This window comes from Triticum dicoccoides, chromosome 2A, assembly GCF_002162155.2.
Source record: "Triticum dicoccoides isolate Atlit2015 ecotype Zavitan chromosome 2A, WEW_v2.0, whole genome shotgun sequence".
Lineage (NCBI taxonomy): Eukaryota > Viridiplantae > Streptophyta > Magnoliopsida > Poales > Poaceae > Triticum > Triticum dicoccoides.
In genome coordinates this window covers 725911756-725983526 of record NC_041382.1, presented here as the reverse complement: position 1 = coordinate 725983526, position 71771 = coordinate 725911756, and the positions used below count along the sequence as shown (strand labels likewise).

The window sequence follows — 71771 nt, the reverse complement described above, 5'->3', positions numbered from 1 at the left end:
GTCCAACACGAGTCTACAAGAATAAAGTTGCATAGTAGACACCGAGCTCTTTTCTAGCGCCGTTGCCGGGGACGTGAGTGCTTGAAGGTATATCTTTAGATCTTGCAGTTGAATCTTTTAGTTTCTTGTTTTGTCACTAGTTTGGTTTATAAAAGAAAACTGCAAAAAATGGAATTGAGGTGGTCTCGTATTGTCCATCTTTATAATGTCTTTCTTGAAAATGATGGAAAGGAAAATTATGCTCAATTGATAGAAGAAGAATTCTATAAAATGTTTGACAAAAAATATTTGAATGACGGGCATGATTGCAATGTTGTTGGTATGAACTCTTTGAATATCCATGATGCTAATGATATGCAAAGCCATAAGCTTGGGGATGCTATATGTGATGAAGATGATATTTTTTATCCCCCAAGTTTTGATGAGAAAATTTATTATGATCCCACTATTTTGGAGGGTGTTGAATCTTATTGTTATAATTATGAAAGTGGATTTGGAGAGGTCATGACTTTATTTAGTGATGAATCCACTATTTCGTAAGAGGTTTCAATTGATTATGACAACAAAGTTGCTATCTATGATGACTATGGTGATGACATGTATGCTATTTTGAATAATGATAACCATGAAACTTGTCATCATGATTTTAATTTTCAATCACATGATAGCTATTTTGTTGAGTTTGCTCCCACTATTATTCATGAGAACAAATTTACTTATGTGGAGAGTATTAAAATTTCTATGATTGTGGATCATGAGAAGAATGCTTTATGTGATAGTTATATTGTTGAATTCATTCATGATGCTACTAAAAATTATTATGAGAGAGTAACATTTGCTTGTAGGCTTCTCACTAATATCAAGTTTCCCCTCTTTATGTTGAAAATTTTGAAGTGTTTTGCCTTCTTATGCTAGTTGATTCTTGCACCCAAAAAATATTTGCTCACAAAATTCCTATGCATAGGAAGTGGGTTAGGCTTGAATGTGCATGTCATGTGATTCATGATGCTCCCGTTATGTTTCAATTCTTATCTTTTATGTGAGCATCATTGAAATCATCATGTCTAGCTAAAAAGGCATTAAAGAAAAGCGCTTGTTGGGAGACAACCCAACACTTTTACCTACTGTTTTTGTGTGTTAACATGATTAAGATACTGTATTAATCATGTTCTATATCTTTTGTTTCAATAAAGTGCCAAGTAAAGCCTTTGGGATAGTGTGGATGATAGTTGACTTGATTTTGTGCAAAAACACAAACTTTTTCTTCCAGTAACATAATTGTTTAAATTCACCAGAATGTGATAAAATTCTGAATTTTTTACAGATGATTGATATACAAATTATCTATGTTTTCGTAAGTTTCCAGAATGTTTGGAGTAGTATAAATATGGTAGTTGCCAAGATCATTATAAACTGTTCTATTTTTGACAGATTCTGTTTTCAATGCATTGTTTGCTTGTTTCCTAGTTTCTATGGCTTATATTGCTCAATATAAATTGTAGAAATGATATGGTACATTAGGCATTGTGTGATAACAATTATGAATCTTGTCTTTGACAATACCAACGTGAATGGTTTGCTCTTTATCATACTAACCTATCTCACGAAGTTCCGTTAAGTTTTGTGTGATTGAAGTTTTCAAGTTTTGGGTGAGATATCGATATGAGGAGAATGAGGTGTGACAAGACCCTAATCTTGGGGCTGCCCAAGGCATCCCAAGGTAATATTCAAGGAATATCCAAGCAACTAAGCTTGGGGATGCCTCGGAAGGCATCCCCTCTTTCGTCGTCAACATTATCAGTAACTTCACTTGGAGCTATGTTTTCATTCGTCACATGATATGTGTTTTGCTTGGAGCGTCATTTTATTTTGTTAGGATTTGCTTGATTTTATTGTGAATAATGTTTTGTATCTCTTATTTCAATAAAAATGTCAAGTGTAGCCTTTACCATGCTTATTTTGCAAGTCTATATGTGGCTGTTTGAAAACAGAAAGTTGCACGCTAGTGCGTGAATTCTTGAGAAAAGTAAGAATGTGATAAAATGTTGAAACTCTTTGCACAATAAGGTATGACAAATTTTCTACAGTGTGGTAAATTTTCAGAATTTTTGGAGTTAAAGAAGTATGAATATTCTTACATCCTTTACAGACTGTCCTGTTTTGACAGATTGCTGTTATGTTTGCATATGTTTGCTTGTTTAATGATTCTATTTCAGGATGGGAGTATTAAATATGCAGAGACATTTAGTATGCAATGTTAAATAATAATTTTAGTGATTTTCTACAGTAGAGAATGATAAGGTTTTGCGTTGATTTATACTAACTCATCTCAAGAGTTTTTGTTGAGTTTTGTGTGGATGAAGTTTTTAAGATTAAGGGAAACTGTGATATAAAAGGAATTAAGGAGACACAAAAGCTCGAGCTTGGGGATTCCCAATGCATCCCAAGATAATATTCCAAGAAGTCTCAAGCATCTAAGCTTGGGGATGCCCCGGTAGGCATCCCGCCTTTCTTCATCAACAATTATCGGTTAGCCTCGGTTGAGCCTAAGTATTTGCTTCTTCACATGATGTGTGCTATTCTTAGAATGTCATTTTATTATGTTTCTTTCTGTTTTAATAATATTCTTAGATCTGAAAGTTTTTAAATAAAAGAGAGTCGTCAAATAGCTACCCATTGACATAACTACTCACTTGATCTTCACTTATATCTTTTTGGAGTAGTTTGTCATTTACTCTTGTACTTCACTTAAATCCTATGAGTAAATTGTTGAATAAATTGAATATCATGAAGTTGAAATTATATGTTCATATCATGCCTAGTGGTAGCTTCACATTGGGTTTAGAAAGTGAAATCTTTTGAATCTTTCACATACAATCAATTCGTGAATGATTAGTATAAGGAATAGAACTTTCACATACAAATATATTATCTTGGACATATTTTATGATTATGAATACCCATTAATTATTTTCAAACTTGAGCAAATTAGTTGAAGTTGGACAAGGAAGACAACGTAATGAGTTATGGTTGTGTATATTTGCATAGAAGTTATATTGTTATGGATCCTCCAACATGTGGTGTTTGCCTAGGATCTTTTGCTAGCCAAAAATTCGTACTAAGTAGAGATACTGCTTGTGCATCTAAAAACCCTTAAACCCAGTTTCTTGCCATGAGTGTCCACCATACCTACCTATGGATTGAATAAGATCCTTCAAGTAAGTTGTTATCGGTGCATAAAGCAATAAAAATTGCTCCTAAATATGTTTGATCTTTTATTGTAAGGAAAAATTGAGCGTTGTACAAACTTGTGATGGCAAAGTAATAAAAGCGGCGGACTACATAATAAAGGTTGATATCATAAGGGGCAATATAACGTGACGTTCCTTTGCATTAAGAGCTTGGGCATCCAAATGAAAAGCGCATGACAACCTCTGCTTCCCTCTGCGAAGGGCATATCTTTTAATTTTCGGTACTTACTTTTATGCAAGAGTCAATAGTATGCATTCTCATTTCAACCTCAATTATTCTCTAGTTGGAAAACATAATGTGGTGGGGAAATATCTAGGCACATATGACCAGTCAAATATATTTGATCATGATTTATTACTGTTGACAATTATCTTTATGATAAATGGGTTGTGAGGCAAAACATTAAGCCCATATCTTTGTCTTTGTTCGATGGATGCCATTTGTTCTAAAAATATGCTTTGAGTACTAGAAATTAAAGAAGAGTATATGATAATTGAGTATGTGGAGCTCTTACTTAGACTATGTCGAATAAGTTGAATTGAATTTTTTTGGTGACTAAGAATATAGGTTGTTGAGTTTCAAGAGAATTCATTGTTTGAACCTTAACATGTGAATTGGTTGCTACTTTAACATGAGAAGTTTTATGAGAAAGAATTGATGTTATGATGCTAGGAAAAGTGATTGAAACTATCATTGATCAAACTTATGCACTTTGCTAGCATTCACCCTTCATAAATTATTTATTTTATCATTTACCTACTCGAGGACGAGTAGGAATTAAGCTTGGGGATGCTGATACGTCTTCAACACATCTATAATTTATGAAGTATTCATGCCATGTTTACAACAGTTTTATATGGTTTCAGTATGATTTGCATGGAACTAACCCGGATTGACGTTGTTTTCAGCAGAACTACTGTGGTGTTGTTTTTTGTGCAGAAATGAAAGTTCTCCAAATGAGCTGAAACTTTTTGATGTTTTTTTGGAACAAAAGAGACCCCAAAAGCTTCATGGGAGGGCCAGAAAAGCCACAAGGAGGGCACAACCCACCACGGCACGCCAGAGGGGCCTGGCTTGCCCCGGTGGGTTGTGCTCACCTCGAGGCCCATCTTAGCGTGAAACCAACGCCAAAAAATCCTATAAATAGATAAACCATCAAAAATAACCCTAGATTAGAAGTTCCGCCGGCGCAAGCCTCTGTAGCCATGAAAAACCAAACTAGACCCCGTTTCGGCACCCTGCCGGAGGGGAAAATCATCACCGGAGGCCATCTTCATCATCCTTATGGTCTCCATGATGAGGAGGGAGTAGTCCACCCTCGGGGATGAGGGTTTGTACCATTAGATATGTGTTTAATCTCTCTCTCTCTCTCTCATGTTCTTGAGATGGCACGATCTTGATGTATCGCGGGCTTTGTTAATATAGTTGGATCATATGGTGTTTTCCCCTCCCTATCTTGTTGTGATGAATTGAGCTTTCCCTTTGAGATTTCATTTTATCTGATTGAATACTTTTATGGATTTGAGATCACTTGATATATGTCTTACATATGAATACCCGTGGTGACAATGGGGTATTATATTGATTCACTTGATATGTGTTTTGGCACTCAACTCGCGGATTCCCGAGGTGACATTGGGGTAATCTATGCATAGGGGTTGATGCACGTTTTCGTCCTACTTTCTCCGGTCTTGGGGCACTCTTTGAGGTTCTTTGTGTTGGATCAAGTATTATGAATCTAAAATTGTTTGATGTGTATCGTATAATTAACTCATGGATGCTTGTGGTGACATTGGAGTATCTAGGTGACATTAGAGTTGGTTGATGCGTATCATATGGTGTTATTTTAGTACGAACTCTTGGATAGATCGAATGGAAAGAATGACTTTGTGTTATTTTAGTACGAACTGTTGAATAGGTCGAACGGAAACAATGACTTTAAGGTGGTTTCGTACCCTACAAACAATTTCTTCTTATGTTCTCCGCTAGATAAGAACTTTGGAGTGATTCTTCATCGCACGTTGAGGGATGGTTATGTGATCCAATTAGATTACCATTGTTGAGAGATTGCACTAGCGAAATTACGGACCCTAGGCCTCATTTTCAAGCATTTCAATACCATTTGTGCTCCGTTCTTGTTGGGATCTACGGTAGGGTGCGTTGGCTGCAAATTAAAATTTCCTATGCGCAGAACAACCAAGAACATGCTACGGGAGATGGATCACAGTTCGTTACCACTAGACGCGCAGTGCCGTGCAGCGGAAGAAGAGTTGGGGCAGCATGTCTGCGTGGATCGTCTCCTCCTCGTCCAATCTCCCTCATACAACCGGTGGTCGGTTCCCACGTACAGGTTCGCCGGAGCGGCGCAAGTGCACCACCTCTAATGGTATTCGCGCGTGCAGGAGGAACGTCGTGCGGCGGACTGCTAGGTCTGATCACACAACCGGCGGCGAGTGGAGGTGTATATTCGCAACACATGCAAACCCTAGTGACAGCGCCGAAGCGATCAACTCATGAGTGTGCCCCACCTCCACTATATATATAGGCGTCCGTCACGGGCTCAACACTTGGGCCTTGCACGGACCCTAAAGCCCATAAGTCTACTCGGCCACAATCTGAATATAGTTCGGATCACATCCGACCAGTGTCCTCGGATCCGACCTCGTAGGTTCCTTCCCTTAAGCGCGCGACCCCTTAGGTTCAAGTCGGCTTGGTCGCAGTTCAGATCAACTCCGAACTGCACGGTTGGTAGCGGCCTCTAGCAAGGCATGCCGAACACCAAGCAGACTATGAAGCTGGTTAGCGAACCTGTACACCATACTTCCATTCCTTTTGCCACACGATATATGTTGTCGAGCTCAAGGCGAGTCTGTCATCCTTGTGCTAGCCCAACCTCTTTCTCATTCCAGTGATGCCGACCACAATCTGGATTATCTCATAATCCTTGTCGCATGGCCATGCTTATCCTGGTCGGATCACACGGGGGGCCCAGAGTATATCTCACCTGGTCGGAGGGGCAAATCCCATCTTGCTCGACCATGTCTCGCGGCATGGGTCTGGACAAGCCTGAAACCTACCTTTGTAACTACCCAGTCATGGAGTAGAGTTTGGTCGGCCCAAAGCAAGTCTGTTACCATCCTGAGTACATGCGTCAGCTCAGGTCTTAGGACATAGAACATATGTTGTACTAGAGACTCATAGATGACATATCGCTGCGTCTCATAGTTGGGTCTGTCCGACTCGGACCTTATCTCGACTCGGATCCGACTACGTCGAATCTGACCAGATCCTTCCAAGTCCATATTATCCGGTTAGCATCCAATGCTCCATGGCTAGTGAGACCAAGCCATCGATCGTGTCATATGCTAGTCTAGTTGGCTGCGCGTCCACACAGCCCTTTCGACTAGGGACCTTTTAGGACAATCATCATACAATGCATAGTCCCACAAACAAGTCACGTACTTGCTGATACACATCATTGATAATGTCCAATGACTATCGTTATTCATAAACACATAGGAAATATCATCATACACGATTGCCTCTAGGGCATATCTCCAACAATCTACCACTTGCACTAGAGTCAATCAAATAGACATCGAATGCCCATAGCTCTAACGTGCCCCTCATGCTTGGGTTTTGGAAGCGGCTTAGTCAACGGATCCGCAATATTTGCATCCATGTGAATTTTGCATAACTCTACATCACCACTCTTTACGATCGTTCGTATCAGGTGATATTTCTGATCTATGTGTCTGACCTTGTGGTGATTCCTTGGCTCCTTGGCTTGTGCGATGGCACCAGAATTATCACAATAAAGGTCCAACGGTTTTACCGAGGCTGGGAAAATACTAAGATCATCCAGAAAGTTCCGGATCCAAACACCTTCCTTTGCAGCTTCACAAGCCGCAATGTATTCGGCTTCTATAGTAGAATCGGCCACCGTATCTTGCTTGGAACTCAGCCAGCTCACTGCTCCTCCGTTCATGACGTACACGAATCCAGACTGTGATCGACAATCATCTCTGTTGGTTTGGAAACTAGCATCGGCGTAACCCCTTACGATGAGCTCTTCCTCACCTCCATAAACTAGGAACATCTCTTTAGTCCTTTTCAGGTACTTCAAAATAGTCTTTACCGCTGCCAAGTGACTCTCACCTGGGTTGGCCCGGTATCTACTTGTTAGGCTTATTGCAAAAGCAACATCGGGCCGCGTACATATCATGGCATACATGATGGATCCAATTGCCGAGGCATATGGAATCCTACTCATCCTTCTTCGCTCATTAGATGTCGAAGGACTCTGAGTCTCGCTTAGCCTTATACCATGTGAGAGTGGCAAGAACCCTTTCTTTGCCTCACTCATGTTGAATCGCTTAAACACTTTATCTATGTACGTGCTCTCGCTTAAGCCGAGCAGCCTCCTTGATCTATCTCTATAGATCTTAATGCCTAAAATGTACATTGCCTCACCAAGGTCCTTCGTCGAAAACTTGCCATTCAATGACTCCTTGACCGAGTTCAGCATCGAAATATCATTTTCGATCAGTAGTATGTCATCCACATACAAGATCAAAAACACTATCGAGCTCCCACTTAACTTCTTGTATAAACAAGAGTCCTCTTCACTTTTGATGAAGCCGAAACCAGTTACGACCTCATCAAAACGAATGTTCCAGCTCCAAGATGCTTGCCTCAACCCATAAATGGATCTCTTGAGCTTGCATACCTTACTAGTGCTAGTCGGATCGACAAAACCCTCGGGTTGTATCATATACACGTCCTCGGTTAAATTTCCGTGAAGGAAAGCCATCTTGACATCCATCTGCCATATCTCATAATCGAAATATGCAGCTATAGCTAGTACGATCCTCACCGACTTCAGCACCGCTACCGGCGAGTAAGTCTCGTCGTAGTCAATTCCTTGAACTTGTCCATAACCCTTAACGACAAGCCGGGCTTTGTGGATCTAAACATTTCCATCCACATCGGTTTTCTTCTTAAAGACCCATTTGCAACCAATGGCCGTTACGCCAGGTGGCAGATCAACCAAGTCCCAAACTTGATTCTCATCCATGGACTTTAACTCGGATCTCATGGCCTCTAGCCATGCCTCGGAATCTGGGCTCACCATCGCTTCCGCATATGTGGCCGGCTCGTCGCTTTCTAGCAACAATACATCGCGCACTCTGCGCAATCTTTCTGACCTCCATGGTTCCGGTGCCGCTTCCACTATGGGTTCCCTGACTGACTCTGGTATGATCTCATCACCAGCCGAGCCGTCCCCGAGTGGTCCTCGAATTTCTTCGAGTCAGACCGTCCTCCCACTGGCCTCCCAACTGAGAAACTCTTTCTCAAGGAAAACCCCATTCCGAGCAACAAACACTTTGTTCTCTTCCCAGTTGTAGAAGTTATATCCCAAGGTTTCCCTCGGATATCCCACGAATATGCATTTATCTGACTTGGGTGTAAGCTTGTCTGACATAAGTTTCTTGACAAATGCTTCACAACCCAAAGTCTTTAGAAAAGACAAACTAGGACTCTTCCCGGTCCACATCTCATGTGGTGCCTTGTCTATGGATTTTGATGGTACCCTATTAAGTGTGAAAGTTGTAGTTTCTAGAGCGTATCCCCAGAATGACAAGGGTAAATCCGACTTGCTCATCATAGATCGAACCATGTCCAACAAGGTGCGATTCCTCCGTTCTGATACACCATTTCTCTGTGGCGTACCCGGAGGTGTGAGCTGAGGTACTATACCTCTGCTTTTCAGATGATCATCAAACTCCTAGCTCATGTACTCACCTCCACGATCAGATCACAGAAGTTTTATAGTCTTGCCGAGCTGATTCCACCTCGTTTTGAAACTCTTTGAACTTTTCAAAAGTCTCCGACTTGTGCCTCATCAAATAGATATATCCATATCTACTCAAGTCATCGATAAAAGTCATGAAGTACTGATAGCCACCTCTGGCAGTTGTGCTCATTGGTCCACACACATCATTGTGTATCAGCTCCAACAGCTCGAATGCCCTCTCACAACTCTTTGCGAAAGGAGACTTAGTCATCTTGCTGAGCAAGCATGATTCACATGTATCGAACGACCCAAAGTCGATCGAAGTTAGGAGTCCACCATCATGGAGCTTCTTCATGCGTTCCAGACTAATGTGTCCAAGCCGGCAATGCCAGAAGTATGTCGGATTTATCTCATTGGGCTTATGCCTCTTGACATTCACGTTATAGACCGGTTCCTGTTCTAGATTCAATATAAATAACCCATCAACAATGGGTGCATAGCCGTGGAACATACCATTCAAATAAATCGAACAACCATTGTCCTTTAAATTGAATTCATAACCCTGACTCATCAAGCATGAGGCAGAAATAATGTTTCGACTAAGTGCAGGAATGTAATAACAATTATTCAATTCCAAAATAAATCCAGAAGGAAGATGGAGCTGCATCGTGCTGACCTCCAACGCATCAACTTTTGCTTTGTTGCCGACCCTGATGTCAATCTCCCCTTGTGCCACACGCCTAGTTCTTACCAGCCCCTGCATCGAGTTGCAAATATGAACAACTGATCCGGTATCAAATACCTAAGAGCTACTAGGTATGTAAGCAAGGTAAATGTCTATAACATATGCAACAAGTGTACCTTTGCCTGAAGCAGCATTCTCGGCCTTCTTTCTATGCTCTGCAAGCCACTTGCTACAGTTCCTCTTCCAGTGACCAGTTTCCTTGCAATGATAGCAAATGGTCTTTGAGTCCGATCCATACTTCGGCGCAGCGGTGGAGGTTACCATCTCCGTGCCCTTTGCCTTAGCCTTCTTCTTAGACCAACTCTTCTTGAACTTAGCCGATTTCTGCACCATCAACACTTGATGCGTGCCTTCCTTAGTATCCTGCTCTGCCACTTTGAGCATCCCATGCAATTCAGTGAGCTTCTTATCCATGCCATGCATATGATAGTTCGAGATGAATGTCCCATAGCTGGGCGGAAGAGAACCCAGAACTGCATCAGTAGCCAGCTCATCCAAGAGCGGGAAGCCCAATCGATCCAAAGCTTACACATATCCGATCATCTTGATCACACGCGGGCTCAGTGGATCACCTTCCTTCAGCTTACAATCCATCAAGAATCGCCAGACGTTGAACCTTTCGGTCCTAGCCTGCACCTGAAACATGCTCTTGAGACTCTCGATCATATCAAAAGCCCCAACGTCTTTGAAATGCTGCTGCAAATTGGGCACCATACAAGCCAGCATGAGGCAGCTGATCTCGTTTGATTCATCAACGAGTTTCTGGTAGGCATTCTTGGTTGTGGTACTAGCATTATCGGCAGGTTCCTCTGGAAGCGGATCCTCTAGAACATGTTCCTTTTTATCATGCTTGAGAATAATTCTCAAATTTCTATACTAGGTAGTAAAGTTTGTTACATTCAGTTTATCCTTTTCCAAAATTGATTTCAATGCAAAGTTGGGTTGAGTAGGTGGTGCCATTGATCTACAACAGAAAAATATGCAATCACTAAGCAATGTGTTTATGTAGAGTAATTCTAGCCTTAAACAGAAATACTCCCACTGAAGTCAGCATCCCTCCGCAAACTCTCAGTGATTCAGGATCCGACTAGCACATGCGACTAGTGAGCTTTAGCATCATTGCTAGACAACATGCTTATCCGGTACGCAACTCCTTGCTAATCGTATCTCTATACGACTCCAGTCGGTCGGGTAGGTATCTCATACCCCGGCTCCCGACCTCTTTTGCCACAAGGCCCAAAACCGTTTTGATAGCCTTGTCAAGTCAACCTAATGCAGTGCATGTCCGTGTCTGACACGAACCCTTCAGTTCAAGGACACCTAGCAGCACCCCAATTTTATGAGCCCACTACTAGACGTACTTGACGTGCGAAGGTGCAACATCGGGGATGGCAATTCGCTTGATATTCATGAGGGATCTTTCTACCATTCTAACATGCATAGAAAACAAGGAAGCATAACAATCACAAATAAACACATATTGTGAAATAGTATGGCTCCTTCATGGATGTTCTTCCAGGTTGGCTCCGACTCCGATGACCATCTAGGAACTCCATCTTGTTTGTCACGCCGGGACGCCAAGACACCAACCTGATATCTATTATCCAACTACTACATCTAGTAATGAATTCTACATAGAGTCACAAGTCGACACACAGGTCGTTATACAATATAATGACAGCACTTTGGCTCCTGCCAGCTGACAAACATGACATGCAGGCCACGTATAATTTACACATATGCATCACATACACATGAGCCATACTATTCACATCAAACCCTGCAAAATAAAGTTATGCATAGAATCGTATTCTACCGGTTTGAGTGATCGTGTACAAAATACAAGGTGCTACGCACACGTTTTCGGAAATTACAGATCACATCTGAACTCCGATCACGCCAAATTCTCTGATCTAACCGATCTCATCGATCATCGCGAATCCGATTCGGATTTACGTTTCACTGTTAACCCCGATGGTGGATAACCGACCGATAGGGGTAGATCATGTCACGACCTCATCGATCCCAATCAACAACAAACATAGCCACATCGATCCCCATGTGCAGTTGATCTCATCAATCGTGCACACAGCCAATATTATCAATGACAACACATCTCATCTATTGCCTCCACATATCTAATATGCATACGATCTGAATCCCAATCCTATAGCAGAGGCTCTGATACCACTGTTGGGATCTACGGTAGGGTGCGTTAACTGCAAATTAAAATTTCCTACGTGCAGAACAACCAAGAACATGCTACGGGAGATGGATCACAGTTCGTTACCACTAGACGCGCAGTGCCATGCAGCGAAAGAAGAGTTGGGGCAGCGCGTCCGCGTGGATCGTCTCCTCCTCGTCTGATCTCCCTCGTATAACCGGTGGTCGGTTCCCACGTACAGGTTCGCCGGAGCGGCGCAAGTGCACCACCTCTAACGATATCTGCGCGTGCAGGAGGAACGTCATGCGGTGGACTGCTAGGTCCGATCACACAACCGACGGCGAGTGGAGGTGTCTATTCGTAACACATGCAAACCCTAGTGACAGCGCCGAAGCGATCAACTCATGAGTGTGCGGCACCTCCACTATATATATAGGCGTCCGTCACGGGCTCAACACTTGGGCCTCGCACGGACCCTGAACCCCATAAGTCTACTCGGCCACAATCCGAATATAGTTCGGATCACATCCGACCAGTGTCCTCGGATCCGACCTCGTAGGTTCCTTCCTTTAAGCGCGCGACCCCTTAGGTTCAAGTCGGCTTGGTCGCAGTTCGGATCAACTCCGAACTGCACGGTTGGTAGCGGCCTCTAGCAAGGCATGCCGAACACCAAGCAGACTATGAAGCTGGTTAGCGAACCTGTACATCATACTTCCATTCCTTTTGGCACACGATATATGTTGTCAAGCTCAAGGCGAGTATGTCATCCTTGTGCTAGCCCAACCTCTTTCTCATTCCAGTGATGCCGACCACAATCCGGATTATCTCATAATCCTTGTCGCATGGCCATGCTTATCCTGGTCGGATCACACGAGGGGCCCAGAGTATATCTCACCTGGTCGGAGGGGCAAATCCCATCTTGCTCGACCATGTCTCGCAGCATGGGTCTGGACAAGCCTGAAACCTACCTTTGTAACTACCCAGTCACGGAGTAGCGTTTGGTCGGCCCAAAGCAAGTCTGTTACCATCCCGAGTACATGCGTCAGCTCAGGTCTTAGGACATAGAACATATGTTGTACTAGAGACTCATAGATGACATATCACTGCGTCTCATAGTTGGGTCTGTCCGACTCGGACCTTATCTCGACTCGGATCCGACTACGTCGAATCCGACCAGATCCTTCCAAGTCCATATTATCTGGTTAGCATCCAATGCTCCATGGCTAGTGAGACCAAGCCATCGACCGTTTCATATGCTAGTCTAGTTGGCTGCGCGTCCACACAACCCTTTCGACTAGGGACCTTTTAGGACAGTCATCATACAATGCATAGTCCCACAAACAAGTCACATACTTGCTGATACACATCATTGATAATGTCCAAGGACTATCTTTATTCATAAACACATAGGAAATATCATCATACATGATTGCCTCTAGGGCATATCTCCAACAGTTTTATCAATTGCTACCTTGCTGTTTTTTATTGTTCCTATTACAAAAATAGTATCTACTATCATTACTACACTAGTATCACCATTTCTTCACCGAGCTAGTGCACCTATAAAATTTACCATTGTATTTGGTGTGTTGGGAACACAAGAGACTTTTTATTATTTGGTTGCAGGGTTGTTTGAGAGAGACCATCTTCAACCTACGCCTCCCATGAATTGATAAACCTTAGGTCATCCACTTGAGGGAAAATTACTAGTGTCCTAGGAAACTCTGCGCTTGGAGGCCCAACACGAGTCTACAAGAATAAACTTGCGTAGTAGACATTAGAGTGGTATTAAGGTGGCCCCTTCGGCACCACTGGTTAACCATTTTATTGTTTGCTGGTGACAGCATGTTGTTCTTTAGGGCTAGTGCTGGTGGTGTTAATGAGATAAACTAGTTGTTGACCACTTATTGCAGAGCTTCAAGGCAGAGAATAAATCATGACAAATCATCTATTTTCTTGAGCAAATGGTGCCCACACAGTACAAGAGATGAAGTTAAGCATCCGTTACATGTACCAAATGAAACATTAAGTGTAAAATATTTGGAAATGCCATTTGATGTGGGGTGCTCTAAAAATGGTGCCTTTAAGTATCTCAATGACTACCTTTATAATAGAGTTCAAGGATGGATTGAACAAACAATATCAAGTGCGGGTAAAGAAATGCTGGTGAAATCAGTTGCTCAGGTTGTTCCTGTTTAGTCTATGTCTTGTTTCAAGTTACCGCGGGGTCTCACCGAACACTTAAATATGTTGATACGGAAGTTTTGGTGGGGCAGCAAGGATGGAAAATGCAAGCCCAGTTGGGTCTCATGGGAGGCATGACACAACCAAAGAGCATGGGGGGCCTTGGCTTCAAGGACTTTGAGTTGTTTAGTTTGGCTTTGTTAACAAAATAATCATGGCGAATCCTTCATACCCTGAATATCTGAGTGCAAGGATTTTAAAGAGTGTGTACTTTCCCAATGGAACCATCTTGGCTGCGTAGCTAGGAAGCCACCCACGCCAAATATGGCATTCGATCCTCGAAGGGAGGGATATTTGGAAACAGGGTTTAAGTCGTCGAATTGGCAATGGCAAAACAACTAACATATGAACTGATAACTATATTCCTAGGGACGTCATAATGATACCTTATGGGCGTCGTTCTAACAATCCTCCAGAGCTAGTTTCACATTTAATAGATCACACCTCGACCTCATGGGATATGACTAAACTAGAGGAAATTTGCCTTCCAATCGATATCCCAGCTATTTGACAAATTCCATTATGTACTTCACACATCCCTGATTTTTTGGCATGGAACTTTGAAAAGAATGGGGAGTTTTCTGTTCGGTCAGCCTACAGAATGATGGTGGACACAAAAATGAGAAGAGGTGCTTGGTTAGATGGTGTGGCTCGCTCTTCTAGTACTGACCGTGACGCCACTTCATGGGAGCTACTAAGGAGAATCCCGGTGTCAGGGAAAATTCGGATGTTCATGTGGAGAATAGCAAAACACTCCATTTACATGGAAGACATCAGGCCCAACAGAAACATGTCGAGTTCAACTGCATGCGGGCTATGCAGAGCTGAAGATTCATGGCGACACTCGATGCTCGAGTGCTCAATGGCCAGGTGTGTGTGTGACCTCTTGTTGATGGAGAGTTGGAAGAACATTTGTGGGAGACAACGGAACCCAGTGCTAAGCAGTGGATCTTTGCAATGATAGACTCGTCATCACATCGGGCCTTTGTGAAGCTTGCGGTAACCCTTTGGGCGACTTGGTGGGTGCGGAGGAAAGCTATCTATGAGGCGATCTTCCAAAGCCCCGGTGCAACGCATCAATTTATTTGCAGCAACTTGAGAGAGCTTGATTTCATGAAGCCGAACAGCACAAGTAGACCAATGGCCACAGGACGATCTACAGTACGTCCAAACGCTCCGCAAACTGGGTACGCCAAGATCCACTTAAAGGATCGACATGGTTGACTAGGAGGTGTGAATAGGTAACTACCAATTTTTAGCTCTGTTTCACAAATTAGGGTTAGCAACAAATAGGTTGTCTAGATATGCAACTAGGTGGAAAACCTATATGATGAGATAAGCAACAACAAGCAAGCAAGCACAAGGTACAACACAATATAAGCTTGCACAAGTAAAGGTAAGAAGTATCGACAAGTGGAGTCTGTGAAGACGAGGATGTGCTACTGAAGTTTCTTCACTTTAGGGGGGAAATACGTCTTTGTTGGAGCGGCGTGGAGGCACAATGCTCCTCAAGAAGCCAATAGGGCCACCATACTCTCCTCACACCCTCGTACAATGCAAGATGCAGTGATTCCACTAGTGGTGCCCTTGAAGGCAGTGGCCTAACCTTTACAAACAAGGTTGGGGCAATCTTCACAACTGAATTGGAGGCTCCCAACACCATCACAAAGCTTCACCATAGTGGATTGTGTCTCCGAGGTGACCTCTTCCGTCAATGGTGCACAAACACCCAAGGGTAACAAGATGCGTACGAGATTAGTGGGGGAATCAAATGTCTCTTGGTGGAAGTGTAGATCGAGGCCCTCTCAAGCAAACCCTAGAGAATCAACAAGATTTTATGGATAGTGAGAGAGATCGGGCGAAAATAAGCTTTAGGGCGCAACAATGGAGCAAGGGGATAAGAGGTACATCTTCTTGGGGAAGAAGACCCCCTATTTATAGAGGGAGGGGGATTTCACTGGAGTAGTAGTGCACTGGCAAAAGCCTCGAGACGGTAGTGCCGCCGGAGCGGTACTACCGCTTGCCCCAACAATACTACCGCTGAGGTCGCAGTACTCAAGGAACTGCGGTAGTAGAGTGGGCGTAGGACGGCAGTACCGCGAAAAGCGGTACTACCGCTCCCTGATGCCGATCTACTTTTGCTGAGTGGTAAATGGTTTCGAAAGCAAAAATATAAGCGAAAGTTGTTGTGGCAGTAGAAGGTCGGAAGTACCGTGCAAGCGGTACTACCACTCTACTACCGCTAATTACTCTGGGCTACTGAGAGGTCAACGGTGGTGGGGCAATAGTAGTGTCGTAGTACCGCTTGGAGCAGTACTACCGCCCTACTATCGCTCTATTGCCACTGAAGCACGAAAGAATCCAGTAGCCTAAAATAAGCGGCAATGCCCGCGACACTGGAACCGTGAAAGTAATGTGCAAGCGGTACTACCGCTGCCCAGGGTGGTACTACCGCTAAAGTGCTTCAGAACCAAATCAGAAAACAGAGAGAATAGAGAGAACTCCATCGGAGCGGGAAAGTTTAGAGGGTGCATAGAGAAGTGTATGTGTTGATTCCACCCAAACCTTTCCGAAGCGGACCCCCTCTTAATAGTACCGTTATCCTACGACTCAATTCCACCAAAAAAGAAACGCCGGAAAAATAACCATCTTCACTCTATATTACCGAGGGAAATAAATCGTCTCGTGCCATATGATAGATTATTTGAAATACTCAATGCACACGATTAGTCTGGAAATGGCATTGTCATCAATCACGATACCACTAAGAGAGAAATATGCCCTAACATCCACGTTGATGCGAGTATTGCAAGGGGCCAGATGGTTGGGTCGGCTGCGGCTATCTTAGAGATTCTGATGGTAACTACATGGGAAGCTTGTCTTTGGTGATGCATGGAATATCATATGTGTCTGCAATGGAGTCCATGGCATGCCGCGGATGATTTGGTGCTACACGATTTTGCCGATCGCATCTGATTCAAAACAACTGATGACCGATATTCAGAGAGGTAGCAATAGGACTTTTGGTAGTACTATTATCACTGAGATTAGAAATAGAGCAGCTCTGTTTAATTGCTCTTTTACCTTTGAGGGCCGAGCAGCTAATAGCGAAGTCGATATGCTAGCCAAGTTTTCAAACACTCTATATCAGGGCCGACATGTTTGGATGATCCATCCCCATGATCCTTTTGTAATCCCACTCCATGTGAACTCTAATTAATAAAACTTGGTGATACAACTAAAAGAAGTACTTTGGTTGTACTATATATTTTTCTTTCGAACTTTTTTCGAGGATAGAACTTCTGCAATAATGGAACCCGGCTCCCAAGTCTAGGAGGCGTATGAGAAAAGATTGAACAGGGCGCACATCGATTTCTTAATAATAAACCTTGTATATTTGAATAGTATTTTTTACAACTCAACGGATATCATACATTTACATGACACCCGTTTTCACCTTGGAAATACACTCTTAATTTGATGCCAAATACCCAACATGCGGGGCATGCGTGCTACTTACTACTACTACTATCAACACTATCAAAAACTTTAACACCTAGACACAAATCTTCCTAGTAGAATATTTCTCCTTTGCAGCATCCCAGAATCCTTCTTTCGTGCTGTTCCGGCAAACAATGAGGGAGCCTCCATTTGTACACCCGAGCCACAATTGGGCAGGCAAATCCAATCGGCCGTGGAAATTCACAATGGCCATCCATCCATCCATCCGTCCGTCCACCGTGCGAAAACCCAGCTCCGAAATCCTAATAGGCTTGAGCCCTGCTCACCGAGCTCGCCGCGATCAGGCCGTCGGGGAGCACGTTCACGGTCGCCGTGGCCATCTCCCACGCGTCGAGGCTGGACACCTTGACGGCGCCGGTGCCGTTGTTGAACACGTACAGGTGGCTGTTGCCGTTCACGACGTGGTCCGGGTACACCCTCGCCGTGATGCACGCCCTGCCCCCGCCGCCGAAGCTCTCCACCACCGAGTGGTCAACCTGTCCGTCGAAATCACAAGTGTTATACTCAGAAACAGAGCAAAAGGTTCAGGCTGCGGCGAGCCGGCGGCGAGGAGCTCACCAGCGTTCTGAGGGAGATGATCCCGCCGTGCGCCTCGATGTCCATGTCCACGAAGGCCCCGTACGGCGGCTTGTACACGCCGTCCCTGGTGCTCGACCTTGACAGGTCGGTGCACATGAGCACCTTGTACTTGTCGTTCTGCCTGAACACCCTGAAGAAGACGGCGGTGTGCTCCTGCATGTCGCCGGAGGCCATGACGAGCAGCCCGAACGGGCCGACGCTGCCCGGCACGGACGCGCCCTTCTCGCCGCACAGGCTCTGCGGGTCCAGCAGCCAGTTGGGCTCCAGGACGTCGGCGTGCTCCAGGGCCGGGACCTCGAACACGACCTCCACGTCCGCCTGCGCGCCCATCACGCCGATGATCTCGTTCACGCCGCCGGCGTTCACCTCCGGTATCAGCAGGTTCACCCGCTTGCTCCTCAGCGTCTCGATCTCCTCCACCGGCCACTGCCGCAGCTGCTTGCCGTCCTCGTCCAGCCATATCTTCCTCGGAACAGTCTGCGCACATTCACACGATCGAATTAATGAGTATGATCAGCTGATCTATAAATGTTATTGATGCACTGTGTGCGCATGGCGGCGGCTGCGCACCTGAACACCGGACCATCCCCTGACGAGATCGTCGGACACGCTGTCGGACTCGTTGGCCCAGCCCCAGAGCACGCGCCGGTTCTTGCTGGGGTCGAAGAAGGACTTGGACGCGTACACGTGGCCGTAGTCGAGGCGGCGCCAGCTCCGGCAGTCCTCGTCGTCCTCCGGCACGAAGGTGTCCGCCGCGTCGTCGTACCGCCCGACCACGTAGTAGTCCTGGACGGTGTCCATCACGCTCATCTTGAGCACGTGCCTCGCCCCGGCGCCGCTCGCCGGGAGCCCCACCTCCACCCCAGGCTCGGACACCGGGAACAGGTCGGGGCACTCCACCATGCCGGCGGCGTGGGCCAAGTAAAGCGGGTCAGCGTTCCTCTCCCATCGCAGGAAGTCCTTGCTCCTGTAAATCAGCGTGGCACCCCCAACGTCATGTACGCGGGCCGCGACGGCGATGCGCCAGACGCCGTCGGCGCCGAGCCAGGCCGTGGAGGGGTCGCGGAAGTCGTCGCGCTTGATGTCGGCGGGGACGGGGATGACGGGGTTGTACTCGGGCTTGACCCAGTCGACGAGGAGCGGGTCGGAGGCGTTCTTGGGGTATGCGACGTTCTGGACCTGGTCGCCGCGCGCGTCGATGCCGGTGTAGAGCATGACGGGGCTGCCGTCGGGGAGGATGGTGGCGGAGCCCGACCAGCAGCCGTTGGCGTCGAAGGAGCGGCTGGGCTGGAGCGCGGCGTCGAGCGCGAACCAGTTCACCAGGTCCACGGACACGGAGTGGCCCCACGAGAGGTTGCCGTTGCCCCACGTCACGCCGTCGGGGTTGTACTGGTAGAAGAAGTGGTACAGGCCGTTGTGGTACATGGGACCTGCAAAGCACAGCACAAAAAAAAAAAACGCCGTCAGGTAAAATTACAGTGCTCTGTTCCAGAACTGGAGCTGCTAAGCAGGTAAATAGTTCATTTGATTTGTCAATATATTAGTATGTCCTGTCTTTTTAACTTTAGCGAGAAACTTTGCCATTTTGTTCAAGGTATAACTACCAAAAACTTTCAATCATTTCATTGGAATTGTTTAGGATAGCTTCCTCCTTTTCGTGTTATCGACTATGGTGGGTCTAGAAATTTGGTCGGTCGGTGTGTGGATAAGTGGAGTGGTGTTCACTGAGGGCGATGTTGCGCCGGCCAGGATGACTCCACGTTACCCGGACACCAACACCGGCCGGACCGAGCTGCCTTTCGTCGGGGTTGTACAAGCAAAAGGTGTTCAGACGGGGAACTAGCATAATCAAGTACCGATGGAAGTCGCTCAAGACTCTAAACACACCTCTGGAAAAGGAACTACGAGTCCGGTGCAAAAATCAATTTTACTACGCTTTCTACCATGTTTTTTATCTTCTTTTTCGCGCATCGCCGTGTATTTTTTTTATCTTATCTTACTGGACAACCAAAGTTTAAACTTTGGTCAAGAACAGGAGATAGAAATAATAGACTTGGCGACGGTAATGACCAAACGATGCAGGCCGGTGAGGAGGAGGGAGCTTTACGTTACGTGTGGGTGGTTGTTATGCTATGTCATGTGACAAAAGCACCGGCTTGTGAAGGATCTCTTCTTCCTTTCCCGGTTATCTACTGTGGTCGGTCGGTCTATGGACAAGTTCAACCTTCACTGATGGCGATGTTCCCACCACCAGCATAATTCCACGCAGATGCTTGAAAAAACAACGATTAAAGCCTAGACACATCTCCAATGTACTACTTCCTTTGTTCCTAAATATTTGTCTTTTTCAGATTTCAAATGGACTACCACATACGGATGTATATAGACATATTTTATAGTGTAGATTTAATCTTTTTGCTCTGTATATAGTCACTTGTTGAAACCTCTACAAAAATAAATATTTAGGAACGGAGGGAGTACTAATCTCGCGGAAAACGTGTCTTGCCCACAAAAATTTTGTTGCCATGTTCTTTCATCTAACTACTAATGGCCTCCAAATCAACTTTTTGCCATGCTTTTGTCCCGCCGAACGGCTTGCTTGTGTTAGACCATTATAAAGTAATGATCTAAAACGTCTTACATTTGTTTACAGAGTGAGTACATTTTTGTTTGTTTGAGTGCTTTTTGTCTCCCCGCGAAAAAGAGAAGAAAAAAGAACGTGTTTTCTGTGTGACGACTGAACAACCAAAGCTCAACACTCTCGACGAATCGGGAGCGGGAGATGGAAACAATACACCTGTCGTGCCCTCCTACCGAACCTAGACAAGAAACTTTTACCATTTTGCCCACGTAGGGTAGGTGTGAGGGGCCATGCGAGCAGAGGCGAGCACGCGCACGCGCACGCGCAAGCGGCAGAAACACTCGGACATGGACACCGTATCCATGCGGGCCACGCACCCACCGCCATGCATGTTCAGAATCTCCCCTTCCCACTCCTGCTCACCAATCCATGGATGGATGAGCACGAGCACGAGCGCTCACTCGTCCGGTGTTCACCGACGGCGACGTCCCGACCGGGACAATTCACTCCAGGTCGTCGTGCCAGTTCACACGGGAATCCATCTAGATTATTTTGCTTTTTTTTATAACGAAACTATCCAAATTCTGAACATAGGTTCCGGTGTGTTTTTTCTTTTTTTAGAAGATTATGTCACTGGGATCTGCTCAGCGAAGGAGCCCGTGAATGGATTAGCAAGGAGGCAAGGAAGAAAGTAGCTGTGGCGTACCATTGGGATCTGCTCAGCACACCACCAAGAAGAAGAGAAGCCACCATGAATGGATCCATCCGAACCAGCCGGACACGAACAGAGGATTCAGGTTAGCCAACGTTCATAATCAACGACGGCGGAAACGAGAGAGAGGCGTTGGTTTCTATACCGTTCTGCCAGTTCTTGGCGGGCTGGAAGTGGTAGGCGGACCTGGTCCTGACACCGCCGGCCGTGGTCACCGCCGCCGGCTTGTCGGAGAGCCAGCGGAGGGAGGCGGAGGAGGAGACGAGGAGGCAGAGGTGGAAGGCCACGGCGCACGCCGCGAGAGAGAGCCCGGCCATGGCGAAATGTTCTTGGGACGTCTGGTGGTGGTAGCTGGCTACTTGCTATGATGCTCCCCAGCTCGCTGGAATGGATGAATGAAGGAGTCGGCCTCGGAGCCTCCGAATTTATAGCGCTCCGACGTGCCGACGTGGAGCACATGGCTGGGGCACTTGGCTTCGGCTCTCCCATTTACCAGCAGTTTCTCCTTCTCTTTTCGGACGTTTTGGCGCGGGGACCCGAACCGCCGGTCAATTGTTTCCTTCCTCGACCGGCCACCGGCCGGTGGCCGGCCAGGCGACAAACCGGTCGGGATCTACAGAGGACGGTGATGGCGACGGGGATCTACGCCGCCGCGGTGCCACGGCGGACGGTCCTTCCTTCTTATCCACCAGAGGCCGACGTGGCAGATCAGCACTCAGGTCCCAGCCTTGGATTAATAATCATGTTAGTACACATGCCATGTTCTCTTCCCCTTCCGGCAAACGCGAGATGCCCTCTTGGCCCACGGGCACGCCGGCGAGGTGGAGCCCGGCGACGGCCGCGGTCACAGTGCGACGATCGCCGGCCATGCTCTGCTCTCCGGCTCGCGTAATACTCTGCGTGGGCGCAGCCGGGTGAGCAGGCAGATCGGACGGCCAAGAAACTCTCCACGTCTGTGCTAAATTTACACCGGTGCAGTCGTTCTACTACCATGTGTTTAGCTGACCTGGCTTCTTTTTAGTTTTACATTTTCTGCCATTTCGGTCAAAATTGTGCTAGCACGACATGTTTTAGGAGAAGACTTGGCTTGGATTTAACAGGGTTTTCTTTTTCATTTCGGGTGGTTTGGTCGGTCATTCTTTTCCCGGAAGGCTACCGGCCGGACGACTAATCAAGATCCAGGTCCGGCGACGGGACCGGGATCGGGATCTACATGCCGCCGCTAAACCGATGTGACGCCTTCCTATTGTTAACGCTAAGCAGCCTCTTTTGTTAACCGAAATGGCTTACGTCGTCCACGTGTACTGGCCAGAATCTTATCCAACACGGAGGAACGACGTGGAGCTACAGTGAGCAGATCAGATCGTCCAAGAGGGCCAGCAGGGACGGATTTTATTTTGGTCTTGCGCACTGGCCAGAATCTTGCGGCCTTTGGGGAAGGTGTCATGGTCCTTGCAAGCTGACGCGCCAACAAATTGGCCATAGGGCCAGGCCACCAAATTATCTCAGAACTTTTCCATTTCGGCAAAAATAAGCACTTGTGTTGCTCGGATATTAAGTGCTATAATCATGGCGACATAAAATCCTCGACGTCAAGGCATCTTCAACGCTGTAACTCAAACATAGGTCCTTAAATGTTCGCTGATATATGCAGTTACAATCATGGCGGCATAAACCCTGGACGCCAAGGCATCTTCAACGCTATTATTCAAACAGACATCCTTAAATGTTCGTGGAAACGAAGTTACAATCATGGCGACATAAATCCTCGATGCCAGCTGCCAGGGATGTGAGTTGTGGGCTAGTCTGACTAACAGTGGGCCGGGAAGACCGAGAGAAGAATGGGAAGACGTGCTGACAGTGGGTTGGGTTGGACCGTCCGGACTCTCGTACACCGCCCCTCGACCTCGATTTGGGAACAAAGTGTGGGGGTTTTCAGACACCCGGCACGGTCCGCAAACAACTGAGAGATATTGGTGGAGGCAAAAGAGAGTTCGGACATGTAGGGGGGATGGATGCCCGCGTTGGAAAAGATTTCTTCATTAGGCTGGTCGTAATGGTGGTATCATAATTAGTATCATGCATACCAACTAGGTAATTTTGATGAGGTGTCATAGAATTAAATGAGAAAAGAGAGAGTTGAGTATCATATTATGATACCGTATCATAATAAATGATATACTACTTTGTGTTATGCATGACAATAAATAAAATACTACATGATACTAACATATGATACTATGCATTAGGGAGATAGTATCATACATTGTATCATATGCATGATATTAGTATATGATACTCCCCATTACAACCAGCCTTAGGTCTGAATCGAAGCTTAGCCAGACTGCGTTTGGACCTTTAATCTACCATGACTGATAGAGTGTTAAGACTGTCTATAATTGTATGAGCAATACAAGTACCACAACTCTTCACGTGTTGATGAATTTTAACAACCAGGAAAGAATAACAGCGCTTGCGGTTCCTTTCATTTCTTGTCACCATGTTAACCGCTTCCACGCAATCAGTATAAATATTTATACCAGGACTAGACTAGTAGTACACGCTTTAAGTGAGTTGGCTTTGATTTTAGTAGGTTTTTAGTTCCGGCCTTTGCGTCTCGGTGGACGTCTGACCGGCTGGCCGGCCGGTCATTCTTTTCGTCGAAGGTTACAGGCGAGATGACAAATCAAACGTCCGGCGATGGGACCGGGATCTAGCCCGCCGCTAGCGATGTGACGCATTCTTTTGATTCTAAATATTACTATCAACCAACCGTTTTATCAATCGAAAATGGTTCCATCATCCACGCGTTGCCGAGTCGGATGCCTTCTTATCCAGCCCACACGGGCGGAGTTACGTGGAGCCAGACGGCAGGCAGATCACGCAGCTCACCGGCGGCCAACCGCCGACGTTGCCGCCTCTGCCGTCTTTGCGAAACGGAAGGTGTCATGGCCTCAGTGGTGACGCGCCAAAGAAATGGCCATAGCCATGGGGCGATCGAGTTGCTTCCGCGGCTGGCCGACTGGCCGGGAATGCATCGTGGATCTCTCCGGCCAGTTGACGGATGGGCACTGAATGGTTTGTTTAGTATGTTAACTGACCGCCGTATGGGATCTTCGGTCAGTTGGTGCCTGCTAATGGGCTTTGCTAACTAACGGCCACGTCGGAGCTGCATGCCCACTTGGCCACCATGTCCCCCCTGCGCTGTCTGGAACTTCTTGGAGGGAGAGGCTTGCGGATTGGAAACGGAGTGCGGCAGGGAGAGGCGTGTAAGGAAGCGCGATGAGGTCTCTGAGGCTCCTCAAGAACTATGATTGCTACTGATACAGCATTCTGACGAGAAAAACTGCGTGCAGGGAGTAGCGTGGAAGGCAGCTTCGCCGCCGGCGTTCGGCAGACTTTTGGTCTACGACGACTGCTAGGAAGCAGTGCTCTGCTTATTCCCCATGGCAACACTGATATTCCATGCCGACAGGCTCATCAGTTCATGCCTCGTCACGTTAATCACCCTTCAAAGCACTGTGATTCGTGTGTGTGCACATGCACGTCCCGTCGCGTTATTATCCTTCAACACCCGGCGCAAAAATCACCATAAGAAGGCTTGTTCTTACAGCTGCAAAAGACGAATGGTTTCTTCTAACTGTCCATGAGACAGTGAATAATTCAGATATTCATGCGGTCTCTGTCTCGGTCTCCCTCTCCGCATCTCCTTCTCCCTCATCCGTTTACGTGCACGCGTATTTGTGTTGATTGACAGTATTCATGCCACGCCTTTGCACGCAAAGTTTGGCAAGGCATTCCGTTTCGAAAGTAAATAGATTTGGCAATGACATTCTAGAGGAAGAATTGCGTTGTTACTGGTAATGCAGGAGAGGTTACATGCAGTCTTGCTGAGAAACAGGGTGCAGTCTGCAGAGAGTGGCGTGGAAGGAAGTTCCACCGAAAGCATTGGGCAGACTTTTCGTCTGTGACTTGTAACTTGCAAGGATAGATTAGATTAGAGATTACTTATAGTCCTGATGAAGAATTGTACTCCATGCTGGCTGCTATTCTAGTACACCCTCCGTCCCAAAATTCTTGTCTTAAATTTGTCTAAATATGAATGTATCAAATCAAGTTTTAGTATTAAATACATCTGTATCTAGATAAGTTTAAGACAAGAAACTGGTTTTAGGCCCCTAGAGACGTGCTTGGAAGAGTAAGATTGACCAGAGCAGAACCGGTAGCCTACCGTCCACGGGCACGTCCATGTCTTGTCCCTTTTATAACTCTTGATGAAAACACGTGGCTCAGGCTGGCAAAGAAGAGTGTTTTCTAGTAATTCATATCACACCCATTTTTGATAGAAAATTTGGTACGAGTTGTAAAACATTTTCAGAGGAAAAAACACCGCGTGCTACGGCCCGGGCCGTTTCCAGAAAAGACCAGACCAGCCTAGAGGACGGCCCAGCATTGAGAGGAATCCTCCTGAAGCCCCCATCCGTGTCGTCAGTGTGAACCGTGAAGACGTACGTGCGCAGAAGGGAACAAAATAGCTTGGACCATTCGGACGTGGTTCGCATGGCCGTTGCTCTGCTTCTTCGAGCTCGCACCGTCGTCGGACTCGTGGATCAGCCCTCTTCTCCGGTCGATCGCCGCGTGTTTATTGCTTTGTCGGCCGCTTGTCGCCATTGTTTGGCATCGACAGGCAATTTTTTGGTATGCAGATATTGATAATGCCGCCCTAGCTCGGATACACGTGGAAAGATCCACGGAGAACACGTTGTGCCGGCAAGGCGCGGACGGAATGATCTCTAGCATGAACAGAGGAGGCGCTGGCCGTGCGTGGATCTCCTGAAGATGATTCCAAGATCACCGGCACCGCCAACGGAGAAAAGGTCAAGCGAAACTTCCGGACTCCGATTCACTGGATTGGTCGCGGTGCTACATCCAGCCAGTTCCTCGCAGGATAGGACACCTGTGCGTGAGAGTGTACTCGTATTGGACCATCGGCGATAGTATTTGTTAGGCCGGCGAGCTAGCGCGTGAGCATCGGAGTTTAGGTACCTAGAGATGTGCTTGGCAGAGCATGGTCTACCTGCATGCAGTGCTTGCTAGTGTAGCATTCGGCATAGCAAAACTGACGGGTGTACTATCGAGTGTCGACAGGCTCGTTGATGGTGCACTGTCCAATGTCGACAGGCTCATTCGTAACAAGGTTTTTTGTACGGGTCCCAAGAGCTCGGCTGCAAAAGGAGAGTTTTCCAGCCTAACCATACAATACAAATCTTCAGATTGTTGGGCTAGCTGCAAATTGGTGGGCTGTGTGAAAACTGTGTAGCAAAGACTGTTGAATTCATCTGTTGTGTATGCTTGCTCTTTAATGCCTTACCGAGCAGGCCTACAATCTGAAGATGATCGTTTGGTGCTGAGCAAGGAGCTGAAATACGTACTTCCTCGTGTCAAAAATGCTTTTATATCATGAAACGGAGGGAGTACTTCAAAGGGAGGCCCTCACGATTCATGAGGATGGACAGACGAGAGAGGAGGCAGGTGCAAACGGGAAGGTGAAATTGCAAACAATGGTGACAGCAATGCTATGGAGGACGATTGAAGAATTGCTCCAGTTCCACGTTTATGACATGTAATATTTTTTTTCTGCCTGTTGTTGCTTCCCTTTAGCTTGTTGTTAGCATTAGATGCGGCATTTTTGGGTAGACTTGCTCGCTGGAACCTCTAAGTTTGTTGTATTAAATCAGCGACGAGTAATATGAAACGGAGGGAGTAGTAGTTGGGTGGCACTAGGATGCTTTTGTATTCCTTTTGTTCCGTTATCATTTCATAGTGGAACCCGATCCATTTCCAGATGAATCTTTTCCAATTATCAATGAGACGAACTCATGGCAGAATTATGTGTTCAGGCAAATTCACATGTAACACGGTCTTTCTCCATGAACTAATGTCTCCGTCTCTGTATCTCTTCCTCCCTCATGTGCATTATGCGCGTGTTTTTCCCCATGAGAAAAATTCATGTCACATCTAAATTGGTCAAGACACTCCAGAGTTCAACAAAATTCTAGTGGACAAGTTCTAGGGAACGAAGTGCGTACGGGCGTCTCGTTTTACTTTTGAAAACGAAATTCTAGAGCAAGAATTGTGTCTGTCACAGTCCGTGTTACAGTTTGGGCCCTTAATCTAGAAAAGGCCATTATAGACGGCCCAAATTTGCAACTGAGCCGATTAAAACCCCACTCATGTCACATGCACAGAAAGAAATGAAGAAAGGAAAAGTAGCTAGCGCGTACCATTCGGATCTGTTGAGCGCCATCCGGAATTCACCATGAGCCCACCCGGACCAGCAATTCCGCCACGAATCCACGATCCATCGGACACACACACACAGAAGATTCAGATTAGCCAAATCCATATATATATATATATATATATATATATGTGGCCAAGTAGTGAGAACGAACGGAGCAAACCCAGAAGCTAGCGTTCCTACGTACCGTTCATCCAGTTCTTGGCGGGCTGGAAGTGGTAGGCGGTCCTGCTGCCATTGCGTCCCGTGCTCTCGCCCGCCGCGTCGGGGGCTACCGGCAGCAGCCGGAGAGAGGACGACGGCGAGAGGAGGAGGCAGAGGTGGAAGAAGGCAACGCACGCGGCGAGAGGGAGCCCGGCCATGGCCATGGCTGCCCGTCGCGAACCGAGCCAGGCAACGGCTGGTTCTTATGGGCTATGGCGATCGGCGGTTGCTTTGCTCCGAGTCCACGGAAGGATCCTGGATTTATGGCCGGCCCCTCCGGGTCGTCTTCTCCGTGTCTCTAAGTTTACGCTTATCGCCGGTCTTCGTTCGTACGATACGAGAGGCGCCAATTTGATATGCGAGTGAGGCCGCCCTCGGGTGCATATGGATAGACGATGGCGTTGGGGTTGAGGGATCGGGATTCCTAGTCACCCTCTCGTTCGGTTTCTGGCTGTTATTTTTTCTGAGTTGGGAGTTTCTGACTTTTTGTTTCAAGATCTCGCCAGGTCTTCTGTATCTTTTAGTCAAAAAAGCTAAAAGCACCGCCCAAATGAGAATGGGTTTGGAAATGGGATCTACTTCGCTGCAAGCGATGCCTTCTCCCACGAAGCAAGATAAAAAGCGTAACTTAATCGCATCTCGCAAAGGAAAAACGTAACTTAATTCGCAGATTATGACATACTTCCTCCGTCCGAAAATACTTGAATAGAAATGGATGTATTTAGAACTAAAATACATCTAGATACATCCATTTCTCCGACAAGTATTTCTGGACGTAGGGAGTACAATACCTAGTCCACAAATTAGTTACAAGCAATCAACAGCCACGTTTGACCAAACATCTACGTATTTCTTTAATTATTTATTTACAATGGTGAGGTTTCCAAGGGTACTTATCATGATCAAAATATACCTGAGCAGCGGCAGCCCCGCTTCAATGCCTGGCTTAGCCCCGTAAAAGCCCAAATGACTAGATAATAATACATTTATATATCCTGGAAATGATCAAAGTGATTCAAAACGGCACCGTTTGTCTTTCAGGCCAGGCTCGGGCTTCGTGTTTCTAGATTAGGCTTTTTTGAAGCCCGGCCGAAAGTCCATCCCAACCCGGTGTATGACCCGGTCTAGAGTGAAATAACAATTGGGTCTCTACACAATATATTTTGAACCAATAATGGCATGCTAAAGAAGTGACATTAGGATTGCTTCAATAGCTGGCCAACCGGGATGCTCGAATTCTTGAATTTTTGTGGAGCCTGCTTTTATTTTACAAATGACACTTGGCTATCATTTGATCATGTCATGTCTCTGAATTTGTTGTTCTTTTTTTTGCGAGGAATTTGTTGTTCATTGGAGCAAAACTAATCGTGTTAGAGTTCATGTATTTAGATTACAATTTAACTTGTTGAGTCCAAAGTCTCAAGAATTTTTATTCTCCACCATGAGAGATTAGGTGCAAAAGAATAATGTGTTGTAATTGTAACTGCCCATGCAATGATCTAAAGATCATGAGTCCGTGACACTGAATAATTCAGACAAGATCATGCCACACAACCTTTCTTCTTTTATCTGTTTTTTCCTTTGTTGTAGAAGAAATCATGTGACATTATTTTTTAACACCAAAAATTGGCACAATTTTGTTCCAGTGAATGAAAAAGAATACAATTGCCACAATTTTGTTCGAGTGAAGGACAAAAAACACAATTGCCACACTTTTCTGAGAGAAAGAAACAATTGCCACATCTTTTTTTGTGCAATGTGGCAGTTTGGGCCCTTCAGCTAGAAAGGGCCCGCCTAAAGGGCCCAATAATTGCAGGTGAGCAGATCGAGGCCCACTCCTTCCCCATGTGAAGCCGTGCACAGAAAGAAAGAAAAGGAAAGTAGACACCAACGCGAAGCCCAGGAAGAGAGCGGAGTGGAGGACGAGAGGAGGAAGAAGAAGACGCGGCATCATGGCGGCGGCTCATGCGGAGGCGGCGGCGTCCCCCACCCACCGCGCGTCCATCCAGGCGACGTCGACCCCGCCGTACCCCAGCGCGGCCCGGATCGCCGACTCCACCTGCTTCCCCCAGTACACCGCCTCCCTCAAGTGTACGCATCCGCATCCTCCGCCCCTAATCATAAATTCCTAATCCGATCGCCCCCAATTCAGTTTCTGGCCATGATTTCTCAGAAATTTCGTGCGTCTGTGGTGGATCACTGATGAGGTTCTGTGTTCCCAGGTCTGGAGACCAACCAAGACAAGAGCAAGTGCCAGCAGCAGTTCGACGACTACAAGGAGTGCAAGAAGAGAGAGGTTCGCTTTTGTTTCCCCATCCCCTCTCTAGCCTTTTCTGATGAGTATATGATGGATGGATTCAAACTTCAAATTGATGCGCGCATCTGTTTTTTGTCTTGTAATATGTGTTTGTTTACTGCACTTGCTGAATGTTCAAGGGGGCCTGTAGCTTATGTCAGACAGCAAGTGCCAAACTTGAAACAGAAACTTGTTTGTTGTGGATCTGGAGCTTAGTTGTTCAAGTATAACCTTTTAAAGCAAAAATTAATGCACCTCATTGTTAATTTTTTTTTGTTTGCCCAACTGCTTTAAGCACTGTTGGTACAACATGAACTGGACTTTCTTGCGACGAAATCAGTGACTACGTGCTCTTAATACTCAATGACATCCTACCCGCAAAAATAAAAATAAAAATACTCAATGACATCCAAGAAATCATTTCCTTGCAAAATACTTTGCTCTAACATGATTGAGCCCGTATACAAGTCGTGTTTATTGTCGAGTAAGTAACAAGTGCATAAGCAGTAACGTTAACAACCCCATACAGAGAAGCCATTGTGACATGGATTGTCAAATTGCCAATGAAATGCAAACTGCAATCTACTGACTGACTGAGTTCATAGCTAGCTACTGATACTTCCTTTCTTTGTAGTGAGCTAGTGTATAGCATCCATTTTCCTGTAGAAGTCTAGCCTTGGGAATGTGCTTACATTCTGTTCTCAGTCACCAACTTTCTGCCATCACTGTAGTCCAGTTATGTGCATATGATCTCTTCTGGATTACAGAAACAAGCCTCCAGGGTGAACCAAGTAGTTACCTTTGAATGCTCTATTGAGAATTTATAAGGTCGTGTTTGGTTGCTTGCATGAGTCCTGTCCAGGTCCGCCAGAACTTACGTTTGCCGGTGTGACCAGTCTTCCACCATGCTGATGCTCTGCTAATCAGTTCACTCCTTGATATTGCTAATCACAGTTCTTTATTTTAGAAGATATCCATAAAAAAATAGAACATATCCATAAAAATAGACAAAATAAAAGAGGTTTATTGTTCATTTGATTTTGTCATTCCTTCTTGCTTCATGGGAACTAACTTTTTGTCAAACCACATAAATAAAAAGGTATATGGTGCTTAAATATATGAGAAATCCATTACCATGGGCTGCTCTGAAGTCTAAAAGATTCTTTACATTGGCGGTCTGTATTTAGTCATCTTGTGGTCCTTTACTTGAAAGTTGAAACTGTACAAGGGCAAATATATATTCATTGTACTGCTAATCTTCTACCTACGCATTGGAACCTTCCATGGTGCTTCTTTACCTTGCTGAGTTATCAATTTCCGATCTGAAAGCATCATCATATACAGTGGTGTCACTTGTACAGGGAAGCACTCTCACCCCAACCTATGTGATGTCGTACTATATTTGACAAAACATCTAGGCATACACATCACTTACATCCCTCTCTCATACGTCTTTAGCATATGTGATAAGATCTGGAAAGTGTTTGTGTGGATAAGGATACAAATAAGATCTGAATCATATCGGGGTTTCAATTAGGTTTGCATGGGAATTTCTGGGTTTCTTAGCAAGTCTACATGACATATGCTTTATTCAAATACTCCCTCCGGTCCTTTTTACTCTGCATATTAGAATTCTCTGAAGTCAAACTTCACAAAGTTTGACCGTATTTATATGAAAAAATATCAACATCTGCCATGCTAAAGTTATACAATATGAAACTTTAAGTCATGACACATCTATTGATATTGATTTCAGATTGTGAATGTTGATACTTTTTTCTATAAAGTTGGTCAAACTTTACGAGGCTTGACTTCAGTCAAATCTTATATGCGAACTAAAAAGGACCGGAGGGAGTACCAATTAGATTTCAGCTTACCTGAACAAATGCTCTGAACTAATGTTTACCCGAATTTCGCTTTTAAACAGGACTTTTTCCTTATATGTGAATAACACTGAACAGTTATGTGTACATATGCTAGGTCGCTGCTTCCTATAGCTTCCTTTTTCTGAGAGTTGCATCTCACACTGCGCTTGCATTTCATTATTCACAGAGGGAGGCTCGGCTGGAACGGAACCGGAGCCGGACATTGTTCGGGTGAGAAATTGGAGGAGCACTGTGCAGTGAACTGGAAGAGTTAATGCTAGTGAAACCATGACTCGGTTGATTTCCTGATGTTAATTTAAGCTGTTGAAGTTAGAAAACAGTAGAGCACTCTGGGTTCAGAGAGATGTAAGGACAAGATGTCACTAGAGAGTTTCTTCAATAAAATGGTACCCCCAGAAACGCTTGAAACCACGTCAAGCCGATGTGGGATGTTTCTGTATTTCAGTACTGTATGTTGTTTTGATGTCCTATTGAATTCTGAAAGACTGTAAGAGGTTTATAAACAAATAGTTGGGCAGAAGTCTTGTGATTGCGAAGTTTCGTCGGAACAAAGAGGATATTGGGGTTGTTCTCTCCCGTGCCAGGCAGAACACTTGGATGTCAAGTGTTTTAAATAGGAATTTTTCCTTGTATACTTGGATTGAACTTGGGGACTTGAGGATGTCACGTGCTTTGCTTGATATCTTCAGCCATCTCAAAACCAAAATTAAACTTAAACATTGCCATACCGGCTCCTTGACCAGAGCACTGGAAGAGCATCATCGTGTGGGGGCGGCGGTCCTCTCCAGGATCACCGCCCACCGCTCAGCGTCCAAAGGTTCGCCGAACTGTGGTCGCCAATTTGGGGATTTCAAATTCGTCGGGTGAATCTGACAAAATTTTGTTCATGTTGGAGAAAATTTTGTCGAAATTCCATGACATTGTTAGTGTTTGAGTGACATCCTGTACTTTTCCTGAAGATGGAGCAATTTTTTACACCACAGGTGCAGAGAATGGCGGAAGTACCACAGGTGTAAGGAACTTCGTAAGACTGAAGGCGCAGAAAGTGCAAGCTTTAGCTATGAGATGAGCAGCCCAGCTCAAGAGAGAGGACACTTCTGGCCCCACAAGCACCACCGGTGTAACGAGCCATCTTCCGCTGATTCTGATCAAGAGGGAAGCAATTCTGGAAGAAGTTTGTCTCAGACCCAAATGGTAACTCTAGGGATGAGAGGACGAGGGCCATGTGTTCTCTGTCATGAGGCAACACAAAGGTGACGGTGATTCAGATTTTCCTGATGAAGAGGCTACTTCTGGCCCCAATGTTTGATGGTAAAGTCGCGATGCTACGTGTTGTAGAAGAGAGGATCGGAAGAAGAAGGTCCCTTTAGATAGTGGCTTTTTCAGTGGCAGATCTTTCAAGGAGATTGGCGGTGGCAATGAGATTCTAGGTGCATTGAGGGTTTCCTCAACCATCACATATTCAGGTAAACACATTTTTCTTTTCTTTCATTTCATTTACTGCACCGAAAAATATATTGAATTGTTAGCTTAGTGTCCATGAATGTTGCATATCAATTGGTCACCAGTAGAAGACTCAGTAGTCAGTATCTTCATCGCCCATGCACACTTACTGATTTCTTACAACCATGCATGTATGAGTTTTTTTTTTCTTGAGTAATTGGCAGTTTTGCTGCCTGTATATTAAGATGGGAGAAAAGAGAAATACAAAGTTGGTGAAGCACGTGGTGGGATCCTCTTGCTGTGGGACGACCATCGTGTGTCCATCTCGGATGTCGTGGTCACTCCCTTTTGTCTATCTGCCATGGTGCACTGCATTGGGTCCAATGTTAAGTTCAAAATTACCTCCGTCTACGGTCCTACGTCGTCAACACTCAAAGATGCTTTCTTTGCTGAGCTCCTCTCCCAGAAGCCTCCCTCCGGAGACCTATGGCTTGCCCTTGGAGACTTCAACCAAATCTATCGTGCTTGGGACAAGAACAAGCGCAACGTCAACACTAGCCGCATCAGCCGTTTCCGGACAACTCTCCAGGCTTGTGAGCTCAAGGAGATCCACCTTCAGAACCGGCGCTTCACGTGGAGCAACGAGAGGCAGAACCCCACTTTATGCAAGCTGGACTATTTCTTCTGCAACGCGGAGTGGGATGCCCAGTTCGGCACCCACATCCTTCATGCTCTGTCCTCCTCGTTATCTGACCATTGCCCCCTGTTGCTCGCGGATGCAGTCGGGCCGACCAGGCCGAAGACTTTCCGATTTGAGAACTTTTGGGCCTCCCTCCCGGGATTCAATGAAATTGTCTCGGGGGCTTGGGAGGAGCATTCGGAGCACTCTGAGCCTTTCCAGGTGCTGCATCACAAGCTAAAAAAACAAGCGTCCGCCTCAGTGCTTGGAGCCGCAGACTGCTCTCCAACGCCAAGGTTCAACACCACGCCGCCCTTTGGGTTATTCTCCACCTTGACATTGCTCAGGACAGCAGGCCCTTATCCCAGGATGAATGTGACCTCAGGAAGCGGCTCAAAAGGAGGGTCATGAGTTTGGCTGTTCTTGCAAGGGCGCGAAAAAAGCAATGTGCTAGGCTTGCTAACCTCAAGGAGGGGGATGCGAATACCAAGTTCTTTCATCGTCGCGTCAATGCGAGGCGTCGCAAGAACCACATCCACCGGCTCAAACACAACCAAGGGTGGGTCACCGACCATGACCTCAAAGCGCAAATTATTCACTCGCACTTCTCCGATGCCATGGGCAGAGATAAAGAGAGGGACTATGATTTTAACTGGGATGAGCTTGACTTGGGCTCTCATGACCTCTCGGCGCTGGGGGAGCCCATCTCGGTGGAGGAGGTCCAGGAGGCGATCAATCAAATGCCAAGTGACAAAGCGCCCGGACCTGATGGGTTCACGGGGCTCTTCTTCAAGAAATGTAGGGACACCATCAAGGATGACGTCATGAAAGCCATCTCTCTCCTCAGCAACCTCCGAACCGCAAATCTGCAATGGCTAAACTCCGCTAATGTTGTTCTTCTCCCGAAGAAGGAGGGAACCGAGTGCATCCTGGACTACCGCCCCATCAGCCTCATCCACGCGGTAGCCAAGATCATTGCGAAAGTTCTGGCCATCCGGCTTGCTAGCCATATGCACTCCCTTGTCTCCCATGCCCAGAGCGCCTTCATCAAGACGAGGAGCATCCATGACAACTTCATGTATGTCAGGAATTTCGCGCGTCGGCTTCACAAGCGCAAGACGCCTGCGCTTCTCTTTAAGCTGGACATCCGTAAGGCTTTCGACTCGGTGAGGTGGGAGTACCTGCTGGACCTCCTTCAGAAACGAGGATTCCCTAGCATCTTTCGAAATTGGGTCGCCGCCCTGCTATGCTCCTCCTCCTCGCGCATCCTGCTGAATGGGTTGCTGGTGAGCCAATCGTCCATGGTTGTGGCCTTCAGCAAGGCGACCCCCTGTCTCCGCTTCTCTTCGTCCTCGCGATCGACCCTCTCCAGAAGCTGCTTGAGGTCGCCACTCGGAAAGGGCTATTGCACAAAATCCGTGGCCGAGGTGTGGCGCTGCGCACCTCCCTCTACGCCGATGATGCTGTTGTCTTCTTGGCCCCAATCAAAAGCGACGTCAACAACCTCTCCAACATCTTGCGTCTATTTGGGAATGTCACTGGTCTGTGCACCAACTTCCTGAAGAGTTCGGTCGTCCCAATCCGATGCGAGAACATCAACCTGCCGCACGTCACCCAAAGCTTACATGCTGTGGCTGCTTCCTTCCCCATCAAATACTTGGGCCTGCCCTTATCTGTTTGGCAACTCAAAATAGTGGACTTCCAGTTCCTCTTGGATAAGGCGGCGACAAAGCTAGGCGGCTGGGACGGCCAAAATATTACCGCCATTGGGAGGGCGGCCTTGGTCAAGTCCGTGCTCTCCTCCCTGGCGGTCTACTTCATCACCCCACTCATTGTGCCGACGGGCACTCTACGGCAGCTCACAAAGCTTCAGAGGGCCTTCCTTTGGGCAGGATCGGATAAGACAACCGGTGCAAAATGCAAGGTGAATTGGGATATCGTGTGTAGGCCTTCCGAGTTTGGGGGCCTTGGCGTACTCAACACGGAAAAATTTGCGAGGGCACTAAGGCTACATTGGCTTTGGTTTGAGTGGAAGGAGCCGTCCAAGATGTGGGTCGGTTTGGGGAACCCGTGCGACGACAAGGACTATGATCTTTTTTACGCCTTCTCCACCATCACTGTTGGCAATGGAGCCCGCACACCTTTTTGGGATGCTCCTTGGGTGCATGGGAGAAAGCCCAAAGACATTGCTCCGCTCATTTATGGTGCCGCCACAAGGAAGAATTGGAAAATTAGAGAGGCTCTGTTGGACAATGCGTGGATATCCAAAATAAAGCTGTCACACGATTTCTCGATTCACCATTTCAGCCAATTCCTCCTGCTCTGGTCTAGCATTCAGGGCTTCCAACTGCAACACGACGCGGAGGATGAGATTGTGTGGAAGCATACTGACAGTGGACTCTACACCGCGGCTTCTGCCTACAAGGCGCAATTTCATGGCATGATCCGCTCGCCTCTGGAGCATGTTATTTGGAAAGTTTGGGCCCCTCCCAAAGTGAAGTTCTTCGCTTGGTTGGCCGCCCAAAATAGAGTGTGGACCGCTGACCGATTGGCCAAACGTGGATGGCCAAACTGTGGCCTTTGCCCCCTTTGTAGGCGTGAGCAGGAAACAGTGGATCACCTTCTCCTCTGATATCGGTTCACCATCCGGGTATGGAACATGATCAAGGGGTGGCTGCAGATTGAATGCATTGATACCGCAAGCTGGCAGCACTTCGAATCTGCCAAGGAGTGGTGGATCGCGCTCTCCGACTACTCCGTCCCCAACAGGAAGGCGGTGGCCTCCCTCACATTGCTCACCTCTTGGGCCATCTGGAACGAAACATAATGCGAGGGTGTTCCGCCACAAAAGTGCCCCGCCATTTGTAATTCTAGCCCTCATCAAAGAGGAGGCGGCACTTTGGGTCGCCGCCGGTGCTAAGAAGTTGAGTTCAATCATGCCGGGAGAGTAGTCCCTTTGTAAGGCGGTGTTGTAATCCCTCAAACTCTTTCTTCTCTCTTAATTAATATATGAGGCAAATCTTTTGCCTCCTTTAAAAAAAAGTTGGTGACAGGAACTGGTACATAACAAAGATGCTAATCTGGCTCCGGTTCAGGGTTCATTTTGAGCATCGGATAACCAATGAATATAAAGAGATGGCTGAAGAATGTCATCCTTATAACTAACTAAAGTACGCTAGAAATGAAGTACACTAGCGATTCTCACGGCCTGGAACAAATGGAAGGAACGCAACAGGCATGTACTCACTCCTTCCCAAATTACTTGTCGCAAAAATGGATAAAAATGGATGGGAGGAGTTGCATTATTGCTGATCAAAGCAGGTCTAGCAAGACATTGGCATATCTTTGTCCTAAAGTTCAACATTTAAGGAAGGGAGAAGCTATGGGATCCACAGATCATCTCCCAGGAACCCACAGTGTCATAATATTGACACCTACTGCTGAACTTTCTTCTCAGGTATACTATACTGCTTGCTGAATGTGATGTTGCCGAGGCTTTATGATAGTTCTAGTGTGAATTTGAGGAAAATAACTATGGAATAACCTGTTGAGTCATTTCTCTAAGTACAGGTCCTTCAGAACTGCACGCAATATCCTAAGCTGGGGTTCCTTTCAGGTCTATGGTTGCAAACGGTGAAACGGTGGATTTCGACATAAGACGCAGCTAGAAAGCCTTGATGAAGAGCTAGATGTACTTATAGCAGCACCTGATCATTTCTTGTATCTGCTTCAGCCTTCAGGAAGGCTTTTGTGCAACTAGATAACCTCAGATAGTATGGCTGCCCCTATTTCCAGTCATTTTTGAAGTTGAAGAGAGAAAAATAAGTGGATGCACTAGATAGCCTAAGACCTAAGTTAATACATTGTTCCCCCTAATTGCAGTGCCGTGTTCGATTCGATGAAGTGGATATTTTATATTTAGTGAAGAAGGCTTTGAACAAGTGTTTCATCAGTTCATTACTGTTGCATCAGTTGATTGCTCACCTTCTTAATTTCGGTAACCTTGTACTATGCTGCATATACTTTCTGAAAATGCTTCTAGGAAACATACTCCTCAAGTGACATATCCCTTGTTGCTACTCATATCATTTACAATTTTAGATTTCTTTTTGCAGAAGGTACAAACGACTCAGATATGTAATTGCATAAAACAATGGTATTGGTATCATGTGGTATTGTTCTCCTAGAGTGATTACAATCTACATTGGTACTGTTACACTACAGATACTTGTGGACTGCAGTGGAAATGATGATAAGTATCCGGAAAATGCCTTTTTGAACAAGAGAACAACACTTCTAAAAGTTATTGAGGAATCTCCAGTTCGTAAAACAATTATTTCTGCAATAAGGTACTAGGTCCTCTCCCCTGTTTATCTCTGTATATCATTATTCATCAATACCAAACACAACTTGCTAAAATAAAAATAAAAAAAATCAAACATAACAAAGTCCCACTGTCTGTCAACTAGTCACATGATTTATGTTCCCAGATTGAAACATGTAGTAAGGTTGAGAATGTGCTGACGCGGTTTGACACGAAAGCATCACAGATCAAGGTTCCACAATGCATTGGAACAGGCAAAACGCATCGCAAACATGAAAGAGTTACTGAAGACAGGTGTGTATTCAACTAAAGTGCAAGGCATTCATGTTCAGGTTCAGAAGTGGCAACTCACCGTTGGGGGCAGATTCATACAAGCATACAGTAATAGAAGTACTACATCAAGCTGGACTTGTTAACGTTGCTGTTGTGATAAGTTCAGAAAGATATATAAAGCATGCAGAAGAAACAGGGAGCTGCTGCTGTTGCATGCAGTCAGACAGTGCTGTTGGATGGACGTCTTGCCTTTGCTGAAGATGTGTGGAACAGCTAGCTGATCGAAGCAGATTGAACTCGACTGTCTATTCGCGGATGTGGAAGAGCTGGAGCTGGGCGTTGTGGAGCATGGCGCGGGTCCGCTCGTTGGCGGCGTCGCGGGCGCGCAGCTCCCGGATCTCCTCCTCCCACTTCTCCACCCTCTCCTTGTGGATCCTGGCAAGGCAATACAGCAAGCAGGTGGTGAGCAACCGAGGAGCGAAGCACGGCGGTGCGATGCCGCTTGCTGCGGCGAGTTGCTTACGTGCACAGGCGGTCCTCGAAGTCGGCGGCAAGGTCCTTGAACATGGCGCGCCCGGAGTCCAGCATCTCCGACACCTGCAATGCAACGCCACCCGCCGATCGTTCATGTCTCTGGCCAGGCCATCGCGGGCCGATCAAGGCGGGATCGAGGAGGAGGAGGAGAGGGCGAAGAGGCCAGTGGACCTTGCGGGTGAAGTTGTCGATGGCGAGGAGGATGCGCTGGACGTGCTCCTCCGTCTCCGCCGAGCCCACCACCTCAGCCTCCGCCGCCGCCACGACGGCCAACTCCTCCCCGTCCATCTCCGCCGTGCCGGTCCTCACGGCGACCCCGAGGGACGCCGCCGCCGCCCCTCCCGCGCTCCCCTGGCTCCCGGCGTCGTCGTCGTTGCTCTGCACAAACGCGTGGAGATTTTAGCTGACGGCACAAACTCGAATCAAACTCCAAACATCGGTGAGCAGTTCCTCATCCGCGAGGGAACAAACACATTGGAGCTGAAATCGCAAATCACCGAGGCACATCCACATCCCATCGATCGGTGTCGAAATTCGAACACGAACTGGAAACCCCATCCCCAATTAGACCCGAATGGTCTGCTCCCCATCACACGCTCCGCCCAAAATGCCAAGGTCGATCGGGGTCGAATTCGAAATCTCCCGAAGCCAAAAATAAAAATAAAAATTCCCCAGTCGCCCACCACCGCCAGGGAACAGACGAACAACTCGTCAGAACCAAAAAAAGCCGGACCAACGCACGCACGAGCAGGAGCAGGAGCAGAGCAGACCAAGCTCACGCGAGACAGCACGGAGGGGAGCAATCACGGCTCGCGTCGCGGCCCCGAAACCCTCGCCCAAAAACTGCTCGCGGCGAGCGAGACACGCACCGACGCACCCCCAAATCGGCGGACGCGCCCGGGAACACGAATCGAACAAGCAGGAGAGAGGGGGAAGGGTAGGGGGTGGGTGGTAGGGTTCTCTCACCGTGCGCGCCCGCTTGGCGATCTCCCGCCTCGCCTCCATTCCTCTCGCGCGCTCGCTCGCTCGCTCGCTCACACTAGAGGCGGCAACAGAGGGTAGGAACTAGTAGGAAGCAGCAAGGGTAGAGGGCAGAGAGATGGGGTATATGGGCAGAGGAAGCGGACTGACGAGCCGCTGGGCTGGGCCTACTGGGCTTCCACGGAACGGGCCTCCTTCCGGGCTATGCCTCAAAAGGTTTACTTGGAATGCAAGTTTGGCTGCCAGCTTGCAACAGCCAACGAATTTGGATCAAACTCTGCTGCCTATATTAGATGGAAAAAAGTGTTCCTAAAACAAACATAGATGAAAAAGTAATTAATGAGCCAGAAGTGGATTCTGGACCCTTAGATGAAAAAGTAATGAGCCAGTTTTTGGTCAAAAGTTGGACTATATATTTTTTGCAGACAACCTTGCACTTTGTACAAACTAACCAACACTTCACAGCACACACTCCCATAAAAAATCTGTATGTTTATTTCTTTTGGCCCGAACACAAAAAGGTTTCGATTTCAGATCCATTTAGACTGTTATTTCTTTTTATTGATGAGATCTTCGAAATAAGATCAATGTTGAATATGTTATATTTTTTTCTACCTTTTTGAAACTAGACTCGGAACTTGATGTACTTGAAGCATGTGCACGCGGGACCCACTTGTGTGAGACAGTGAGAGAGAGGCAAATATTTCTGACCGACAAATTACATAATGTGTAAATGTTGCAGTCAAGTTTCAAGTTAAGTTCGAAAAGGCCAAAAATAATAATTATGAAATACTCAACATTGATCTTGATTCAAAGATTTCGTCAAAACAGAGAAGGAAGTCAAAATGATTCCGTAGTCAAACATATTGTTCAAAATTTATGACCTTACTTTTGAGGCCAAAAATTAAACACGCATGTTTATTTATGAGAGAGGGAGATGTGAAGTGCTGGTTGATTTTGATAAATAAATGGATCAATGTTTCAATAGTCCATGTACCATACACTACTGGCTTAGTTAGTTGGACTATCCAATGTACCATCCAGGCAAGGAGATTGCTTTCTTGTCTTCTTTGTGTGACCATGTGGTGTATGCTTACTTCTTGGAAGTGGCGTAGTTAGGGGGTGGACAGGGTGGTCCACCCTGAAATTTTCCCCATAGCATATATATAGTGTAGAAAAAAGAGTAATTTTTGAAAATACGTAGATTTACATGAAAAATTTCATTGTTGGACCACCCTGGCTCACGGAGCTGGCTACACCACTGCTTCTTGGGCAGGAAGATGCTTTGCTACTTTGGTGACCATTGCCCCTTGCAGGGGGATTAATTTATTTTCTGGCCTGCAGTGTATATATATATAGGTTTTATTTGCTTCGAGATGAGAACATCACTCCCTCTATTCATATATACTCCCTCCGTTCGGAATCACTTGTCTCGGATATGGATGTATCTAGAACTAAAATACATCTAGATACATCCATTTCTGCGACAAGTAATTCCGAACGGAGGGAGTACTATATAGGGTCTAATACGTTTCTCAGGGCTAACTTGGACTACATGTTAGAGCAATAATATATGGCATGCAAGTTACACAAAGCATATCGACGAATTCGTAAGTGAAAGGAGCTTCCAATAATATAATTTTCACAATATACATCTCATATACTATTAATCTTATCAATAGTCAAAGGTAGTCTTGAAAAACGCATTAGGCCCTGTATATATGGATGGAGGGAGTACTTTATGATTTGAGTAACTAGATAGGATAAACTTTAATGAACAAGACTATTGAGTTTATACTTCATAGACATCTTTTATGCGATGTTGATGTATAGGGCACAACAAACTAGAGGTAGAATTAAGGGCTACTAATAGAGTAAGAGAAAGTGAGCTCTTTATTCCATTTTTTGCTCTTTTGTTGTAAAACCAATCCTTGTTCTTGTCAGGCTTTTACATGAAATGGGTTTTTGCTTTGGGTTCATGGTTTATTTGCCGAACTTTCAACAGAAAAATGTAATCAAAAGTGATTTTCGATCAAACTCTGCTACCCACCCCACACGATCACCTTCATTTGATTGATGAAGCCTATTATGCATGAATAAGGTTGGCCAATAAAAATCAGGTTCATGCAATCTTTTTGTTAGGTTAAAATGTTGAATGTAGTCTTGCACTGTAATGCCATTTACATATCGTTTGGCATCCATCATTTGGGGTCAGAACTCGCTGAATTCATTTGCCAATTACGACACCAACATGTTTGGCTCTCCCAGATTTGGGTGTTGGAAATCACTCCACAATTTCCAGATGATTGAAACCGTATGTAAACCAAATCCCATCCAACAAGCTGTCATTTCCCAAATCAGCTCGCCACGGACTCCCTTGATTCCTGCTCATCTCGCTCCCGCCGCCCAGGCAACCCACCGGCCACCGCATCTCGTCTCGCCCCCAACCCCCTCTTCCCTTGCCCCCGACGCACCGCCTCCCAGTGAACCCGCGCCGCCGCTGTCCCATAAGACGCCTCCTCAAATTGTACTCCCTCCACCATCGCTGACGGTGCAAAATACCGTCAGATCCCCCAGTGGGGGTCCAAGCGCAGCTGGAAGTCTTAGATCGGAGATCACACGAGGGGTTTACCCAGGTACGGGCCTCCGGATAGTAATACCCTACATCCTACTTGTTTTGGTTATTCATGGTGGTGTAGAAATTGATAGTATGTTGTTTCTGTTCGACTATGTTTGTGTAGTCCTTTCTTTGGCATTGTATATCATATTCTCTCCTAATTAAATCGCATGCGACGGGTGGAACACAAAATTTATGCTCTGTGGGTGATGAAGACAACTGTAACAGTAGACGTGATCTTTCTCTAAAAAACAGTAGTACACGTGACGACGTCGGAGCCTGAACCGGCCGGTGCATATTCTATGCTCCACCACCTAAAGCTTTTAAATCAAGACAAATAAAGTCAAATACTGAGCACAGATCAAGAAGCGCCATCCTGATCCGTGCATTGTACCTGAGCATCCTCTCTGAGCAAGCAACGGCCGGGACCTTCATTCTCCCGTTGCAAATCATGGTGTTTTCTCCATAGATTCCAAGAAACCACGCAGGAAAGGAATCGCTCTGTTCAGATGGAGCGGCTCCAAGAAACACCCCACGGAGATGGGAATCTCAAGGCCGCCCCAGATCCCGGACACGGAGGCGGCAATGGCGGCTGCATCGCTCCCAGTGGCACCCTCCCCTGCGGCTGGCTCGGCCGCCTGTCCCGCGAGCTGCATTGGAGCTTCGTGCTCGCCGTCGTCGCCGTCTACGGCGCCTGCCAGGGCGTCGGCTCCTCATTCGGCAGCGTCGCCGCGGGGTACTACTGGAAGGACGTGCAGCGCGTGCAGCCGGCCGCCTCGCAGTTCTACCAGGGCGTTGTCAACGTTCCCTGGGTCGTCAAGCCCCTCTGGGGCCTCTTCACCGACGTCGTCCCCGTCGCCGGCTACCGCCGCCGCCCGTACCTCCTCCTCGCAGGTGAGCCAATGCTTTGCTTGCTATGGTCAACGTCGTTCTGAATCTGCTCGCGTTCTTAAACTGTCTTGATCCATGTATTGTAACCAACTATGTAAAGGCGTCATGGGCGTGTCATCCATGCTCACGCTTGCTCTGCGCCGCACGCCGGCGATCGCACCGGCATTGGTGGCGTTCACGACGCAGGCCGCGGGCGCCGCCATAGCCGACGTGGTGGTGGACGCCATGGTCGCGCAGAACAGCATAAGCCACCCTCCGCTCGCCGCCGACATGCAGAGCCTGTGCGGGTATTGCTCCTCCGCCGGCGCATTGGTGGGGTACTCCATCAGCGGTCTCGTCGTCCATGCAATAGGTTCCCAGGTCTGAAGTCTGAACTGAACATTTCCTGAGAGAAGATGGATGGTATTGGTAGATTCCAATGTTCTTGCCATGTTCATTTGATCTTTTCAGGGGGCTCTTGGCTTGCTGAGCATCCCCTCCGTGCTCGTATTTTCGGCCGGGATTCTCGTCAAGGAGGACCGGGCCAAGGATTTCGAGTACAACCAGGTGAGCTCAGGCTTCAGAAGCTGCCAATTAAATACAGTTACAAACATGACACTTTCAAGGTTGTTAACTGCAATATATTCAGGTTCACAGGAAGTTCTACGAAGCAGTTGAATCAATGTGGGCAACATTGAAGTGCCCGCAGGTCTGGAGGCCGTGTGTTTACATGTTCTTAATGTTCGTGCTAAGCCCGGACATCCAAGGAGGGCTGTTCTACTGGTACACAGATTCGAGTACCGGACTCGCATTTTCCGAGGTAGTTTCTGCCACAAAAGTTCTTCAGATGCATGGCAAAGATCGATAAGAACTGATGTGGGCTTCCATAATCTGCAGGGATTCATTGGTCTCATCTACTCGATAGGCTCAGTCGGGTCGCTGCTCGGCGTCCTGCTCTACCAGAACATGCTCAAGGACTACCCGTTCCGCGGCCTGCTGCTATGGGGCCAGCTGCTGGCCTGCCTGTCCGGGATGATCGACCTGGTGCTGGTCACCAGGCTGAACCTGAGGCTCGGCATGCCGGACTACCTCTTCGCCGTGATGGACAACAGCGTGTCCCAGCTGATCGGCCAGCTGAAATGGCTGCCGCTCCTCGTGCTCTGCTCCAAGCTCTGCCCCGTGGGGATCGAGGGCACCTTCTTCGCCCTGCTCATGTCCATCCAGAACCTCGGCCTGCTCATGTCCGCCTGGTGGGGCGGCCTCCTGCTGCACGCGCTGGGCGTGACGCGGACCGAGTTCGGGAACCTCTGGGTGGCCGTGCTGGCGAGGAACGCCATGCGGCTGCTCCCGCTGGCGTTCCTGTTCCTGGTGCCTCGGAGCGACCAGAACTCGACCATCCTTCCCGCGGAGATGCTGCTTGCGGACGGAGGTTCCCCGGGGGATGTGGAACCAGGGGCGTCAGGTGCCATCGAGTTTTCTGTCCTCCATGGAGATGAACATACTGAATTTGTTGAGACTGAGGAAGAGGAACTAGAGCTGACCCCGCTCATGGAGAAGATCTGACGACTCGCTGAAACAATTGGTCAATTACTTAACCAAATTGGATAGGAACGGCTGACGATACATCAAAGCAGCCAAAGAAATCGTCCATGAATATCTTGTAGCAGTAGACGAAAAGATGGACTAAACGGACATATTCCACCACCCGGCCTTCTTCTGCTACGAGCAAAGAAAAAAAAAGAGATCCATGAGCACTAGCACTCATGACATATTTTTATAGATGAAGCCCATTGAGGTGAGGCACCAGAAATTCGCTCCCGACGGGATTCAAACTCTGCGCGCAGGCTACACCACTGTGCACCTTTGCCACTAGGCTACTGACGAGACAACCCACTATTTGGATACCCAAATCTCCACCTTCTTGCGGAACTTCGGGATAACTTCAGCTTTGACACAGACATCACCAAGCCCATCTCCAGGTAATTCTTCATGTGAAAGAGCACACAAAAGATTGTATTTAGCAACATGTTTTAGTTTCTGTACACAACATGGATTTCGATAGACTTGTGGAAATGGGAGATTGACTTCATTCATTTGTTAGAACAAATATGAATAAGTGTTCGTCGTGAATCTTCATATTTGTTGTTCTTTGCTTTGTGCTTTGGAGTAGTTTTTCTCTGCACAAAGTGACAGAGACATGTATGAAAGAATAGATTGCCAAACAAGTTTTGCTAAATCTCAGTCTATTGAGACTTGGTTATGTCTCAGTTGATATTATATCCATGAGATTTTACATTGTGATTCGCATAATTTTTCTTTACAGTTTTTTCTTTATTACAAGTTTGAACACTTGACTAAAACTTGGTTAAGTCTTAGTCGACTAAAACCTAGACACAACATTGCCAAAACAATAGAGGTACTCAAATATAAGGGGCACAGTAAAGTGATTCTTGAACCAGACCGACATACACTGTTCGGGTGAGCAACCCGAGGTGCACTGTAGAGTGAACTGGAAGGGTGTTATGACAAGTCTAACGGGCCGACCCAAATGGACACAATTTTTTTCCATTTTAGTCCATTTGGGTAGCTTAACAAGCAGGCGCCTGGCCCGTACCTGCCCTAGCGAGCAAACTTTTTCGGCGCCGTTTCCGGATGGTGAGACATGTGTCAACCATATTCAGGAGGGAGTGGTGGCATATGATAATTACTTTAGATGCAAGAATGATGCCCTTGGAAAGCTTGGCTTCTCCTCTTATCAGAAATGCACTGCAGCTATTCGGATGCTTGCATACGGAATTTTCGATGATCTTGAGTATGTTCGCATGAGTGAGTTTACATGCTTTGCATCATTGTACCAGTTTTGTCAAGTTGTGGTTGCAGTGTTTGGCATGTAGTACTTGAAAGAACCAAATATTGTGGATACATCCCGGTTTTTGGCGATCAATAAATCGGTAGGTTTTTCCAGGAATACTTGGTAGAATAGATTGTAAGAACTGGAAGTGGAAAAATTATAATTTGCTTGGCAGGGGCAATATAATGGGGGCATGTTAAAACTTGCATGGTCATACCTAAAGCTGTGGCATCACAAGATCTCTGGATTTGCCACTCCTTTTTCAGTATGGCAGGTTCACACAATGACATCAACGTGCTTCAGCGGTCTCTGGTGTTCGTGTAGCAACCCGACCTCAGACGGTCAAGTCTGTGTGCTTAAGTGTCATCCCTGGATCGGTATGGTGACACACACAGTACTCGAAGATTTATAACAAAGGTAAATCACATGTATAAAGTAACATAAATACTATTACCTCAATCCAAAATAGCGGAAGTAACGACAAGGTTGTGGATTCCTATCAACATCAACGACAAAGTTGAGTGTAGAAATCGTAACCCTAACGTATCACTTACTCGTCGTAAGAATCGTGCAACATGAGACGTTGCAGTCACAAAGGATCAGTACATTGAATGTACTGACAATTTCACACCATAGGATAAAGATGAATAATGTCTATCACTACATGCATATTTGGCTGGTGGTAAAGCTCTATGGTTATGATGTTTTTGCGAAAAGCCATTTTTTTCCTACAGCAAAGTAATATATTTTATTTAACTACAAAGTTTGTTGAACAATATTGAGAAGGTTCCTCCAACTCAATCCCAAATTAATAATCATCAACCCAACAAATTAATTAATTAATGTGATGAGATCAATATGATAATCCAATAACCAGATACTCGGGATGTCCATAACCAGGGACACGGCTAATCATGATTAGTGTGTACACTCTGCAAAGGTTTGCACACTTTTCCCCACAAGACTCGATCTCCTCCGTTGGATTTCTCGCACTACATGGTGTTTGAGAAACGGATGACTGAGACACAGTCTTTCAGAAGTATTAACTCTAACACCGGGTAGACAGTACCAACCTACATCCCCTACATCTGCTAGCCTACCACTGGAAGAGGTCATGCAACTTACTCCACTATGCTAGAGCCCATAATAGCTTGTGCTTGCACACGAAAGTTCTAGCATGAAATATCTCAGTTCCCTTTGAGCCTGGATGGTGGACCTTAGGATGATCACACGGATCCTCCGGGATATCCTAGGACAACACTGGATTCTCCAGGTGCCTGACAAGCAATCCACCTAGATGTGTATTGAAGTTGCCACCTTATGTTGAACCATTAATTAACAATCTCTCATCTGTCATGGATTCACTCACCCAAACCACGACTATGAGCATAGCATAACAATATAAGCAATACGTAGAAGTAACTCCCAAGGGTTTGATAATAACAGGGTGATAGGTTCTACCTCATCAACTACTTCCCAAACCCACATGTTATATCACAACCTAATCATGCAATGTTTGAGGATTGGAATTAATGCATAAAAATTGGGTGATAAAGGGGTATGATCAAAGTGTTACTTGCCTCGTACTGTTGATGAAGATGATTCGCACTCATAACTCCTAATAGTACTACTCGTCACACTCCGGTCAATCTATCGTAAGCAAGCAATTGCATACATAAGCACTCATGCAAAAGAATCGAAGAAAAGATCTCGGAAAAGTTCAAAAACAGGCGAATAACTCTTGCAAACAGAAAATAATTTCTAACAGTACCAAAATTAAGTGAATTTGGCCTTATCAGAAAGTTTAGGTCAAGAGCTTCGATTTGCAAAAAGAATCAACTAAATCAAAGTTACGAAACTCAAGTTATGATCAAAAGAAGTTTGAATATGATTCTGAACAAATTTCGAAATTTGAAAATTTCAAAAAGTTGATGTGACAGATTCACTGGATAGGTGAAAACAAGACGAAGCTATCAGCCCTGGTTTCATCTAATTTGGATAAACGAGTGAAAAAAGTTATGGCTATTTGAAAAATCAGGGCCAAGCTGTTTTATGGAGGAAAAATAGGTATGACTAAAAGAATCTAGGTTTAATGTATAAATACAGAGACTAATTACTAATCTAATTATTCTACTGTACTAGTCTAGAAAATAATAAACTACAGAAGTATAAAAGAAAATGAAGAAAGATACCTTTATAAGATAGATAAAAGACGACTTCGAAGAGAAGAGACAATTTTCAGAAGTCCCACCGGAGAGAAAAAATATTTTTCTTTAATGAATCTATTCAAACCAAAAATATTGATTTAACTCGAATCGGATGATTTTTGAAGGCTCTATGGGTCTATATTTATAGATGAAAAAGAGGTTTAGAGGTTAAAGGCTAGGCAATGTGGGACTAAACGTAGACGAAAATAAATGAAACAGAGAAAAAAAAGGCTAAAACGGCTCGCACGGGCCTAAAGGACTCAGCCGGCCGCGCCCTGTAGTTTTTTTTAAACAAAATTCAGCCTAAGAAAAAAATGAAATAGCTGGCTGGGCCTGGCCCATGTAGGAAAAAAACAGGAGGTGCCTGCTGCCACTATGCTACGCGTGTAGGCGATAAATAAATATGGGTCACACGTACAGTTTTTTTAAAATAGAAACAGAAGGAAAACCGAATAAAGAAAATAAAATAAAATTTTATATAGGCATATTATATATCAAAATTTTCATAAAAAGATTTTTCTACAACATGAACATTTTTCTAATATCAAATAAAATACACAAAAATTCAAATAAATCAAACACTACTACCGCTCTAATAAAATCCAATAAAAAACATTTAAAAAAAACCAAAATAATTTCAAATTTATTTCTATCCAATTTTCTGATGTAGGGAATCATTTTACCCTATTTTCCATATATTTTATTTTTGGAGAAAAATAATTTAAATAAAACCCAAATAACTCCAAATTGAAAATAATTTCAAAAGGACTTTGAATTTAATTCTCTTAAAACTTCCAACTCATATTTCATATGTTTTGAAGAAGTCATTTTATCTTCTCTCATGAAAATCATTGAGTTGCATAAAGTTTCTCGGTTTGAAATATTTCCCAATGAAATTCAAATATTTTCAAATACCATTTTCATTTAAATGGAAGAAGTCATGTTATCTTCTCTCCAGGATTTTGTGATGAAAAGTATTTGAATTCATGGATATCATAAAATGCAAAATGAAAGTTTGGGAAAGTCCTTTTATTCCCTCTCATTTAACTTTCAAAAAGTTTCGAATTACACTCAATTTCACTCAAACAATCACACCATAATCAAACAATCTATCAAATATATCTATTTATTAGAATTTTGGGATGTTACAAACCTACCACCCTTAAAATGAATCTCGTCCTCGAGATTCGGAGAGGCTAGAAAGAAATAAGTTAGGTCTGGGGTCTTCTCAAAATCCATCGATCATCTTCGGGGTCTGGGGGGTTACCACCCTTAGAAACGTTGTTATGGTCCCATCAATACTCATATACTCCATCCTTATTCTTGACAGCGCCGGTCTTCTCAGATTTTCGGGAAAAAAATCCTTCTCTAGGCTCTTCTGGTAGTGGCATAACCTTTACCGCAATCCTTCTGTCCTTTCATCTTGGTAAGGTTCTTCCATGACTGGGTCTTCTTAGCTGACGGTCTGGCGCCAATACTAATCAACTATCGATATCTCATGGTGGTCAACCATTTATGGTTTCTCCCGTGGAAAAGGGGTCTGGGTTGAACCTCACCGTATGTCCTACGATTGGCAACAACTGCCTTGTACAAGGAAAAAAATACTTATACCATTCTAAGGTTTAAACAAGGTTTTGATCGTCGTCTCTCTACTATGGGTAAGTCACTCAGATTTACCATCCCATATAGCAAGGCGAATAATAAGAGTAAGTCGGTATGGTGATCAATCCATCCCGCACCCAAATCATTACCTTGTATACAGTTTAGCGAATCTCGCATTCTAACACTCGGTCATCCTCACAAGCATTGCAGAATTTCTCTTGTCGACGAACCAAGTTCGGATGAATCCATCGGTTCTACAAGCTGAACAAACATCTATCGTTCCTTCACAACTCTCAGGTTTTGCATAAACTCCTATAAGATCGTTTGTTGATAAAGTCGTAACTTCTTCCAGGGTTTTTCCTTCAGCAAGAGTGTGCTTGCTTCTTGGTAGGTCCTGGGGCCTGTGGGTTATGGCCCATCTCATCACTTGAAATCCTTGAACTCATCATTGGGGCAACTGATCACTATTCCAACATCCAACTACCTAGCATTCTTAAATCCATCCAAATATACTGTCTCCCTTCCTTCTATTGGCACCAAACTCAGATGTCATTACTCAGACTCATCCTGGAATTACCATTGCTCCATATTACCAACATCATACCACCTTTATATCAAAATGTACTTCATCCCTTCATACTCTTGGGGTATCACACATATGGAGACAAAACTCGTACTCATTTTGTCCGAAATCCACTCAGTGGAATATCCTTATCTTTTCCAGGGGTCAATTGTCCTCGCAGGGTACTACCACCCTTTAAATGCACAAATTCATCCATAGACCATATTTCTCATTGTCGGTGTCAAAATCAGCGGATCTCGGGTAGGGGGTCCCGAACTGTGCGTCTAAGGCGGATGGTAACATGAGGCAGGGGACACGATGTTTTACCCAGGTTCGGGCCCTCTTGATGGAGGTAAAACCCTACGTCCTACTTGATTTATTCTTGATGATATGAGTATTACAAGAGTTGATCTACCCCGAGATCGGAGAGGCTAAACCCTAGAAGCTAGCCTATGGTATGATTGTATGTTATCCTATGGACTAAAACCCGCCGGTTTATATAGACAACGGAAAGGGCTATGGTTTCACAAGGTCGGTTACAAAGGAGGAGATATACATATCCGTATTGCCTAGCTTACCTTCCACGCCAAGTAGAGTCCCATCTGGACACGAGACGAAGTCTTCAATCATGTATCTTCATAGTCCAATAGTTCGACCAAATGATATAATCCGGCTGTCCGGATACTTCCTAATCCAGGACTCCCTCAGTAGCCCCTGAACCAGGCTTCAATGACAATGAATCCGGCGCGCAGTGTTGTCTTTGGCATTGCAAGGCGGGTTCTTCTCCATCTTCCGAACGTTTGTAAAGCAGTGTCCGGTCCCATAAATGTTTGAACCTCTTGGCTTCTGTGCCCAATAAGGGCTATCTCCCATGCGTCGAATGAATACGAGGCGCCAGGGAGTTTTTACATTCACCCCCAGCCAGATAAATAAATTGTTTATTAAAGGGATAGGGATCCTTAGATCCAATCCATACCATCCTCCCCTAGCGAGAATCCATCAGAGCGTGTTTCGAAAAGATCCATTCCAGCATGGCCGACCTCCGCAGCTCCTCCTCCCGCCCACGTAGCCCTAAGCCCGGCGATTGGGAGAGGTGTTCAGTCCCTCACAGTCGATTAGTCGAACTGTAGACTAAGGGATTTCTCCCTCCGGCGTATATGGTGCCCGTTCGAGCCGGTCTTGCCACCTACAATGGCGGGGAGCAAGCGGAGAGCTTTCCCTGTCCCTCTATGGGGGAACGGGTCTACCTTGTTCCCTATTTATTAAGGGGACTCAGATTTCCAATTCATCCATTCTTCCGCGGGCTCCTAGAGTTCTACGGCCTCCAATTACACAATTTCACCCCTGCCTCCGTCCTACATATCACCGGCTATGTTGCTCTCTGTGAGTTGTTCCTGGGCTATGAGGCTCACTTCGAGCTGTGGAAAAGGCTATTTTGCCTCGTCCCTCGCACATAGAGGGGGTCACTTTATCAAGTGGGCGGAGCCGAAATATGGCGCATCGCCAATACCGGATACCTGTTCGATACCCCGAAGAAGTCGTCCGAAGACTGGCCTTCAGAATGGTTTTATATGGAGGACGTTCCCCTTCCGGACCCCGTTCGGCGGGGTCTTCCTGAGTTCAACAATGCTCCTCTGAAGAAACGCCGAAGTTGGCACCCACGGAGCCCCCAGGCGGAAGACAATGGAGAAGTCCTCTATCTGATGAACCGGATTAAAGCACTGGCTCGATCAGGATTGACAGTAATCGAAGTTATGTCGATTTGCATAATGCGGGGAGTGCAACCACTTCAATATCGTGGGCACCCCTTGTGGTGTTTTAACGGGGCGGATGATGCCACCCGCTGCGGGCGTAAGGGTCTGGACAATGCCGCCGCTTTAGCAAAAATTCTGTCCGAATTGTTCAAGGGTGAGGAAGAGGAGTTCATCCACATCAAGCCACGGGATGGATTCTCCATGTACAATCCTCCAAGCTGGGTAAGTTATATCTCCCTACTCCCATTTCTCCCGCATTCTTTGTTGTAAGTATTCACCTTGCCATTTTGCGGCAGGAACTGCGAAAAGCCATAAAGGAGGTCAGCAGCCCTTCTCCCCTACCAGAGGACCCTGACCAGGTCGTCGACTCCGGACTTGAAGAAGATTCGGTTATATTTGTGGAGCTGATAGACCGGTAGTTCTATCAGTTAAGCTGCGATGATGCCATGGTGGCCATTACGGCCGACTATCCCGGACTGCTCCCTGCATCACATGTAAGAAAAACCAAAAATCCCAACTCCAAAAACTAGGATCCCCTTTTAGTCACTTCACCCACCATATACACATGGCATTTTTACAGGGAAGGCATTCGGGACGCCCTGCCGAACCCGCAGCAACTCGCCAACAAGAGGCACCAAGGCCGGGTAGGCCAAAAAGGAAGGCGGTCAGGACAGAGACACCGGCGCAAAGGTATGACAAAAAACCCCGCTCTGTGGTTGTCGTCTCTCTCAAAATATAATGACGCCAGTGTTTCTTTAACAGAAAAAACGCTCGCCGGAATATGTCCGGCGATGTTACTAATCACGCTTCCACCAGTCGGGCACCAGGACCGGACATAGAGGCGGAAACCGATATGGGGCGGGTGCCGGATAATCCCCCTACAGAGGATGCAAACTCAGAAGTGGAAAGCGCCATGAATCATAGGCGCCGCCGGGCCATACTCCGTGACGCTTGTTTCTCACCAGAGGCATTTGATGCCTTCAATTCTGGAGAGGCGTACCTCCGAGCTGCTCAAGATGGTCTAGCCAGAGCCACGGATCAGTATGTAAAGGATGTACGGGTAAGTAAATCTGACAATTTATATGTATCGGTAGCCCCTGAGACTTGAAACAGTTAGCAGAACTGATTTAAGGATCATCTTTATTGTGCAGGTTCTTACAGAGAAGAATACTAGGCTGTCACAGGAGCTAGAGGAATGCAAGACCCAACTACGGGCCGCTATTGCCGCATTGCAGGAACCAAGAAAGTCACCCGCTGGTAACATTTACTTTAAAGAATGATGGTTACCATATAGTGTGCGGCGTGGCTGCAGATCTAACCATAGATGTTGCAGATGAATCTGGGGGACCAGCATGTATGCGGCAGCTAGAGGCTGGCAAACGCGTACTGACTGAGGTTAGGCGGGAGAAAAACAATCTCGAAGACGCCAATATCAAGCTGGGCGTGGAACTAAAAGACGTTCGAGCCTAGCTTGCAGACTCCGAGAAGGAGAATAAGCGGCTTCGGCGCGGCATTTTCAGTAAGTGCTTGAAGAATCCTTTTAAAGGAGTTCAGCGAAGAAGCCGACTAACAATGTTATGTCTGTAGGTATGCTGACGGTTCGTCCCGCGGAGGAAATGCACGAGTCTGCGGGTGATCTTCTATCCGAGCTCTCACATTTACACGAACAAGTTCGGCAGGTGATGCAAGGTGTTGCCCAGGCCTTGTGGCCGTCCGTCTTCCTGCCAGAGGGTATTTCAGAGCTTGCGGAGAAGCTCAAGGGAGCACGGCGGCGCTTCCGATTATGGAAGATATCGGCCTGCCGACAGGGTGCCAGAGAAGCCTGGGCCATGGTGAAGATGTGGTACACCAATGCAGACCCAAATCACATGGCCGAGGTCGGACCTATGGGGCTCGACGGAAAAGAGATCCCCGTTAGCTTAGTTTATGGGCAAGTACAATTAGCCGCAAAGTATTCCCAACAGGATTGTAAGCTAGACCGCCTGTTGGATGGTATAGAAGAGGAATTTAGTCAGTCTGCATGACTATGTAATGAAAGTGACATGTATAATGCCTTCTAGTCGGATTGTAGATCATTTGTCTTGGCGGACCTTTTCGCTTCAACCTCGGGACCCGATAATCCGGAGTGTATCCGAATACCCACTCAGTTATATAAGAACCGGGGTATGCATGGAGACCAGGTGTAGGGGTCATTAGTGCTTGAACAGACAAGTGCCAAACTAGTTATGTTATATTACATGGGTAGTAAGAAACATCTTCCAGGGAGAATAGTTCCGTTAAGGGTTCCTTTCCCTGGGTAAGCATGCCCTAAAGTGCATGTCCGGATTGTGATATGAAACGCAGGAAAAACATCTGGGGGCAGATATGGACAATAAATAAAAATCATCTTTTGTTCACCGACCGAATATTCCCTTAAGAACGCTAGCTTTCGGCTTCACCCAGTCTGAGGTACACATCCGGCTGACCCGGCAGTAACAATCGCAGAGGTGCTCCCCTTATGCCCTAGCCGAATTAACAGGGACGTAGGGCATAAATACAAGAGCCAGGCAACCCAGCTTGGCCAAAACTTAAGTCATATCGATGCATATAATGGCGAAAAAAGGTACATGCGGAAGCATGACACATGTGCGGGGCTTGAGGCCCTGATAAATAATTAAGCTTCTGCGAAAGAAGCCCCCCAGGTATGATGAGCGCGGCTAGCGCATCTATAATGTGCAAGCGAGGCACAAGTGAAGGCCTAGAGAAAGAATAAAAGAAAGGAAGAAAGAAAAACAAGACAGATAATGTATATGTAAAAAATGGACAAAGGGAGGGGACGAACATAGAGTCCGGCGCTAGGCGTAGAATCTTCGGAGCCTGGCCGCGTTCCATGGGTTCGGCTCGAGTCGACTAGTCGATGCATCCCACAGTCGGTACGCTCCACCGGTCAGAACTTGGTCAATAATGAAGGGACCTTCCCATTTGGGCTCGAGCTTGTTCTTTTTCTTGTCCGGCAGGCGTAGAACTAGTTCGCCAACGTTATAAGTTTTGGCTCGTACTTCTCTGCTTTGGTATCTGTGAGCATGTTGCTGATAAAATGCGGAACGGGCTTTGGCTATGTCGCGCTCCTCCTCCAGGGTGTCCAGACTGTCCTGCCGATTGAGCTCGGCTTCTTTTTCTTTGTACATGCGCACTCGAGGCGAGTCATGAATTATGTCATGGAGCAAGACTGCCTCTGTGCCGTATACCATAAAGAACAGTGTGTATCCGGTACTACGATTCGGCGTGGTCCGCAGCCCCCAGAGTACGGAGTCGAGCTCCTCTGCCCAGTGCGTGTTAGACTCCGTTAAGGAATGCACTAATCTGGGTTTAATGCCGCTCATTATAAGACCATTTGCTTGCTCGACTTGGCCGTTGGTTTGTGGGTGATAGACTGAAGCATAATCGAGCTTGATGCCCATTTTGCTGCACCAGAGTTTGACCTCATCGGCTGTGAAGTTTGTGCCGTTGTCAGTGATGATGCTATGGGGGACGCCATAATGGTGTACGACCCCAGATATGAAGTCTATCACTGGTTCGGATTCGGCTGTTTTAACAGGTTTGGCCTCTATCCATTTGGCGAATTTATCCACCATGACCAGTAGGTATTTTTTCTTGTGGGTTCCCCCTTTAAGGGGTCCAACCATGTCAAGCCCCCAGACCACGAAGGGCCACGTAATGGGGATTGTTTGGAGGGCGGTAGGTGGCATGTGGCTTTGATTTGCAAAGAGCTGGCAACCGGCGCAATGTTGGACCAAGTCCTGTGCATCTGCCCGGGCCGTTGGCCAATAGAATCATGTACGAAAGGCCTTGCTTACAAGAGCCCGGGCTGCGGCGTGGTGACCGCCGAGTCCGGCATGGATTTCTGCCAAAAGGTTCCGCCCCTCCTCTTCGGAGATGCACCTTTGAAGGACTCTGGTAGTGCTTTTTTTATACAATTCTCCCTCGTGGACCCTGCAGGCCTTAGATCGCCGCACTATGCAGCGTGCCTCATTTTGGTCCTTCGGAAGTTCCTGCCTAGTTATGTAGGCCAGGAATGGTTCTGTCCACGGGGCTATGATGGCCATTATTACGTGGGATGAAGGTGTTATTTCGGTGGCGGAGCCTCCGATTGTGTTAGTGTGTTCGGTATCGGGCATTTTGGCCGGGTCCGGACTATTGTTACCGGTGTCCCGTTTCCATACTACGGATGGCTTGAACAGCCTTTCCAGAAAGATGTTGGGGGGACCGCATTGCTTTTTGCAACGATGCGGGCGAGGATATCCGCCGCCTGATTGTTTTCCCGAGTCACATGGTGAAATTCGAGCCCCTCGAACAGAGCTGACATTTTTAGGATGGCATTTTGGTAGGCCGCCATTTTCGGATCCTTGGCGTCAAAGTCTCCATTTATTTGGGATATTGCAAGTTTTGAATCCCCACGCACCTCCAGGCGTTGAATGCCCATGGATACTGCCATCCGAAGACCATGCAACAGAGCTTCGTATTCGGCTGCGTTGTTGGAGTCTATGTACAACATTTGCAGTACATACTGAACGGTATCTCTAGTTGGGGACATCAGGACAACGCCAGCCCCTAGACTAGCCAGCATTTTAGAACCGTCGAAGTGCATGATCCAATTGGAGTATGCTCCGTACTCTTTAGGGAGTTCGGCCTCCGTCCATTCGGCGACAAAGTCGGCCAATACTTGCGACTTAATAGCTCGTCGAGGTTTGTATGTTATGTCGAACGGGAGGAGATCAATGGCCCATTTAGCAATCCGTCCTGTAGCGTCGCGGTTGTTTATAATATCATTAAGCGGCACTTCAGAGGCTACTGTAGTCGAACACTCTTGAAAGTAGTGTCGCACCTTCCGGGATGCCATGAATACCGCATAGGCTATCTTTTGATAATGTGGATACAGTGATTTGCGTGGAGTGAGTACAGTGGATACATAGTATACCGGCTTTTGAAGAGGGAATTTATGTTCGTCAGCTTCTTGTTCGACGACGAGCACTGCGCTTACAACTTGATAAGTTGCCGCAATGTACAACAGCATTGGTTCGCCGATGTTTGGCGCGGCCGGGATTGGGTTGGTTGCCAAAATGACCTTTATTTCTTCCAATCCGGCGGTGGCAGCGTCCGTCCACTCAAAGTGTTCGGTGCACCGAAGGAGGCGATAAAGGGGTAAAGCCTTTTCTCCTAAGCGGGAGATAAAGCGGCTTAGAGCCGCCACGCATCCTGTTAACTTCTGGATTTGTTTGAGGTCTGTTGGGGTAGCCAACTGTGACAAAGCTCGGATTTTGGCCGGATTAGCTTCAATACCTCCACTGGAGACAATGAAACCCAGGAGCTTTCCGGCTGGTACGCCGAAAACGCATTTTTCCGGATTGAGCTTGATGTCGTATGTTCGGAGGTTGTCGAATGTGAGCCTCAAGTCGTCTATCAAAGAGTCGACGTGTTTGGTTTTGACGACCACATCGTCTACGTATGCCTCTACTATTTTGCCGATTTATTTCTCCAGACATGTATGAATCATGCGCTGATATGTTGCGCTGGCGTTTTTGAGCCCAAAAGGCATTGTGTTGAAACAGAAGGGACCGTATGGTGTGATGAATGTCGTTGTGGCTTGGTCGGACTCCGCCATCTTGATTTGGAGGTAACCGGAGTATGCGTCGAGGAAACACAATGACTCGTGTCCTGCGGTAGCATCGATAATTTGATCGATGCGGGGGAGGGGGAATGGGTCCTTTGGGCAAGCTTTATTGAGGTCCTTGAAATCGACACAAAGGCACCAGGATTTATCCTTCCTTGGTACCATCACCAGGTTTGCTAGCCAGACCGGGTGTTTTATTTCTCTGATGAATCCGGCCTCCAATAACTTGGCTAGTTCCTCTCCCATGGCCTGTCTCTTAGGTTCGGAGAAACGCCGAAGAGCTTGCTTGACCAGCTTGAATCCCTTTAGGATATTGAGGCTATGCTCGGCCAGCCTGCGTGGGATTCCTGGCATGTTTGAGGGGTGCCAGGCGAATATGTCCCAACTCTCGCGCAGGAACTCTCGTAGTGCTGTGTCCACGGCGGGGTTTAACTGTGCCCCGATGGAGGTTGTTTTTGTAGGGTCTATTGGGTGGACTTGGAATTTGACTATTTCATCCGCTGGTTTAAACGAGGTGGACTTGGGTCTCTTATCGAGTATCACGTTGTCCCTGTCCACTGTGGAGCGTAGCGTGGCTAATTCCTCGGCCGAGAGGGCTTCGGATAATGCCTCGAGGGCCAGTGCGGCTGTTTTGTGTTCGGCGCGGAGTGTTGTGTCCGGATCACTCGCGAGGGTGATGATTCCGTTGGGCCCGGGCATTTTGAGCTTCATGTACCCATAATGGGGTACGGCTTGGAAGATCGTGAACGCCTCACGTCCTAAAAGGGCGTGGTATCCACTGTTGAACGGGGCCACTTGAAATGTAATTTCTTCGGACCTATAATTCTCTGGCGTACCGAATACCACATCTAGTGTGATTTTCCCAGCGCATCGTGCCTCCCAACTGGGTTTGATTCCCCTGAAGGTTGTGCTACTTTGCTCAATGCGGTTCCAGTCTATTTCCATTTTTTGAAGAGTTTCCTCATAGATGAGGTTTAATCCGCTGCCGCCGTCCATGAGAACTTTGGTGAGTCGAAAGTTGTCCACAATTGGACTGAGGACCAGTGCGGCTAGTGCTCGGGCTGTTCGGAGTTTAGGTTCATCACTGGCATTGAAGGTAATAGCCGTGTCACTCCATGGATTTATTGTTGCTACGTGGCAGATTTCAGCCATGCTAAGAAGTGTTCGCTCGCGCCTATTATTTGACGCAAAGGTCTCGAAGAACTTTAACACCGTATTGTTATCCACGGGATGGTGCTTTGTGGCGTTTGGGATAAGAAGATCCTCACCACTTTTGGCCACCTGCCGGAGTATCCAACATGCTCTAAGGATGTGCGTTGGTACTGTATCCATTGTACTATGAATTTTGCAGGGTCCGTTAAGCCATCCCTCCAGTACGGTTTCATGCACTGTAGAGGGTTTTTGCTTCTTTACAACTAGTTCGGGTGTCTTACGATAGTGCACCCTTTTACTTCAGACTGGGTGTGTATTCGAAGCCGGATTATCCCAAAATTTTGTTTCGGTTTTCCAGGTGTTTTCCATCGCACGGTACTTTCGTACTATGGACGCCAGGTCAGCGAAGCGTGATATGTCACGGCGACTTAAGGCGTTAAGGATTCCCTTGTCCGTGCAATTATTGCAGAAAAGTGATACTGCATCTTCCTCGCGATAGTCCTTAACCTTGTTCATCACAAGGAGGAATCTGGCCCAATAATGATGTACTGTTTCATGGGGCTCTTGCCTAATGTGGGAAAGATCGTTTATGTCTGGGTGGGTGGGTGGATTTGAGTCCGTACCCCTACCCGATCTGAGACCCAGGGGCCGAGGAGTTTCCAATCTTGGAAGTTCGGGTTCCGGAGTGTTACCCGATAAGTCTAGCCCGTCGCCTGATTCTAGGTTCAGGGCTTGGGTGATGTCCTCGCGTAAGCGGGTATCCGGCTCGGAGAGCTCAGGAATCCGGACATAGTTAGTCCTCAAAATAGAGGAAGAGTTGTCACGTTGTTCCTCCACCACCGCAACATGATGGGTGACCGATGGAGAGTTAATCTCCCTTTGATCGGGTTTAAGCCCAATCCGATCATAGTCCATAGCGACTCCCAAGGCGGCGATGCGATCCAAGAGTTCGTTTAGGGAAGAGAGCTCCATTGGATCCATCTCCTCGGCGACTTCCGAGCCGACGTGGAGGCTATTTTTGATGACCCAAGAAGTCATTGTCGGTGCAGCGGCCGAACAGGCAGTCATGACGAAACTGCCTAGCCGGAGAGTTTGGCCGACAGCCAAAGCTCCCCCGGCGGTAATGTTGCTTTTAACAGTGAGACGAGGCATCCTTCCTTACGGTGACGTCACAGAGAAACTCACAATGAAAGCACCAATGTCAGTGTCAAAACCGGCGGATCTCGGGTAGGGGGTCTCGAACTGTGTGTCTAAGGCGGATGGTAACAGGAGGCAGGGGACACAATGTTTTACCCAGGTTCGGGCCCTCTTGATGGAGGTAAAACCCTACATCCTGCTTGATTTATTCTTGATGATATGAGTATTACAAGAGTTGATCTACCACGAGATCTGAGAGGCTAAACCCTAGAAGCTAGCCCATGGTATGATTGTATGTTGTCCTATGGACTAAAACCCTCCGGTTTATATAGACACCGGAAAGGGCTAGGGTTTCACAAGGTCGGTTACAAAGGAGGAGATATACATATCCATATTGCCTAGCTTGCCTTCCACGCCAAGTAGAGTCCCATCCGGACACAAGACGAAGTCTTCAATCCTGTATCTTCATAGTTCAATAGTCCGGCCAAAGGATATAATCCGGCTGTCCTGATACCCCCTAATCCAGGACTCCCTCACTCATATCCTTGAAAATGGTCAAAAATCTTCTTCATAGAGTAACAACTCATAAAATCCATATCAGTACCAATGATACTAACTTTATTTATTCTCCAATGATTACAATCTCTCGCTTTTCCATTACATGTCTCAACTCAACACCTTGAAACAAAAGAGTTGTTCCCACTACTTCTACTACTACTATATTACTTCTCACAGACACAACTAATTATCACAAGTCTCCTTCTCCTTGGGACAATCCCTAGCAAAGTGCCCTGCTTCATTACAATGAAAACATATTACTTCTGACAAGTCCCGAGGTTTCCTTGTGATTATATAGCCTCCTTGGGTCCTTGGCTTCCTTTTTGGGCAATTGCTGAGGTAGTGCCCTGACTCCTTGCACCTATAACAGGTGATATGACTCAGATCCTTCCTGGAATCCAATCAACGTCTCTTTCTGGACTTTTCCGTTCCAATCAAGGCTTCTATATCCTGTGGGTCATACTCTACTTCCTCCATCGGGAATTCTACTAGATCCCCATTCATACAATTCTGGGAGATGTGTCCTTCTTATCCACATGAATAGCAAGACTTGGTGCAGGGTTTAATTGGGTCTTCTTCGGGTTTGTCCTCCACCTCTTCCTTCATCACAGATTCTTCTAAAATTTCCATGAGGGCTCCTTTCATTGCTTCTTTCTTCTGATGGATGGTTCTTTGTACCATGGGGTAAATGTGACACTGAGCAGGGTAGTGGGTAGTTCCTTCACACAAGAAACAAGTGATCTGCCTAGTTGGGGATTCTTCAGCTGGATGACTTCCTTCACAATTAGGGCATTCATCCTTGTGTTCTTTATGGTTGTGTCCTATTTCTCCACAAAGCTTGCATGCACAAGGTTTCTTCATATCACTTACATCAGGCTTCAATTTCTGGGACACAAACTGAGACTTTGGCAAAGTCAACTTAAATTCTTTCCAAGTGGTTACTCCTTGCCATCCATTGATGGTTTGGTACAACGTCCACCAAGTAGCAGTACCTCTTTCAAAGCATGGAAGAGCATGTTGGGTCATATCCTCTCCGGTTATAGGGTTATTCTTCTTGTGATCTGCTACCTCTTGAGCACTTGCGTTGGTTTTCCCTTGAAGAGGAAAGGGTGGTGCAGCAAAGTAGTGTAAGTATTTCCCTCAGTTTTTGAGAACCAAGGTATCAATCCAGTAGGAGGCTACACACGAGTCCCTCGCACCTACACAAAACAAATAAATCCTCGCAACCAATGCGATAAGGGGTTGTCAATCCCTACACGGTCACTTACGAGAGTGAGATCTGATAGATATGATAAGATAATATTTTTGGTATTTTTATGATAAAGATGCAAAGTAAAATAAAAGCAATGAAAATAACTAAGTATTGGAAGATTAATATGATGAAGATAGACCCGGGGCCATAGGTTTTGATAACCCACAAGTATAGGGGATCGCAACAACTTTCGAGGGTAGAGTATTCAACCCAAATTTATTGATTCAACACAAGGGGAGCCAAAGAATATTCTCAAGTATTAGCAGCTGAGTTGTCAATTCAACCACACCTGGAAACTTAGTATCTGCAACAAAGTGTTTAGTAGCAAAGTAATATGATAGTGATGGTAACGGTAACAAAAGAGTAATGAAAGCAAAGTAATGTTTTTGGTATTTTGTAGTGATTGTAACAATAGCAACGGGAAAGTAAATAAGCGTAAACCAGTATATGGAAAGCTCGTAGGCATCGGATCAATGATGGATAATTATGCCGAATGCGGTTCATCATGTAACAGTCATAACATAGGGTGACATAGAACTAGCTCCAATTCGTTAATGTAATGTAGGCATGTATTCCAAATATAGTCATACGTGCTTATGGAAAAGAACTTGCATGACATCTTTTGTCCTACCCTCCTGTGGCAGTGGGGTCCTAATGGAAACTAAGGGATATTAAGGCCTCCTTTTAATAGAGAACCGGAACAAAGCATTAGCACATAGTGAATACATGAACTCCTCAAACTACGGTCATCACCGGTAAGTATCCCGATTATTGTCACTTCGGGGTTAACGGATCATAACACATAATAGGTGACTATAGACTTGCAAGATAGGATCTAGAACTCGCATATATTGATGAAAACATAATAGGTTCAGATCTGAAATCATGGCACTCGGCCCTAGTGAAAAGCATTAAGCATAGCAAAGTCATAGTAACATCAATCTCAGAACATAGTGGATACTAGGGATCAAACCGTAACAAAACTAACTCGATTACATGGTGAATCTCATCCAACCCATCACCGTCCAGCAAGCCTATGATGTAATTACTCACGCACGGCGGTGAGCATCATGAAATTGGTGATGGAGGATGGTCGATGATGACGACAGCGACGAATCCCCCTCTCTGGAGCCCCGAACGGACTCCAGATCAGCCCTCCCGAGAGGTTTTAGGGCTTCACGGCGGCTCCGTATCGTAAAACGCGATGATTTCTTCTCTTTTATTTTTTTCTCCCCGAAAGCAGTTATATAGAGTTGGAGTTAGAGTCGGGGGGTCTCCAGGGGGCCCACGAGGTAGGGGGCGCGCCCTAGGGGGGGCCACCCTCGTGAGAAGGGTGTGGCCCCCCTGGTCTTCATCTTTGGCGAGGATTTTCTATTATTTATTGTAAGATACCCCATGGAGTTTTAGGTCATTCCGAGAACTTTTGTTTTCTGCACATAAAACAACATCATGGCAATTCTGCTGAAAACAGCGTCAGTCCGGGTTAGTTCCATTCAAATCATACAAGTTAGAGTCCAAAACAAGGGCAAAAGTGTTTGGAAAAGTAGATATGTTGGAGACGTATTAGGTTTCACTAGTGGCTTCTCTCAAGAGCATAGGTATTTTACGGTGGGTGAACAAATTACTGTTGAGCAATTGACAGAATTGATCATAGTTATGAGAATATCTAGGTATGATCATGTATATAGGCATCACGTCCAAGACAAGTAGACCGACTCCTGCCTGCATCTACTACTATTACTCCACACATCGACCGCTATCCAGCATGCATCTAGAGTATTAAGTTCATAAGAGCAGAGTAATGCCTTAAGCAAGATGACATGATGTAGAGGGATAAATTCATGCAATATGATAAAAAACCTCATCTTGTTATCCTCGATGGCAACAATACAATACGTGCCTTGCTGCCCCTACTGTCACTGGGAAAGGACACCGCAAGATTGAACCCAAAGCTAAGCACTTCTCCCATTGCAAGAAATATCAATCTAGTAGGCCAAACCAAACTGATAATTCGAAGAGACTTGCAAAGATAACCAATCATACATAAAAGAATTCAGAGAAGATTCAAATATTGTTCATCGATAAACTTGATCATAAACCCACAATTCATCAGTCTCAACAAACACACTACAAAAGAAGATTACATCGAATAGATCTCCACAAGAGAGGGGGAGAACTTTGTATTGAGATCCAAAAAGAGAGAAGAAGCCATCTAGCTAATAACTATGGACCCGTAGGTCTGAGGTAAACTACTCACACTTCATTGGAGAGGCTATGGTGTTGATGTAGAAGCCCTCCGTGATCGATGCCCCCTCCGGCGGAGCTCTGGAACAGGCCCCAAGATGGGATCTCGTGGATACAGAAAGTTGCGGCGGTGGAATTAGGGGTTTGGCTCCATATCTGATCGTTTGGGGGTATGTATGTATATATAGGAGGAAGAAGTACATCGGTGGAGCAACAAGGGGCCCACGAGGGTGGAGGGCGCGCCTGGGGGGGTAGGTGCGCCCCCCTACCTCGTGGCCTCCCTGTTGGTTGCTTGACTTAGGGTCCAAGTCTCCTGGATCATGTTCGGTGAGAAAATCACGTTCCCGAAGGTTTCATTCCGTTTGATATTCATTTTCTTCGAAACCCTAAAATAGGCAAAAACAGCAATTCTGGGCTGGGCCTCCGGATAATAGGTTAGTCCCAAAAATAATATAAAAGTGGATAATAAAGCCCAAATAATGTCCAAAACAGTAGATAATATAGCATGGAGCAATCAAAAATTATAGATACGTTGGAGACGTATCAAGCACCCCCAGCTTAATTCCTGCTCGTCCTCGAGTATGTAAATGATAAAAACAGAATTTTTAATGTGGAATGCTACTTGGCATAATTTCAATGTAATTCTTCTTAATTGTGGCATGAATATTCAGATTCGAAAGATTCAAGACAAAAGTTTAATATTGACATAAAAATAATAATACTTCAAGCATACTAACTAAGCAATTATGTCTCTTCAAAATAACATGGCCAAAGAAAGTTATCCCTACAAAATCATATAGTCTGGCTATGCTCTATCTTCACCACACAAAGTATTTAAATCATGCACAACCCCGATGACAAGCCAAGCAATTGTTTCATACTTTTGACATTCTCAAAACTTTTCAATCTTCACGCAATACATGAGCGTGAGCCATGGACATAGCACTTTAGGTGGAATAGAACGGGGGTTGTGGAGGAGACAAAAAGGGAGAAGATAGTCTCACATCAACTAGGCGTATCAACGGGCTATGAAGATGCCCATCAATAGATATCAATGTGAGTGAGTAGGGATTGCCATGCAACAGATGCACTAGAGCTATAAGTATATGAAAGCTCAAAAAGAAACTAAGTGGGTGTGCGTCCAACTTGCTTGCTCACGAAGACCTAGGGCATTTTGAGGAAGCCCATCATTGGAATATGCAAGCCAAGTTCTATAATTAAAATTTCCCACTAGTATATGAAAGTGATAACAAAGGAGACTCTCTATCATGAATATCATGGCACTACTTTGAAGCACAAGTGTGGTAAAAGGATAGTAGCATTGTCCCTTCTCTCTTTTTCTCTCATTTTTTTATTTGGGCCTTTTCTCTTCTTCTTTTTTATGGCTTCTTCTTTTTTCATCCGGAGTCTCATCCCGACTTGTGAGGGAATCATAGTCTCCATCATCCTTTCCTCACTGGGACAATGCTCTAATAATGATGATCATCACACTTTTATTTACTTACAACTCAACAATTACAACTCGATACTTAGAACAAAATATGACTCTATGTGAATGCCTCCAGCGGTGTACCGGGATATGCAATGACTCATGAGTGACATGTATGAAAGAATTATGAACGGTGGCTTTACCACAAATACGGTGTCAACTACATGATCATGCAAAGCAATATGACAATGATGGAGCGTGTCACAGTAAACGGAACGGTGGAAAGTTGCATGGCAATATGTCTCGGAATGGCTATGGAAATGCCATGATAGGTAGGTATGGTGGGTGTATGATACCGGCGAAAGGTGCGCGGTATTAGAGAGGCTAGCAACAGTGGAAGGGTGAGAGTGCGTATGATCCATGGACTCAACATGAGTCATAAAGAACTCATATACTTATTGCAAAAATCTACAAGGTATCAAAGCAAAGTATTATGCGCATGCTCCTAGGGGGATAGATTGGTAGGAAAAGACCATCGCTCGTCGCCGACCGCCACTCATAAGGAAGACAATCAATAAATAAATCATGCTCCGACTTCATCACATAACGGTTCACCATACGTGCATGCTACGTGAATCACAAACTTTAACACAAGTATTTCTCGAATTCACAACTACTCAACTAGCATGACTCTAATATCACCATCTCCATATCTCAAAACAATTATCAAGCATCAAACTTCTCATAGTACTCAACACACTCATAAGAGAATTTTATTATTAATCTTGTATACCTAGCATATAAGGATTATTTAAGCAAATTACCATGCTATTTAAGACTCTCAAAATAATCTAAGTGAAGCATGAGAGATCAATAGTTTCTATAAAACAAATCCACCACCGTGCTCTAAAAGATATAAGTGAAGCACTAGAGCAAAACTATATAACTCAAAAGATATAAGTGAAGCACATAGAGTATTCTAATAATTTCCGAATCATGTGTGTCTCTCTCAAAAGGTGTGTACAGCAAGGATGATTGTGATAAACTAACAAATAGATACTCAAAACATACAAGACGCTCAAAGCAAAACACATCTCATGTGGTGAATAAAAATATAGCTCCAAGTAAAGTTACCGATAGAAGTAGACGAAAGAGGGGATGCCTTCCGGGGCATTGCTACCTCTTGAGCACTGCGTTGGTTTTCCCCGAAGAGGAAGGGATGAGGCAGCAAACTAGCATAAGTATTTCCCTCAGTTTTTGAGAACCAAGGTATCAATCAAGTAGGAGGCTACGCGCGAGTCCCTCGTACCTGCACAAAACAAATAAATCCTCGCAACCAATGCAAATAGGGGTTGTCAATCCCTATAGGGCCACTTACGAGAGTGAGATCTGATAGATATGATAAGATAATATTTTTGGTATTTTTATGATAAAGATGCAAAGTAAAATAAAGGCAAAGGAAATAACAAAGTAGTAGGAGATTAATATGATGAAGATAGACCCGGGGGGCCATAGGTTTCACTAGTGGCTTCTCTCGAGAGCATAAGTATTCTACGGTGGGTGAACAAATTATTGTTGAGCAATTGACAGAATTGAGCATAGTTATGAGAATATCTAGGTATGATCATGTATATAGGCATCACGTCCGAGACAAGTAGACCGACTCCTGCCTGCATCTGCTACTATTACTCCACTCATCGACTGCTATCCAGCATGCATCTAGAGTATTAAGTTAAAAACAGAGTAATGCCTTAAGCAAGATGACATGATGTAAAGGGATAGACTCATTCAATATGAAGAAAACCCCATCTTGTTATCCTCGATGGCAACAATACAATACGTGCCTTGCTTCCCCTACTGTCATCGGGAAAGGACACCGCAAGATTGAACCCAAAGCTAAGCACTTCTCCCATTGCAAGAAAGATCAATATAGTAGGCCAAACCAAACTGATAATTCAAAGAGACTTGCAAAGATAACCAATCATACATAAAAGAATTCAGAGAAGATTCAAATATTATTCATAGATAGACTTGATCATAAACCCACAATTCATCGGTTCAACAAACACACCGCAAAAAGAAGATTACATCGAATAGTTCTCCACAAGAGAGGGGGAGAACATTGTATTGAGATCCAAAAAGAGAGAAGAAGCCATCTAGCTACTAACTATGGACCCGTAGGTCTGAGGTAAACTACTCACACTTCATCGGAGGGGCTATGGTGTTGATGTAGAAGCCCTCCGTGATCGATGCCCCCTCCGGCGGAGCTCCGGAACAGGCCCCAAGATGGGATCTCGTGGATACAGAAAGTTGCGGCGGTGGAATTAGGGTTTTGGCTACGTATCTGATCGTTTGGGGGTACGTAGGTATATATAGGAGGAAGGAGTACGTCGGTGGAGCAACAGGGGGCCCACGAGGGTGGAGGGCGCGCCTGGGGTAGGCAGGCGCGCCCCCCTACCTCGTGGCCTCCTCTTTTCTTTCTTGACGTAGGGTCCAAGTCTCCCGGGTCTTGTTCGTTGAGAAAATCACGTTCCCGAAGGTTTCATTCCGTTTGGACTCCGTTTTATATTCCTTTTCTTAGAAACCCTAAAATAGGCACACAAAAACAACAATTTTGGGCTAGGCCTCCGGTTAATAGGTTAGTCCCAAAAATAATATAAAAGTGGATAATAAAGCCCAATAATGTCCAAAACAGTAGATAATATAGCATGGAGCAATCAAAAATTATAGATACATTGGACACGTAAGAAGCATCCCCAAGCTTAATTCCTGCTCGTCCTCGAGTAGGTAAATGATAAAGACAGAATTTTTGATGTGGAGTGCTACTTGGCATAATTTTAATGTAATTCTTCTCAACTGTGGTATGAATATTCAGATCCGAAAGATTCAAGACAAAAGTTCATATGGACATAAAATTAATAATACTTCAAGCATGCTAACTAAGCAATTATGTCTTCTCAAAATAACATGGCCAAAGAAAGTTCATCCCTACAAAATCATATAGTTTAGTCATGTTTCATTTTCATCACACAAGAATGCTCTCATCATGCACAACCCCGATGACAAGCCAAGCAATCGTTTCATACTTTAGTAATCTCAAACCTATAAACTTTCACGCAATATATGAGCGCGAGCGATGGACATAGCACTATGGGTGGAATAGAATATAATGAGGGGGGTTATGTGGAGAAGACAAAAAGGAGAAAGTCTCACATCAACGAGGCTAATCAATGGGCTATGGAGATGCCCACCGATTGATGTTAATTCAAGGAGTAGGGATTGCCATGCAATGGATGCACTAGAGCTATAAATGTATGAAAGATCAACAAAAGAAACTAGTGGGTGTGCATCCAACTTGCTTGCTCACGAAGACCTAGGGCACTTGAGGAGGCCCATTGTTGGAATATACAAGCCAAGTTCTATAATGAAAAATTCCCACTAGTATATGAAAGTGACAAAACAAGAGACTCTCTAACATGAAGATTAAGGTGCTACTTTGAAGCACAAGTGTGGCAAAGGATAGTAACATTGTCCCTTCTCTCTTTTTCTCTCATTTTTTATTTTTTTTCTTCTGGACCTTTTCTCTTTTTTATGGCCTTTCTTTTTGGGCCTTTTTTATGGCCTTTCTCTATTTTTATTTTATTCCTCACTTGGGACAATGCTCTAGAAAATGATGATCATCACACTTCTATTTATTTACAACTCAATGATTACAACTCGATACTAGAACAAAAGATGACTCTATATGAATGCCTCCGGCGGTGTACCGGGATATGCAATGGACCAAGAGTGACACGTATGAAAGAATTATGAACGGTGGCTTTGCCACAAATACTATGTCAACTAGATGATCATGCTAAGCAATACGACAATAATGAATGTGTCATGATGAACGGAATGATGGAAAGTTGCATGGCAATATATCTCGGAATGGCTATGGAAATGCCATAATAGGTAGGTATGGTGGCTGTTTTGAGGAAGATATAAGGAGGTTTATGTGTGAAAGAGAGTATCATATCACGGGGTTTGGAAGCACCGGCGAAGTTTGCGCCAACTCTCAATGTGAGAAAGGGCAGTGCACGGTACCGAAGAGGCTAGCAAGGATGGAAGGGTGAGAGTGCGTATAATCCATGGACTCAACATTAGTCATAAAGAACTCACATACTTATTGCAAAAAATCTACAAGTCATCAAAAACCTCGGTACTACGCGCATGCTCCTAGGGGGATAGATTGGTAGGAAAAGACCATGGCTCGTCCACGACCGCCACTCATAAGGAAGACAATCAAATAACACCTCATGTTTCAAATTTGTTGCATAACGTTTACCATACGTGCATGCTATGGGACTTGCAAACTTCAACACAAGTATTTCTCAATTTCACAACTACTCAACTAGCACGACTTTGATATTATTACCTCCGTATCTCAAAACAATCACCAAGCATCAAACTTCTCTTAGTATTCAAAACACTCTTAAGAAAATTTTACTAACTTTGAATACCTAGAATATTAGGATTTTAAGCAAATTACCAAGCTATTAAGACTCTCAAAATAATCTAAGTGAAGCATGAGAGATCAATAGTTTCTATAAACAAATCCACCACCGTGCTCTAAAAGATATAAGTGAAGTACTAGAGCAAAACTATATAACTCAAAAGATATAAGCGAAGCACATAGAGTATTCTAACAAATTCCAAATCATGTATGGCGCTCTCAAAAGGTGTGTACAGAAAGGATGATTGTGGTAAACTAAAAAGCAAAGACTCAAATAATACAAGACGCTCCAAGTAAAACACATGTCATGTGGCGAATAAAAATATAGCTCCAAGTAAAGTTACCGATAGAAGTAGACGAAAGAGGGGATGCCTTCCGGGGCATCCCCAAGCTTTGGCTTTTAGGTGTCCTTAGATTATCTTGGGGGTTCCATGGGAATCCCCAAGCTTAGGCTCTTGCCACTCCTTGTTCCATAATCCATCAAATCTTTACCCAAAACTTGAAAACTTCACAACACAAAACTTAAAGTAGAAAATCTCGTGAGCTCCGTTAGCGAAAGAAAATAAAAGACCGCTTCAAGGTACTGTAATGAACTCATTCTTTATTTATATTGGTGTTTTACCTACTTTATTCAAACTTCTCTATGGTTTATAAACTATTTTACTAGCCATAGATTCATCAAAATAAGCAAACAACACACGAAAAATAGAATCTGTCAAAAACAGAACAATCTGTAGTAATATGTAGGTAGCGCAAGATATGGAACCCCAAAAATTCTAAAATAAATTGCTGGACGTGAGGAATTTATGTATTAATCATCTGCAAAAATAATTAACTAAATAGCACTTTCCAAATAAAAATGACAGTAGTTCTC

General features: G+C 45.6%; 3 protein-coding genes and 2 pseudogenes across 4 annotated transcripts; 3 read left to right on the top strand and 2 right to left on the bottom strand.

Moving 5' to 3' along the window:
• Positions 1-17574: 17574 nt before the first annotated feature.
• Positions 17575-28429, bottom strand: LOC119356675 (fructan 6-exohydrolase-like). 2 transcript variants are annotated; one of them, XM_037623655.1, is made up of 5 exons: positions 28085-28429; positions 27881-27889; positions 18874-19733; positions 18283-18780; positions 17575-18200 (listed from the first exon to the last, which is right to left on the bottom strand). In XM_037623655.1, exons 1-5 carry the CDS (start codon positions 28263-28265, stop codon positions 17967-17969), a joined length of 1782 nt encoding a protein of 593 aa, XP_037479552.1. In that variant the 5' UTR covers positions 28266-28429; the 3' UTR covers positions 17575-17966. The 2 variants fall into 2 exon arrangements, with proteins under 2 accessions (XP_037479552.1, XP_037479553.1); XM_037623656.1 differs by lacking the exons at positions 27881-27889; positions 28085-28429 and adding exons at positions 21591-21599; positions 21742-22055.
• A 222-nt stretch (positions 28430-28651) lies between these two features.
• On the top strand, positions 28652-32852 carry LOC119358222. The gene is made up of 4 exons (XM_037624872.1): positions 28652-28724; positions 29926-30192; positions 30324-30397; positions 32450-32852. The coding sequence occupies exons 1-4, from the start codon at positions 28652-28654 to the stop codon at positions 32495-32497; spliced, it is 462 nt and encodes a 153-aa protein (XP_037480769.1). The 3' UTR covers positions 32498-32852.
• A 91-nt stretch (positions 32853-32943) lies between these two features.
• On the top strand, positions 32944-39279 carry LOC119358221 (annotated as a pseudogene).
• On the bottom strand, positions 39005-40094 carry LOC119358220 (annotated as a pseudogene).
• A 3449-nt stretch (positions 40095-43543) lies between these two features.
• Positions 43544-46260, top strand: LOC119356674 (probable folate-biopterin transporter 2). Its single transcript, XM_037623654.1, has 5 exons — positions 43544-44028; positions 44126-44385; positions 44476-44571; positions 44654-44824; positions 44902-46260. Exons 1-5 carry the CDS (start codon positions 43644-43646, stop codon positions 45565-45567), a joined length of 1578 nt encoding a protein of 525 aa, XP_037479551.1. The 5' UTR covers positions 43544-43643; the 3' UTR covers positions 45568-46260.
• Positions 46261-71771: the final 25511 nt, after the last annotated feature.

Bases quoted from the DNA above. Each gene is read 5' to 3' on its own strand.
- LOC119358222 (XM_037624872.1), top strand. From the start codon at position 28,652: ATGAGAATGGGTTTGGAAATGGGATCTACTTCGCTGCAAGCGATGCCT. The intron at 28,725-29,925 runs GTAACTTAATCG...GCAGGTGAGCAG, and splicing joins CACGAAGCAAGATAAAAAGC to ATCGAGGCCCACTCCTTCCC. The intron at 30,193-30,323 runs GTACGCATCCGC...CTGTGTTCCCAG, and splicing joins GTACACCGCCTCCCTCAAGT to GTCTGGAGACCAACCAAGAC.
- LOC119356675 (XM_037623655.1), bottom strand. From the start codon at position 28,265: ATGGCCATGGCCGGGCTCCCTCTCGCCGCGTGCGTTGCCTTCTTCCAC. The intron at 18,781-18,873 runs GTGCGCAGCCGC...GAATGTGCGCAG, and splicing joins GGGGATGGTCCGGTGTTCAG to ACTGTTCCGAGGAAGATATG. The intron at 18,201-18,282 runs GTGAGCTCCTCG...TTCGACGGACAG, and splicing joins TCATCTCCCTCAGAACGCTG to GTTGACCACTCGGTGGTGGA.
- LOC119356674 (XM_037623654.1), top strand. From the start codon at position 43,644: ATGGAGCGGCTCCAAGAAACACCCCACGGAGATGGGAATCTCAAGGCC. The intron at 44,029-44,125 runs GTGAGCCAATGC...AACTATGTAAAG, and splicing joins CCCGTACCTCCTCCTCGCAG to GCGTCATGGGCGTGTCATCC. The intron at 44,386-44,475 runs GTCTGAAGTCTG...TGATCTTTTCAG, and splicing joins TCCATGCAATAGGTTCCCAG to GGGGCTCTTGGCTTGCTGAG.